The 72,089-nt window shown below is 43.8% G+C and overlaps 1 protein-coding gene across 1 annotated transcript; it reads left to right on the forward strand.

Annotated features, from left to right (window-relative positions):
* The first annotated feature begins 40,309 nt into the window (after positions 1–40,309).
* ccn1l1 (cellular communication network factor 1, like 1) lies at positions 40,310–57,613 on the forward strand. Its single transcript, XM_048559248.2, has 5 exons — positions 40,310–40,748; positions 49,558–49,771; positions 50,956–51,321; positions 53,079–53,278; positions 55,314–57,613. The coding sequence occupies exons 1-5, from the start codon at positions 40,701–40,703 to the stop codon at positions 55,614–55,616; spliced, it is 1,131 nt and encodes a 376-aa protein (XP_048415205.1). The 5' UTR covers positions 40,310–40,700; the 3' UTR covers positions 55,617–57,613.
* The last annotated feature ends 14,476 nt before the right edge of the window (positions 57,614–72,089 follow it).

Below are 72,089 nucleotides of genomic sequence, written 5' to 3' on the forward strand. Positions count from 1 at the left end.
TTCATTGGGAGCAGTTTGTAGAAGGTTCCTGGTTGGAGAGATTGCCTTATGAGCAAAGACTAAACAGGTTGGGACTCTACTCACTGGGGTTTAGAAGAATGAGAGTTGATCTCTTTGAAACACATAGGACTCTTAAGGGGCTTGACAGGGTAAACACTGAGAGAATGCTTCCCCTTGTGAGAGAGTCTCGGACCAGAGGATGTTGTCTCAGAACTAAAGGGTACCAATTTAAGACTGAGATAAGGAGGAACTTAATCTCTGAGGGTTGTGAGTCTTTGGAACTCCTTGCCACTGAGAAACAGAGTCCTCATAGAATCCCCACAGTGTGGAAACCCAACAAGTCCACACTGCCCCACCACCCATACCCATTCCCCATGTCTAACCAAAACATCCCTTGGCACTATGGGTGTTCTCAATATACCCAGCATTTGACCCTAATACATCTTTGTCTGACTGACTGGCCTTTTAAAGCTGCTCACTATACTCACAAATTCCATCTCAACTCTATTGTATCTATTGTCAAAACGTAGATTCCTCAGAGGTTGCTCCTTAAGGCAACTGCAGACTTCTCCACTGGGGGGAGGGAAGTCGGGTATGGGTGTGAAATAATGACATATACTCTAGTCCTCTCTTGACCTGCATTATTGTGAGTGCAATCTTTTGGAAGATCTGAGTAGGGTAATACACTAGCCCTCAAGTCCACAATGCTGCTTCATTACCATGAAGTCCTAATAAGTCCCGTTCTCATCAGACCAGTAAGAAGAAACGTTCATAAAATGGACATGCAGGTTGAATTGGTTCAGACCGTGTGTGACTAACATGTCGCATTGTTGGACGGTTTGAGATACAGGGAGAGGCTGAATAGGCTGGGGCTATTTTCCCTTCAGTGTCAGAGGCTGAGGGTGATTTTTTAGAGATTAATAAAATCATGCGGGTCGCGAATAGGGTGAATAGTGAAGGTCTTTTCCACAGGGGGAGTCGTAGCCAAAACTAGAGGGCATAGCTCTAAGGTAAGAAGGAAAAGAGTTAAAAGCAACCTTAGGGGCAACTTCTTCATGTAGACTTGTGGTGTGTGTATGAAATGAGTTGCCAGAGGAAGTAGTGGAGCCTGATATAATTATAACATTTAAAAGGCGTCTGGATGAGTATATGAATAAGAAAGGTTGAGAGGCATAGGGGCCAAATGCTGGCAAATGGAACTAGATTAATTTAGGCTTTCTGGCTGGCATGGACGAGTGTGGAACAAAGGGTTTGTTTCCATGCTGTACAACTGGTTGACTCTCTGTTGTGGCTCAGTGGTGAGCACTGATGTCTCATGGTGCTTGGGACCTGGGTTCAATCCCAGCTGTAGGCGATCATCTGTGTGTGGCTTGCACATGCTCTGTGTTTCTGCTGAGTGCTCTAGCTTTCCTCCCATAGTCCAAAGATGTGCAGGCTGGCTGGGTTAGCTATGGTAAACGTGGGGATATGGGAATAGGGTCGATGCAGATTTGTTGGGCTGAATGGCCTCTATATGCACTGTGGGGATTCTATGTGCATTCTCATGGTGCACCAAGTGAAGACGAAGCGGTTACTTTGCAACCTATTTGGACGATTTTTGAGTTTCAATCCAATCATCCAGGCACCTTTGAAGAACATGGAAGGACAAAGCTGGAGTGTCTTCTCCTACCCCTCTATATACAGACAACTGGAAGTTTAAAGTTTAATCTTTACTCGAAGACAATCTGAGATCCATGGCAACTTTTCTTGCCAGATAGTGTACCATGAAGGCAGTGCTTTTGGTCTGTTTCAGCTTGATAGCTTCTTCCACGGGCCATTGTTGAGGGAGGTTAGCGTGTGACATACATTGCTGTAAACAGGAGCATAATCGGATCAGTCTATACTCATTTCCTGCAAGTGCTGTGCTTTATCGCAGAATACTTTTTGAACTTGCCAGATTATGGATGACCAATGCAGCTGAAGCATTGCATTGCTGTGTGCTCATGGTATATTCATTGTATTGTTAAGGTACACAGGCAAAGGGCAACGTTTGGAGCACGTGACTGTTGAGATACTGTAGGAAGCAGTACAATGCTGTGCTCTGTAAATAAACTCATTATCAAGAGAAGTGTTTGGTGTCCAGTTTCACACTGCAGCATCTGGCTTGGAACTAAATAAACACCCTCTGCCATGGGAGTCTCTCCCCCACTACTCAATAGGATAACAATGTAATGTCTCATTCTGAAATGCAGCCCCCTGATGATGTCCCCTGGGTGGCCATAAAAGGTTTCATGTTTCTATTCCAAAGAAGAGCAGGCAGTTAACTGGCATTTAGTTATCCCCCAATTAGCATCACTAACACAGATTATCCAGTTGTTATCACATAGCGGTTTGTGGAAGCTTGCAGTGTTCAAATTCTTTCACACATTCGACCAGTAAACTTTATTTCCCATAAAGTGCTTATGCAAGTTAAGGATGTTACCTTTAGATTGTGTGGGAAGTGGTAATGTGCCAACAGGCGATGCACAAACCTTGGTTCCCAAGTGCTGAATGCAGCCAGGCCTTGAATGCAGAAGGGCTGTGCACTGCTAGAATAGAGCTTGCATGGTAATCAGGAACATTTTGATTCATTCATGGGATGGGGCATCACTAGCTAGCCCAGCATTCACTGCCCCTCCCTAATTGCCCGGAAGGAAGGTCACATTGCTGTGGGTCTGGAATAGAATAGAGTATTCTTTATTGTCATGTGTACTCCATTGTAGAACACAAGAACATAAGAACTAGGAGCAGGAGTAGGCCATTCGGCCCATCGAGACTGCCCTGCCATTCAATAACATCATGGCTGATCTTTTCGTGAACTCAGATCCACTTACCCACATTCTCACTGTATCCCTTAATTCCTTTATTGTTCACAAAAATTCTACCTTAGCTTTAAAACATTTACTGAAGTAACGTCAACTACTTCACTGGGCAAGGAATTCCACAGATTAACAACCCTCTGAGTGAAGAAGTTCCTTCCCAATTCAGTCCTAGATCTGCTCCCTCTAACCTTGAGGCTATGCTCTCTTGTCCTAGCTTCACCTGCCAGTGGGAACATCCTCTCTACTTCTTTCTTATCTATTCTCTTCATAATTTTATATGTTTCTGTGAGATCCCCCCTCAATCTTCTGAATTCCAATGAATATAATCCCAATCTACTCAGTCTCCCCGCATAAACCAACACCCTCAACTCTGGAATCAATATTTAATGAACCTCCTCTGCAGCCCGCCCAGTGCCAGTACATCCTTCCTCATTAAGGAGACCAAAACTGCACACAGTACTCCAGGTGTGGTCTCACCAGCAACTTGTACAGCTGCAACATAACCTCTCTGCTTTTAAACTCTATCCCTTTAGCAATGAAGGACGAAAATTTGCCTTCCTAATTACTTGTTTTACCTGCAAACCAACCTTTGTGATTCATGGACAAGGACTCCCAGGTCCCTCTGCATATCAGCATGCTGCAACTTTTTACCATTCAAGTAACAATCCCTTTTACTATTACTCCTACCAAAATGTATGACTTCACATTGTATTCCATCTGTCAGACCTTTGCCCACACATTCAATGTGTCCAATTTTGGGCCCCACACCTCAGTAAGGACATACTAGCCCTGGAGCGTGTCCAGTGGAGATTCACAAGGATGATCCCTGGAATGGTAGGTTTAACGTATGATGAACAGCTAAGGATCCTGGGATTGTACTCATTAGAGTTTAGAAGGTTGAGGGGAGATCTAATAGAAGCTTACAAGATAATGTAAGGCTAAGAAAGGGTGGACGCTAGGAAGTTGTTTCTGTTAGGCGGGGAGAATAGGACCCATGGGCATAGCCTTAAAATTAGAGGAGGTAAATTTAAAACTGAAATGAGATGACATTTCTTCAGCCAGAGAGTGGTGGGCTTGTGGAATTCATTGCCATGGAGTGCAGTGGAGGCTGGGACGTTTGATGCCTTCAAGGCAGAGATCGACAAAGTCTTGATCTCAGAAGGAATCAAGAGCTATGGGGAGAGTGCAGGGAAGTGGAGTTGAAATGCCCATCAGCCATGATTTAAATGGCAGAGTGGACTTGATGGGCCGAATGGCCTTACTTCCACTCCTATGTCTTATGGTCTTATGGTATCTATGTTCTTCTGCAAAGTTTCACAGTCCTCTGCACACTTTGGTCTGCCACTCATCCTAGTGTCATCTGCAATCTTTGACACCCTACACGTGGTCCCCAACTCTAAATCATCGATATAAATTGTAAATAATTGCGGTCCCAACATCGATCCTTGAGGCACACCACTAGTCACTGATTGCCGGCCAGAATAGCACTCATTTATCCCCACTCTTTTCTTCATGTTGTCAACCAATCCTCTATCCATGCTAATACTTTACTCTTAACACCATGCATCCTTATTTGGGCAGCACGGTGGCTCAGTGGTTAGCACTGCAGCCTCACAGCACCAGGGACCTGGGTTCAATTCCAGCCTCAGGTGACTGTCTGTGTGGAGTTTGTACTTTCTCCCATGTCTGCATGAGTCCCCTCTGGGTGCTCTGGTTTCCTCCCACAGGCCAAAGATGTGCAGGTTAGGTGGATTGACAATGCTGAATTGCCCATTGTGTTCAGGGAGATGTAGATTGGGTGGGTTACAGGAGATGGGTCTAGGTGGGATGCTCTGAGGTTCAGTGTGGACTTGTTGGACTGAAGGGCCTGTTCCCACACTGTAGGGATTCTTCTATATATTCTATATTATCTTGTGCGGCACTTTGTCAAAGGTCTTTTGGAAATCTAGGTACACCACATCCACTGGGTCCCCATTGCCCACCTTGCTCATAATGTCAAGCATGACCTGTCCTTCATGAACCCATGCTGTGTCATCCCAATGGGACAATTTCTATCGAGATGCCTTGCTATTTCTTCCTTGATAATAGAGTCAAGCATCTTATTGGTTAAGCTAACCAGTCTATAATTCCTCATCTTTTGTCTACCACCCTTTTTAAACTGTGGCATCACATTTGCTGTTTTCCAATCTGCTGGGACTGCCCCAGAGTCCAGCGAATTTTGGAAAATTACCATCAGTGCACCTATTATTTCTCCTGCCATCTCTTTTATAAACCTGGGATACATTCCATCGGGGCCAGGAGACTTATCAATTCTTAGCTCCATTAGCTTGCCCAACATTACCTCTTCCGTAATAATGTTTAATTCCAGGTCTGCACCTACCTTCGTCTCTTTGTCAATTACTGGCATGTTCTTAGTGTCCTCCACTGTGAAGAACAATACGCAATACCTCTTCAATGCCTCGGCCATTTCATCATATCCCATAACCAAATTCCCCTTCTCATCCTCTAAAGGGCCAATGTTTACTTTCACCACTCTTTTTCATTTTATATATTTATAGAAACCTTTGCTAGCTATCTTTATATTCTGTGCTCGATTTTTTCTCATGTTCTATCTCGCTTTTTTTACAACTCTTTTTGTGGCTTGCTGTTGACCTTTAAAGTTTTCCCAATCTTCTAGTTTCATGATGTTTTTGGCCAAATTGTATGCCTTCTCTTTCAATTTGATAGCCTCCCTTATTTCCTCAACACCCATGGCAGATTACCCCTTTCCTTACAGTCCTTTGTTTTCACTGGAATATACTTTTGCTGAGACTTTGAAAAGTTGCTTTGAAAGTCCTCCACTGCTCGTCAATTGCCCCACCATAAAATCTTTGTTTCCAGTCTACTTTAGCCAAGTCCTCCCTCATTCTATTGTAGTCCCCCTCGTTCAAGCACAGGACCCTGGTATTGGATTTTATCTTCACACTCTCTATCTGACTTCTAAATTCAACCGTACTGTGACCACTCCTTCCAAGAGGATCCCTAACTATGAGGTCATTAATTATTCCTGTCTCATTATACAGGACCAGATCTAGGATAGCTTGCTCCCTCGTCCATTACATACTGTTCCAGAAAACTATCACAGATACACTCAACAAACTCCTCCTCAAAGCTCCCTGGCCGAGTTGGTTCCACCAATCTACACACAGATTAAAATCCCCCACGATAATTGCCATACCGTTTTTACAGGCATTAGTTATTTATTTGTTTATTGCCCGCCTCAATGTGATGTTATTATTTAGAGGCCTGTAGACTACGCCTATCAGTGACTTCTTCTTCTTAGAATCTCTAATTTCCACCCAAATAGATTCAAGTTCATTCTCCATAGAACCTACGTCATCTCTCAGCACCGCCCTGATGTTGTCCTTGAATATCAGAGCTACACCACCTCCCTTCCCTTCCTGTCTGTCCTTCCGAATAGTCTGGTACCCCTGGATATTTAACTCACAGTCGTGACCATCCTGTAACCGTGTCTATGTAATGGCTACCAAATCATACTCATTCGCGATGATTTGTGCCGTTAACTCATCAGTCTTGTTACGAATGCTACGAACATTCAGGTAAAGTACCTTTATGCTAGCTTTCCTAACCTCATGATTTCCAACATCTCTAATAATATCTCCTGAGTTATCCTTCCTATTTGCCTTGAACTTTAACCCTCCTGCACACACGCTAACCTGCTGCTTACCTTCTCATTTACTGTAATATTCCCTGTCATTCTCCCTTTCCCTTCCCCCCGACTCACTAGTTTGAAGTCCTACTGACCACCCTATTTATCCTTTTCACTAGAACACTGGTTCCAGATCGGTTCAGGTGGAGACCGTCCCAATTGTACAGATCCCTCCGGTTCCCAAACCAATGCCAATGCCCCATGAAATGGAATCCCTCTTTCCCACACCACTCCCTTAGCCACATGTTTACTTCCCTAATTTTCTTACCCCTAAGCCAATTGGCATGTGGCTCGGGCAGTAAACCGGAGATTATGACCCTCCAGGACCTGTTCCTTAATTTTGTTCCTGGTGCTTGATAATGCCCAAACAGGTCCCCCATCCTAGCCTTGCCTGTGTTTTTAGTCCCAATGTGGACCACAATAACTGGATCCTCCCTCTCTTGCTCCAATGTCCTTTCAAGCCGGTCAGAGGTGTCCTGCACCCTGGCACCGGGCAGAAAACACACCATGCGGGACTCCCAAACTGGCTTGCATAGGATACTATCTAACCCCCTAACTATAGAATCTCCTATAACTACCACTTGTCTTTATGCTCCCCCCTCTCGAATGGCCTTCTGCACCATGGTGCCATGGTGAGCTGGCTCATCATCCCCGCAGCCCTTTTCCTCATTCCCACAGGGAGCAAGTATCTCGTACCTGTTGGATAAGGTCAAAAGCTGAGGCTCTTCCACCCCTGATCTCAGGATCCCCCTACTTGCCCCATTTACAGTCACACCCTGTTGTCCCTGATCACTAACTGAATTTGAATTACTTCATCTACCAGGTGTGACTGCCTCCTGAAACATAGCCTCCAGGCAACTCTCCCGCTCCCGGATGTGTTTGAAGCTCAGATTCCAGATCCTCAACTCTGAGCCAGAGTTCTTCCGGCAACCAACACTTGCTGCAGATGTGGTCGCTGCCATTCTCGATGGGATCAGCCAGCTCCCACATCATACAGCTACAGCACATCACCTGCCCAGCCATCTCTACTTAGTTCTCTACTTACCAACACAGCGCTGAGCCCATTTTTTTGGTTAGAGGAGGAGGGTGGGTGGGAGATGCTACACATGTAGTGTCTCGGGTTCAATCACTGCCCAGATATATCCCCGGCAGCCCCCGGCCCTTGCTGTCGCCTCTCCCTCTGCTGCTGAAAAATAAGTCACGCGAGGTAAGGCTTTTATAATCGAAACGCTTACCTTCCCAGGCTGCCCTCGCGCTTCCTCCTCGATTCCCACCGCTGAAACAACTGACAAGTACAATGAAAATCCTTTACATTGGCTGCATCTTATAATGCCATCTCAAGTATAAATGCTGAGGGACAAATCACGGAGACAAAAGAGGAATAAAACATAGTCACATTACCTTACAGAGTCTTAAAAAAAGTTCTAAATAAAACGTCGTTTAGGGATTGACATTACAGGCAGGTAAAAAAATTTCAACTAAATGTTAAATTGCCGGAAGACTGGAGAGAGGCAAACGTCATTCCCTTGTTCAAAAAAGGGAATAGGGATAACCCCGGAAATTGCAGGCCACTTTGTCTTACGTCAGTGGTGGGCAAATTATTGGAAAGGACTCTGACAGATGGGATTTATGATCACTTGGAAAGGCTCAGTTTGATATGTGATAGTCGGCATGGATTGGGGGTGGTGGGGGGAGGGGTGAATATCATGGCTCACAAATCTTATTGAATACTTATGAAGAGGTGACCAAACATGTGGATGAATGTAGAGCAGTGGATGTGGTATACATGGATTTAAGTAAGGCATTTGATAAGCTTCCCCACAGTAGGTTTATGCAGAAAGTAGGGAGGCATGGCATAGGGGTAAATGTGGCAGATAGGATTCAGAATTGGCTGACCCTTAGAAGACAAAGGGTGGTAGTGGGTGGAAAATATTCAACATGGTGCTCAGTTACAAGTGGTGTACCATAAGGATTACAAGGTATAGAGCTGGATGAACACAGCAAGCTAAGCAGTGTCAGAGGAGCAGGGAGGCTAACATTTTGGGCCTAGACTTTCTTAAGGTCTAGGCCTGAAACATCAGCCTTCCTGCTCCTCTGATGCTGCTTGTCCTGCTGTGTTCATCCAGCTCTACATCTTGTTATCTCAGATTCCCCAGCATCTGCAGTTCCTACTATCTCTGTACCGCAAGGATCTGTTCTGGGCCCTCTTGAATTTGTGATTTTTGTAAATGATTGGATGTAGGAGTGAAATGGTGGATGAGTAAGTTCGCGGACAATACGAAGGTGAGTTGTGGATAGTGTGGAGGGCTGTTCGAGGTTACAAAGGGGCATTGATTAGATGCAGAGCTGGGCTGAGAAGTGGCAGATGGAGTTTAACCCTGAAAAGTGTGAGGTGATTCATTTTGGAAGGACAAATTTGAAAGCAGGATACAAGGTTAACAGAAAGATTCTTGGCAGTGTGGAGGAGCAGAGGGATATTGGGATTTATGTTCACAGTTCGCTGAGAGCTGCCTCCCAGGTCGATAGAGTTGTTAAGAAGGCGTATGGTGTGTTAGCTTTCATTAATAGAGGGATTGAGTTCAAGAGCCATGAAGCTATGCTCCAGAAATACAAAAGCCTGGCTCGGCCACATCTGGAGAATTGTGTCCTGTTCTGGTCGCCTTATTGCAGGAAAGATGTGGAAATGATGGAAAAGATTCGGTGTGGGTTTCCCAGGATGTTGCCTAAAATGGAGGGGACATCTTATGAGGAAATTGAGAGAGCTAGAGCTTTTCTCTTTAGAGCAATGAAGGATGAGAGGTGACTTGATAGAGGTGTACAAAATGATCAGAGGTATAGATAAAGTGGACAGGCAGAGACTATTTCCTATGGTAGAAGTAGCTATTACGAGGCGACATAGTTTTAAAGTGAGTGGAGGTAGATATAGGGGAGACATCAGAGGTAGGTTCTTTACTCAGAGTGTTTAGGGCGTGGAATGAATTGCCGGAGAGGGCAGTGGAGTCGACCTCATTAGGGGCATTTAAGCAGCTATTAGTTAGGCATGTGGATGATAGTATAAGGTAGGGGTGGAGGTTAGATAGACCTTAGGTTTAGGGTAAAAATTCTGCACAACATCGTGGGCCGAGGGGCCTGTGCTGTGCTGTACTGCGCTGTACTGTTCTATGTTCTATGTTTCAGCAGAGCTCAGCACCGGGCCGCACACGCAGTCTGACTGTCCGTGCCAGACCCTAGTCCAACAGCTACCCCCACTCCACTCCAAGCTTCCAGACCACTCTGTGTTGGCACTCACCTGCTCCAAGGTAAGTTCCAGGACACCTCCCCAACACTGGTCTCCACCTGGGACTCACTACCCTCACACATGCAGGTCAGACCAGATAAGGACAGCAGCTGCATTCCCTAAAGGACGTTAGTCAACCAGATAGGTTTTTCCCCAACAATCAGCAATAGATTCACCATCATTGTTAGCCTCTTAATTCCAGATTTATTGTATTGAATTCAAATTCCACCATCTGTTGTGGCAGGGTTCAATCCCAGGCCCCCAGAATATTGTCTGGGTCTCAGCACTAATACCAGAAGCAATAATATCAGAAGGCCATCACTCCCATTAAAAGGCAATAAAGAAGAACAAGCCATTTGTATTCGGGTCTCGGCAGAGATTGTGTGTCCACATCCTTTAGGTGGGGCTGAACTGCCTCAGAAGATAGCGTTACCATTAAAACCAGCTGAGAAGGGAGATATTTATAGAGTCAAAATTATCCCGAGAAGAATAAACAGAGAAAACAATCCTCCAACAGAATATTAGAACTGGGAATGTTTTTGCACCAACAGCTGTTGAGACCAAGTCAATAGGCTGAATTTTCAGAGTGCCCTGAGAGTCTCCAAACAGCCAGTAAGATATCAGTGATGAGTTGAACCAAATGCAAACAGAGGAAGTGAGAGTTAGGGATCCTGCTTTCCCTCTGACTGAGGTCAGTTAAGGTAGTTTAAAACTGTTTCAGAGCTGGTAAATGGATTAGGAAGACCTTCAGCTGAGCAGCTGCAAGATCATCAAAATTCCCCAGGACTTGACAGTGAGCGCTCACCCTCCAGCAGATTAGTCTGCCTCAGATCTTCACTCCCTTCTCCAAATCCACAGAGGGCAAGGAATATCTTGTTCAATGTTTGTGGTTACTGGCCCTCTTCAGGAGCCGCTGGTCAGGCACAGCGCAGATACAGCCAAAACCAACCGCTCAGCAATGCCAAGATAACAAAGCGTGAAGCTGGATGAACACAGCAGGCCAAGCAGCATCTCAGGAGCACAAAAGCTGACGATGAAGGATCTAGGCCCGAAACGTCAGCTTTTGTGCTCCTGAGATGCTGCTTGGCCTGCTGTGTTCATCCAGCCCCACACTTTGTTATCTTGGATTCTCCAGCATCTGCAGTTCCCATTCTCTCGCTCAGCAATGCCACTGAGTGGGTCATCATTCTTCTGAAGATGCGACTTAGGTGTCTACACTGGTTTGGAAATGACCTCCTGCTGCAAAACTGTCAGTCAGTGTCGCTGTCTGCATAACACCAGCCTCCGGGGAGATGAACACCTTGAAGATGGTGAGAACCCGGTAGGGGACAACTTACTGAGGACCCAAGTAAGAACAGGAAGTGAGGGAGGAGGAGAAATTGAAGGTGAAGGGAAATGACACCGAACAGAGGCAGTTGGTGTGAGGCTCGCTACAAGGCATGGGCGTGATGTACTGGAACATGTCTGAAAGGAACAGAAATAGGCTCTCGCCTCCTTTCCGCTCTGTGTGCTATTCTCCTGAATGTTACACAGCCAGTAGCTTGGAAATTTGGAGAGAACATTCCAGGTGAGAATGCCAACTGAGTCATTGCTGTTACTAGAAAGCAGAGTCCCTTTGCACATTTCCAGGCATTAACTAACTCCTCAGGAATATTGCCAGGCCCATTGCTTCAACTCCAGAACCAATATTCCTCCTAGGTGCAAGCACAATCTTACCAAGGTACCGACTGAAGCCTGAGCTGTTCCCCTGCAGGCTCTGTGCAGTTAAGTTTGCCAAGGCATAGCACGAAATGATGACATTCGGAAATATATTTGCATACACTGACAACATACACACACGTACAATTTGAAGAACTGAGTCAACGAACAATTTGAAGAGATTTTGGGAATGCATTTGAAAGGGAGGAATGCAAAAGCAAGGCAGGGCTACTAAAAGGTTTACTGGATGAGAAAAGACCAAGATTGACTGAGTTTATCTTAGGGGATCCTAGAGTGACAGAATGATACAGCACAAAAGTAGACCATTTGGCCCATTGTGTTAGTACTGGCTCTTTGATAGAGCTATTAACTAGTCCCACTCCTCTGATCTATCTCCATTTCCTTGCAAAGGTTTTCCTTTCAAATATTAATTTAATTTCCTTTTGAAAACTGGTATCGAACATACTTCAAGCACCCTTTCAGGTTGTAAATTCCAGATTAAAATGTTTTTCCTATCACCTCTGATTCTTTTGCGAGTCGATGTTCTCTGGTTACATCCATTTGCCACTGAAAATAATATCTGCTCAGTTCCTCTACCAGAACGATTCATAATTTTGAATACTTCCATTCAATCTCTTCATAACCTAAAGAGAACAATCCCAGCAATTTTCAATTTCTCCAAGTAAATAAATCCCTTATTACAAATCATTAAAAGGATAGGTGCAGGAGGAGGCCATTCAGCCCAATGAGTCAGCATCATCATCCAAAACAATCATGGCTGACATTGGGATTCAACTCTATGTTTTGCCATCCTTCCCGGACATCTCTTGGCTCCCTGACAGTCTAGAAGTCTCTCTATCGTAGCCTTAAGTGTATCCAGTGATGGAGTACCTTCAACTTCCAAAGTTTCGCAACCTTTTCAGAAAAGTGCTTATTCCTCATCTCATATTATCTGCTCTTTATCCTGAGATTGTGTTCCCATTTGTAACATTCAAGTCAATCTCCTACGCAAATTCTGCACAGGCTTCAGATTTTTTCTTAAAGTGGATTTGTGCTATCTTCCGCTCTTCATAAAGCCAAGGATCCTAAATGCTTTCGTTTAACAGCCTTACAACTCGACCAGTTACTTTCAATTATTTTTCTCTCCATATACCTCCAGGATTCTTTGTCCATGCATTCCCTTTAAAATTATTTTAAATTATATTAGCATATATTTATATATGTTATGTATGCATATTAATTTGCATTGCCCTCTTTATTACTTTTACCAAATTATATTGTACAACACTTCTGTGTTCAATTTCATCTGCCAGATATCTGTCCATTTCACTAGCCTGTCTATATCCTCCCAAAGTATGTTCAATCCCTATCATTGTCTGCAATTTTTCTAAGGTTTTCTAGTGATTGGAATCAGGTGGGCCTCCTTTACCACAAGGTTCTTGACTGGGGCTGTTAGCCTGAAACATTCAGGAAAGCTTTGACTGACCAATATAACCAGGAGACTGGAATCTCCTCAGTTGAAGGGGCTGACTCCTAGCTGGCTGGCTACGGCCAGTGTACTGTGCACTAGCAAATACAGGGTGACTTGGTGATGGGGTACCAGCCTCTGTGCGGTTATTTCCGTTTTAAAAGTCTTTTATCATGTGATTTGTTGCCACTCTGAGTTTGTGTTTGAGACAGGCTGGTCAAGGAGAAGACAAAGTCAGTTTCAATTTCAAAGTTAAACGATTTTACCAATTGTCATGACAATGGATTATAGCTCTGAATTACTCTAGAATATAGAGAACATTTTTCATAAAATAAGTTTATCTGTTTGAAAAAAAACATACGAGCTAGAAATGGTTAAGCATACATTTCAATGGCTGTCAGTTTACTTCATGGATGTGAGTTTGCCCACTGAGCTGGAGGGTTAGTTTTCAGACATTTCGTCACCATTCTAGGTAACATCATCAGTGAGCCTCCGACGAAGCACTGGTGTTATGTCCCGCTTTCTATTTATCTGGTTAGGTTTCCATGGGTTGGTGACGTCATTTCCCGCGTTGGTGACGTCATTTCCTGTTCTTTTTCTCAGGGGATGGTAGATTGGCTCCAAATCAATGTGTTTGTTGATGGAGTTCCGGTTGGAATGTCATGCCTCTAGGAATTCTCGTGCATGTCTCTGTTTGGCTTGTCCTAGGATGGATGTGTTGTCCCAATCAAAGTGGTGTCCTTCCTCATCTGTATGTAAGGATACGAGTGATAGTGGGTCAAGTCGTTTTGTGGCTAGTTGATGTTCATGTATCCTGGTGGCTAGCTTTCTGCCTGTTTGTCCAATGTAGGTTTTGTCACAGTTCTTGCAAGGTATTTTGTAGATGACGTTCGTTTTGTTTGTTGTCTGTATAGGGTCTTTTAAGTTCATTAGCTGCTGTTTTAGTGTGTTGGTGGGTTTGTGGGCTACCCTGATGCCAAGAGATCCGACTAGTCTGGCAGTCATTTCGGAAATGTCTTTGATGTAGGGGAGAGTGGTTATGGTTTCTGAGCCCGTTTTGTCTGTTTGTTTGGGTTTGTTGCTGAGAAATCGGCGGACTGTGTTCATAGGGTACCCATTCTTTTTGAATACGCTGTATAGGTGATTTTCCTCTGCTCTGCGTAGTTCCTCTGTGCTGCAGTGTGTGGTGGCTCGTTGGAATAATGTTCCAATGCAGCTTCGTTTGTGGGTGTTGGGATGGTTGCTCCTGTAGTTCAGTATTTGGTCCGTATGTGTTGTTTTCCTGTAGACGCTGGTTTAAAGTTCCCCGTTGACTGTTCGCTCTACCGTGACATCTAGGAATGGCAGTTTGTTGTTGTTTTCTTCCTCTTTTGTGAATGTTATGCCAGTAAAGGGTATTATTGATGGTCTTGAAGGTTTCCTCTAATTTGTTTTGTTTAGTGATGACAAAGGTGTCATCCATGTAGCGGACCCAACGTTTGGGTTGGATGATTGGCAGAGCTGTTTGTTCGAGTCTCTGCATTACTGCCTCTGCTAAGAACCCTGATATCGGAGATCCCATGGGTGTACCGTTGGTTTGTCTGTAGGTTTTGTTATTGAAAATGAAGTGGGTGGTAAGGCATAGGTCCACTAGCTTGATGATGTTGTCCTTGCTGATGAGGTTGGTGGTGACTAGTGTATGTGTCTTCTGTTCTTCTAATAGTGTAGTCAGTGTTTCTTTGGCCAGGTTGATGTTGATGGATGTGAACAGGGCTGTTACGTCAAAGGAGACCATTATTTCATCCTCTTCTATCTTGGTGTCTTTGGTGTTCAGGAATTCTTGGGTGGAGCGAATGGAGTGGTGGGAGTCTTCCACTAGGTATTTTAGTCTTTGGTGTAGTTCCTTGGCTAATCTGTAGGTAGATAGATAGAAGAGGATGAAATAATGGTCTCCTTTGACGTAACAGCCCTGTTCACATCCATCAACATCAACCTGGCCAAAGAAACGCTGACTACACTATTAGAAGAACCGAAGACACATACACCAGACACCACCAACCTCATCAGCAAGGACAACATCATCAAGCTAGTGGACCTATGCCTTACCACCCACTTCATTTTCAATAACAAAACCTACAGACAAACCAACGGTACACCCATGGGATCTCCGATATCAGGGTTCTTAGCAGAGGCAGTAATGCAGAGATTCGAACAAACAGCTCTGTCAATCATCCAACCCAAACTTTGGGTCCGCTACGTGGATGACACCTTGGTCATCACTAAACAAAACAAATTAGAGGAAACCTTCAAGACCATCAATAATACCCTTACTGGCATAACATTCACAAAAGAGGAAGAAAACAACAACAAACTGCCATCCCTCGATGTCACATTAGAGCGAACAGTCAATGGGGAACTTTAAACCAGTGTCTACAGGAAAACAACACATACGGACCAAATATTGAACTACAGGAGCAACCATCCCAACACCCACAGACGAAGCTGCATTAGAACATTATTCCAACGAGCCACCACACACTGCAGCACAGAGGAACTACGCAGAGCAGAGGAAAATCACCGATACAGCGTATTCAAAAAGAATGGGTACCCAATGAACACAGTCCGCCGATTTCTCAGCAATAAACCCAAACAAACAGACAAAATGTGCCCAGAAACCATAAGCACTCTCCCCTACATCAAAGACATTTCCGAAATGACTGCCAGACTAGTCGGACCTCTTGGCATCAGGGTAGCCCACAAACCCACCAACACACTAAAACAGCAGCTAATGAACTTAAAAGACCCTATACAGACAACAAACAAAACGAACGTCATCTACAAAATACCTTGCAAGAACTGTGACAAACACTACATTGGACAAACTGGCAGAAAGCTAGCCACCAGGATACATGAACATCAACTAGCCACAAAACGACATGACCCACTATCACTCGTATCCTTACACACAGATGAGGAAGGACACCACTTTGATTGGGACAACACATCCATCCTAGGACAAGCCAAACAGAGACACGCACGAGAATTCCTAGAGGCATGACATTCCAACCGGAACTCCATCAACAAACACAGTGATTTGGAGCCAATCTACCATCCCCTGAGAAAAAGAACAGGAAATGACATCACCAACGCAGGAAATGACATCACCAACCCAAGGAAACCTAACCAGATAAATAGAAAGCGGGACATAACACCAGCGCTTCGTCGGAGGCTCACTGATGATGTTACGTAGAATGGTGACAAAACGTCTGAAAACTAACCTTCCAGCTCAGCGAGCAAACTCAGATCCAGAACCTCAAACTGAGCTACAAATCCTCTCAAAACTCGCTAGTTTACTTCATCCTATACTGTTCAGTTCAGTGGCCATACGTCATAATTACTCTATTTGAAGCTGTCTGAGTTTGGAAAGAACTCAAAAGGAATGCAGACTTACAGAAAAGCCACACTAGGCTGATACCTGGGGTAGAGGGACTGTCTTATGTGCAGATGTTGGGTAGATTGAGATTGTACTCATTGAGGTTTGGAAGAATGTGAGGCAATTTTATTGAAAAATAAAGGATTCTTGGGGGACTTAACAGGACAGATATGGTAAAGTTCTGGCCCCTTGTGGGAGAGTGTAGTATCAAAGGGTGTAGAGTCATAGAGTTGTACAGCACGGAAACAGGCTCTTCAATCCAACTCATCCATACCGAACAGATATCCTAACTTAATCTAGTCTCATTTCTCAGTATTTAGCCTAGTTCCCACTAAACCCTTCCTCTTCATACACTCATCCAGATGCCTTTAAAATGTTGTAATTGTACCAGCCTCCACCAGTTCCTCTGGCAGCTCATTCCATACACACATCACCCTCTGTGTGAAACCTCAGGTCCAATTTAAATCTTTCCCCTTACACCTTAACCCTCTGCCATCTAGTTTTGGACTCTTCCACCCTGGGGAAATGACCTTGGCTACTCATCCTATCTATACCCCTCATGATTTTATAAACATCTATAATGTAATCCCTCAGCTTCCAACAGTCTAGGGAAAACAGTCCCAGACTATTCAGCCTCTCCATAAAATTCAAATGCTCCAATTCTGGAAACAACATTGTGAATCTTTTCTGAACTCTTTCAAGTTTCACAACATCCTTCCTATAGCAGGGAGACCAGAACTGAACGCACTATTCCAAAAGTGGCCTGACCAATGTCCTGTACAGCTGCAACATGACCTATCAACTCCTATACTCAACACACTGACTACTAAAAGCAAGCACGCCAAACGCCTTCTTCACTATCCCGTCTAACTGCGACTCTACTTTCAAGAAACTACGGACTTCCACTCCAAGGTCACTTTGTTCAGCAATGCTCCCCAGGACCTTACCTTTAAGTGTATAACTCCTGCCCTGATTTGCCTTTCCAAAATGCAGCACCTCACATTTATCTCAGTCAAACTCCATCTGCCACTCCTCAGCCCATCAACCCATCTGATCAAGTTCCAGCTGAACATCAAGCTTTCCTGCTCCTCTGATGTTGCTGGGCCCGCTGTGTTCATCCAGCTTCACACCATGTTATCTCAGATTCTCCAGCATCGGCAGCTCCTACTATCACCAAGATCCAGCTGAGCTCTGCTGTAACCTTAAAAAATAAACCAAAAGAACTATGGATGCTGTAAATCAGGAGCAAACACAAAGTTGCTGGAAAAGCTCAGCAGATCTGGCAGCATATGTGAAGGAGGAAACAGAGTTAATGTTTTGGGTCCAGTGAAATGAGGAAGGGCCACCGGACCCGAAACGTTAACTCTGTTCTCTCTCTGGCATAACCTTCTTCAAGTCCACTACAGCTCCAATTTTGGTGTAATCTGCAAACTTACTGACCATACCTCCTACGTTCACATCCAAATCATTTATATAAATGACGAAAAGCAGTGGACCCAGCACCGATCCATGCGGCACACCGTTAGTAACAGGCCTCCAGGCTGAAAAGCAACTCTCACCCCAGCACCCTGTGTCTCATACCTTTGAGCCACATCTGTATTTGTGTAATTTGATGTATTCTCAGAGTAAGAGATCGTACATTTAAGACAAACATGAGAAAGAGTTTTTCTCTTGTGGGTTGTGAATCTGCGGAATTCTTTACTGCGGAGGACTACTAAGGCTGGGTCATTACGTATATTCAGGGCTGAGGGAATCAGGGGTTATGGTGAAAAGGCAGCAACATGGAGTTGAGGAATATCAGATCAGCTGTAGTCTCATTGAATTGCAGAGCAGGCTCACGGGGCTGAACGGTCCACTTCTATTCCTATATCTTATGGTCGTAATGCCTTCCTCTATTTACCCTTCCCTTCTTGCACTCATCCATCCCTGCTTGCTTCCTTCTTTCCTTCCCTTTCTTCACCCATTCTGCACCAAGCCATTCTGATAATACCAATATTTCCAAATCCATCACCCAAGAGAATATTTTTTACCCCCACAAGGAGTAATTGAGTTGAATGGCAGAGATGGATTGAGGTGGCAGTTAGATAAGCAGATGGGCAGACAAAGACAATGGATCATAGCCCCGAATTACTCATGGGTATAAAGAACATCTTTCATAAGACAGGTCTACCCAGAATATAGAACAGTACAGCACAGTACAGGCCCTTCGGCCCATGATATCGTGCCGAAATTTTACTCTAAACGTAAGGTCTATCTAACCTCCACCCCTACCTTATACTATCATCCATCTGCCTATCTAATACCCACTTAAATGCCCCTCATGAGGCCGACTCTCTGGCAATGCATTCCACACATCGACTACTCTCTGAGTAAAGAACCTTCCTCTGACGTCTCCCGTATATCTACCTCCACTCACTTTAAAACTGTGCCCTCTCGTGGTAGCTACCTCCACCCTAGGAAAAAGTCTCTGGCTGTCTCCTCTATCTATACCTCTGATCATTTTGTACACCTCTATCAAGTCACCTCTCATCCTTCGTCATTCTAAAGAGAAAAGCCCTAGCTCTCTCAATTTCCTTATAAGACCTCCCTTTCATTCCAGGCAACATCCTAGTAAATCTCCTCTGTACCTTTTCCAACACTTCTACATCCTTCCTGCAATAAGGTGACCAGAACTGGACACAATACTCCAGATGTGGCCGAACCAGGCTTTCGTATAACTGGAGCATAACTTCACGGCTCTTGAACTCAATCCCTCTATTAATGAAAGCTATCACACCATACACCTTCTTAACAACTCTATGCACATGGGTGGCAGCTTTCAGGGAACTGTGGACATAAACCCCAAGATCCCTCTGCTCCTCCACACTGCCAAGAATCTTTCCATTAACCCTGTATTCTGCTTTCAAGTTTGTCCGTCCAAAATGAATCACCTCACACTTTTCAGGGTTAAACTCCATCTGCCACTTCTCAGCCCAGCTCTGCATCTAATCAATGCCCCTTTGTAACCTAGGACAGCCCTCCGCATTATCCACAACTCGAGCCACCTTCGTATCATCTGTGAATTTACTAATCCACCCTTCCACTCCTTCATCCTAATCATTTACGAAAATGATCTGTTTTAATTATCTGTTTGAAAAAGAACATACAAACTAGAAATGGTTACAAATACATTTCATTGACTGTCAGTTTCCTTCATCCCATAAAGCAGGGTGAGTAGGGACACATGTAGAATGTAAACACCAGCCTAAACCAGTTGGGATGAATATTTTTACTTAACATGACTCAAATTGACGTGGAATCTGTGCATCATACTATTCTCTGTACACACCAACCCTGAGCAATCTGAATCAGAAGATCAAGCTCAAGGGCAATGAAAGGTGTTCATCCTATTGTCTTGTCTCCCTTCAGCTTCAGGGCACTCTCCAATAAATTGCCCTTAGCTCATTTTCCCACTTGGCTAACAATTTGAAACATTTTGCCTACTTTGTCTAAAGATACCCTTCCAAATATATGTGTTAAATTTATTTTTCACCAAGTCCTGCATTTAACTGAAGTGCTCTGTCACCAAGCAACTTTATTTAGAACAAGATGTTCAATGTTGAAAAGGAGCTTTGCAGAGTGAGAGTGGGTCAAAGAGTGGAATGTAACACTCGAGTAACTAGTGATTAATGAGGTGCCTGACAAGCCCATTCACGGTAACAGTCAATAGAACAGCATCGGCATTGAGAGCACTGCTTCTGTTTCAGGTTGTACAGAATAATCCTCATAGTTTTCCATGGGAACAGCCAATCGACATGGACTAAGTGGAAAGGGTTGGATCACTTACTGCTAAAAGAGAGAGAAAAAAGACTTGCATTTATGTAGTACCTCTTGCATGCTCAGGAAGTCCCAAAGTGCCTTACTTCCTATTTATTCCTGTGCTGGACTTTTATTTCTTAACTTTTCTATGTTAGCCCAAATAATCTGTACTTGAGAATCTGTACCTTGGTATCTTTGTACTTGTTGAAGTAAGTGATCTCTTGTAAACTTTGCACTGTATTTGTATGAGCACATGGGACAATAAAGCTAATTCTAATTCTAATTCTAATTCTAACTGTTATTGTTGCAATGTAGTAAATGCAAGAAACCAATTTATATGCAGCAAGATCCCAGTAACTGGCCAGAAAATCTGTTTTAGTGATATTAGTTGATTGATTAAGTTTGGCCAGAATTCTGGGACAGAATGGTGCCTCACAGTACCAGGGACCTGGGTTCAATTCCACCATTGGGCCTGTGTGGAGTTTGCACATTCTCCCCGTGTCTGCGTGGGTTTCCTCCGGGTGCTCTGGTTTCCTCCCACAGTCCAAAGATGTGCAGGCTAGGTGGATTGGCCATGCTTAATTGCCTGCAGTGTTCAGGGGTGTGTGGGTTATAGGGTGATGGGTCTGGGTGGGATGCTTCAAGTGGTAGTGTGGACTTGTTGGGCTGAAGGGCCTGTTTCCACACTGTAGGGAATCTAATCTAAACTCTTTGCTTTTCAACAGCAGCACAGATTGAAAAATAATCAATGGGCTGAAGGGTCTTTTTCTGCGCTTTAAGCCTCTATGACTATGAACAGACTAAATTCTGTTTACAAAATTAATGTTACTAGCTGTAAACCTTTCAAATCAAGATAACAGCAACATATATTTGTATAATGTCTCTAGAATCGGGACAAATTCCAAGGCATTGTTGCACAAAAGAGATGCTAGGATAGATGGCAGGTAAACTTCAAGAAATATATTAAAGCAGAAGTTTATTAATTTTGAGGAGGTAAGGTTTGTGAGAGGACTTTCAGAACTTGGATCCTGAATTCCAGGAGTTTAACAGTTTGAAGACATTGTCTCCAACAGGAGTGATGAAAATCAAGGGCACACAGAGACTTATTGCCTCTTAAAAACTGACTAACTACAGAATGCTTATTCAATGCTGCCTGCTCCCAGACAGCTAAAAACACTTGATAAATTTAGAGATTTGTCAGCATTTTACTCCACTTTAGTTTTCAGTTAATGATTATAGAGCTTCACTCCAGCCAATAAGCCATTTATGGGCATTCATAGAATCCCAACAGTGTGGAAGCAGGTCAATTGGCCCATCAAGTCCACACCAACCCTCTGAAGAGGAGCAACCCACCCAAACCCATCCCATCCCTGTAACCCTACAATTCCCATGGCTAACCCAGCTCGTCTGCAAATCCCTGAACACGATGGGCAATTTAGCATGGCCAATCCACCCAACCCGCACATCTTTGGAAAACCCAGAGGAAACACAAGCAGACACAGGGAGAACGTGTAATTTCCACACTGACGGTCACCCAAGGGTAGAATCAAATCCAGATCCCTGGCATTGTGAGGCAGCAGTGCTAACCACTGATCAAACATATCATCCACTTCTTCTTCAATATGTAAAATGCTCAAACCCCTCAATACTAGCTTGGATGCATTCACTGCCAACCATCTTTTGTTTTAAACAAGCAAACAACTTGCTTCTTGTGGTACAGTGGCAGTGTGCCTATTCCTGAGCCAGGAGGGTTCAACTCCTACCTGTTCCAGAGGTGTGTTGTAACATCGCTGAAGACATTGATTAAAAATGTCTACTAACAGACTGAAAAACCACAAGGAAGCACCTAGCATGATCTGTTTCCCGTTCTGAAGAAGGGCCTCTGGACACAAACCGTTAACCCTGTTTTTCTGTCTACAGATGCTACCAGACCTGCTGCATTTCTTCAGCAGTCTATGTTTGCTGTTGAAGCAAATGCCTTGATTTGGTTTCCCTAACTCACACGCAGGTATTCTTTAGTCAAAACATTAACTGACTACGTTCCTTGATCAGAATCCTGAGTGTAACCGCCTTCCACATAAAATGTTTAATCTCCTCAATTAGACTTAGACTCAAGTATGTGTTATTATATATGTAAACCACCGAACCACTTGCTTAGGGGATTCAGGCCAATAACACACTACTATTCTGTATATAACCCTTCCAAACCTTTCGAATGGATTTGAAGCTATGGTTCATTTCTAGGTTTTTTTTAATTAAACAATTTTTCTGATCAGCCTGTTCAGGTGAGACTTCAACCCAGTCTTCCCGGTCCACAAGTAGGGACACTACCACTACGTCACAAGAGATGCCTACTCACTCCTAGGTATCTGTCATTCCTTACACAAAAGTCACTTGTATATCTTACCTTACGCACAGAATCATACCAAAATCTGCAGAATTTACATTGTTCCAAAGCAGCTGTGAAAATGAAAGCGACAAAACCCAAAGAAAGAAGCAGATATGTATTGAAATCACTCCCAACTGTGTATTTCTATTAATGTGCAGTGTATATACAATGTCAGGTCAGGAATCCATGTAAGCAGGGTATTACACTATGATAGTGTGTGTGTGTGTGTGTGTGTGTGTGTGTGTGTGAGAGAGAGATTGTGTTTGTGTGTCTGTGGGTGTGTGTTTGTGTGTGTGTCTGTGTGTGTGTGTGTGAGAGTGTGTGTGTCTGTGTGTGTGTGAGAATGTGTGTGTGTCTGTATGGTTGTGTGAGTGTGCATGTGTGTCTGTGTGTGTGTCTGTCTGTGTGTGTGTGTGTGTGGATTTGATTACGCATGTGTATGCATGTGTGTACATAGTTTATTTTAAAACTCCTTCGTAGGATATGGGCACTGAAGACCAACATTTGTTGTCCACTTCTAGTGGGAGGATAGTGCTAAGCCACTTTCTTGAATAACTGCAGTCCATCAGGTATCTGTGCACCCACAGTGCTGTTTGGCAGAGTGTTTGAGAATTTTAAGACAGCAATTTAGATCCAAATCTGGAACATGTGTGGCTTGAAGGGGATTTTGTAGGTGGGAGTATACCTGTGTGTCTTCTGCTCTTTTCTTTCTAGGTGATAGAGGTCATAAGTTTAGAAGGTGTATCAAAGAAGCCTCAGTAATTTTCTGTAATGCATTTTCGAGATGGTACACCCTGTAGACACTGTGCCAGCTGGAACTGGCAGTGAATATTTCAGTTGGTGAATCAGGTACCACTAAAGCAGAATTTATCCTGAATGATGAGATAACAAGGTGTAGAGCTGGATGAACACAGCAGGCCAAGCAGCATCAGAGGAGCAGGAAAGCTGTCATTTCAGGCCTAGACCCTTCTTCAGAAAAAGGTCTAGGCCCAAAACGTCATGGTTAAACTGGAAAGTGTGCAATGAAGATTTATGAGGATGTTGCCAGGACTAGTAGAGCTGTGTTACGGGGAGAGGTTGGCCAGGGTAGGACTTTATTCCTTGGAAGGTAGGAAATTAACAGGTGACCTTATTGCGGTGCGTAAAATATTGTGGAGAATAGATGGGATGAATGCATATAATCTTTCCCAGGGATGGGGAATTGAAAAGTAGAGTGCATGGGTAAAGGTGAAAGGGGAAAGATATAAAAGGACCTGAAGGGCAGCCTTTATCACACAGAGGGTGGTGCGTGTATGGAATGAGCTGCCAGAGGAAGTGGTGGAGGCTGGTACAATTACAACATTTAACAGGCATCCAAATGGATAAATGAATAAGGAAGGTTTAGAAAGATATGTGCCAAATGCTGGTCAATGGGGCGAGGTTGATTTAGGATATCTGGTCGGCATGGATGAGTTGGACCGAAGGGTCTGTTTCTGTGCTGTACAGCTCTATGACTCTGTGGGTCTAGCTAAGCAGTTGAGATTTCGAAATAGCTAGTGGCCATTACTGAGGCCATGATTTTAAATTCAGACTTTTACTGACAAGTTGAATTTATAAACTTAAGTTCCACCGGCTGTCAGGTTCGGAATCGAGCTAGGCATTCGGCCAGAACTGCATTTTAGTGTCTTGTTTCTACCCAAGTTCAATCATTTTCCTCGCATGGTGTCCTCACTCTCTGATCCACTGGGGGTGTGAGTGGGGGACTTACTTTGGTTTTGAGGAGGGAGTCGGTTTTAGTTTTTGCATTGAGGCATCATTTAAAAAGCAATCCCATTCCCATATCAGTCTGGAACTGATTTCATCAGATGCCTACTAAATAAAGGGATTTACTCACTCAGACCGACTTGGTCTGCAATGACAGTTCAGCGGTTCAGCCTGTGTCGACACACCATCATCCCAGTAACATCTAACACACTCCTTAAATAGTGATGATCTGTCACAAATAGTACATAATGCCTCATTCTTCCTCGGTCAATGCAGCACTAATGCTTTGTGCTTTATTTGCAGTCAGACGACATATTCTGGAATTTCCGGCAAAAAATTCTTTTGTTCCCACTGTGTTTAACCTAACAATTCCAATCAAGCCATTTCCCTGCCTCACATGCTGATTAGAACATTTAATGATGGATTTGCTTTCAGCGAGGCAGTGGCAGGGATGTTCCTCATGATTTCCTCTTTTATTTCCTCCTATAATCCCTTCATCCACAACCACTTCCAATGTAAACCAGGATGATTGGAATTTAGGCTCAGAATGAGGCCATTCGGCCCTCAATCCTTAGATTGTGACTGATCTGTATTTACCTCCATTTATCCACATCAATTCCATAAAGTTTAATGCTATTAACCTACAAAAAAATCTATCAACTTTAGTTTTGAAATTTTCTATTAACTCCCAGCTTACTGGAGATTCGGATCTCCATTACTCTTTCTGTGAATGAGTGTTTACTGAACAGTCTCGTCCTAGTTTAAAAATGTCTGTAATTGTGCAGGTGTCGTCACACTTCATTGGAGTATTGCATGGGAAATTAGACGTCAATATTCCCAGAGCTATCACAGATAAGAAAAACCCAGGTTAAACAAAAATATTCAGTAGATCTCTGTACTTAACAGGAAAACTGCTTGTTATTACAAGCGGAACTATATCCCTCTATAACTGAAATTTTGCCTCTTTCAAAAAAAGTACAACGTACAGACAGATTCACAAAGAGACGAGATACAAATATTATGGGTGGGAATGGAACAAAAAGATCAGAAGGACACAGTTCTGGCACCAGTCTCAATAACTGATATCGATGACATATTTTCCTTCGGTTCATTTACTGTTGCTCTCAAGGGGGCATGAGGTTCTAAAGCCAGTTCGTTTCTCAACCTTTCATTCATTGATTCACCATCTCAGTATCTTTGAAGGTGGTTTTCCTCATTTTGCTTCCCAAGAAGCGAACTTGCGAAGAAAGAGAGAGAGAGGGGCAGGGAGTCGCTGACTACTTGCTTAGAGTACTTTTTTTTGCATTTCCATGCACAGCGAGAGAGAGAGAGATTTTTGCTCCTTGACAAGCTGGACGTTTTTGCTGCATTTTCCAAACACCGAGCTGTAGCCATTTGAGCAGGAACCAATCAGGAAGTTGTAACTATGCTTCATGCTCCCGAACACACACAACTGGCCCTGGCTGAAATTTCAGTGTGAAGCCTGTCACTGGGCAATATTGCCCTGGGCACACCCACAAAGCTGAGGGGTTTAGCAGCCTGTCCTACTGCTTGAGTACAGCAACGTTATGGGTACGACACACAACAAGATCCGGTAACTCATCTCTAAAAGAAATCTGCAACGTCTTCTTCCGCAGTGGTTTAAGGCAATATCATTTGCCATTCGTCCAAAACGTAAAAATGTTTTCTTTTACAGTATGTATGTATGTGCACATATATTTGTATGGATGTGTGTGTGCATAGAGAAACTGTTCTGGACTCTCCACCAGAGAATATAGTTCCTTTTTATTTATGTTATCGTACACTTTAATGATTTTAAACACATCAATTAGATCACCTCTTCTCCTATATGCAAGGGAAGATTTGTCATTACAACCAACATTAAAATGTAACCATTTCCTCTCCAGTGTTCTGCCTTTGGACGTCACCCTAGTAAGTCTGAATGCTTTGCTTTGGTTAGGTGGTGCTCTTAAGGAAAAAAAAGCAGTTTCATCTCTCTTTCCCTTTCCTTTTCTCACTTCTTTCTCACCCCGATATAATCAAACCATCAGAAAACACTGAAGAACTGCAGAAAATAACCTGAGGTGCTGAGCATATATTCCAGAGATGCACGCTGCACCTCTGGATGGAACTGTCAACTGTTGAGTCAAAACACTGTGGGTTTAAATCCTGCTCTAGGTATTTGATAGGAAACGTTTGAGGTTGACACACCCAGTGTTAAAGATGTCAACTTCTGTATGAGCTTTGCCCAGTCAGTCTGCTCTCTCAGGTCAATGTGTAAGGTCCTGTGACACTATTCAAAGAGGACTGGGGGGACTTGCCCCAGTGGCCTGCTCAATATTTATCCTTCAACTGAGGTCACTAAAAATTATTTTCCTGACATCATATTTTGCAATTTGTGGGAACTTGCTTCGTGTAAATTGGCTTCCTAAAGCTGACATTTAATTATACTGTGCTTTGAGATGTCCACAGGTCATTAAAAGAGACTACATAAATAGGAGGTTCGTGTCCAGTCTTAAACATAACTGAACTACCTTGCAATGAGTAAAGTTCTGGGAAACCACTGAGCCTTTCCTCTGAGAACTCCAGTTAAAGCCTCAATTGTGTTTTGTTTAAATAAACCTAACTTTCTTGCTTGTGAACACTGTATATTGTACATTATGCCAAATGTTCAGTTGCTGTTTAATGTCATCTTAACTCATTCTGTTTCTTTTAAATATTTATGTATGTAAATTCCCAAATTGATATTTTTCACCCACTATAAAAAAGATGTCATTCCATTCATATCACCTCTCCTCATTCTTCCTGAGAAGTTGTATCATTCCCCTTTCTGTATTACATTATCTTCCCAGTCTGACTAAATTCTCCTGAAATTATATTGCTATCCTCCTCACCATATACAGAATTTCGCATTTTTGGGTCATCTACAAACCTTGATATTACCCTCAGATTACACAAGACTGAGCAGTGCTCTTGTAGTGCAGAGATAGACAAATCCTACCTTTTTGTTGACTGTGTCACAGCCTACTGAAGCAGGTTGATTAAAGTGGCTCCCCAAGACTGAATCATTGGTGTATATCTGAAAGAGCAGTACCAATGCACAGAGGACATCAGCTCAGACTTTTCCCCAGTCTGAAAAAAATCATTTGATCCCCTCTATTCTCTGCATTATGTATGTTAACAATTTTATAGCTGTCAAAATGTTCAGCTGCTGAGGTGACTATCTCCATTATTTTACTTCTGCTGCTAGCTCAAGGGTCTGAGTGATATATGCATAGAAGCATTGGGCATTGTGATGAGTTAGAATCCTGTTGGTTTCACACCAGGCACCAAGTGACCTTGACAGTGACTCTGTAATAAGTGCTCCTGAGAAAGATGAAGCAGTTCTCAGTGCACTGAGACCTACAGCACAGAACAGTCCTTAAATCAACAATCTGAGTCAATACTCACACAGACTGGCTGCTTCTGGAAGTTGAAATACCACACTCGTGCAACAGGAGGCACTAACCTGAGTTTGAGGTTTAAAAATGCTATGGAGCCAGGGAAGGAAGAATTTTGCTAAAAGGTGAACACTTTGACTTTGTTTGGGTCCTGTTGGAAGATCCTTGTGGGGAGTTAGAGCTTATTTATGATATTTGTAGCTCCTGTTAAAAGTTGGATACCTGAACAACAATCCAGTAAAAACTATGAAATTAATGTCAGATGCAGGGAAATTCTGCACCTGTGGACTGACCAAGTCCAACTCAGGCATTACGCCGTACAGGGCCATGGGAACAACACAGAGGCCTTTATCCCCCATTATTCAATAGGACCATTGCCCCATATCGCATAACAGCAATGATCGACAAAAATAAATCTCGGATTTTAAATCAAGTCTTAAGCGAATGGTGATTGCTATTTGTTGGAGACGGTTCCAAACTTTTTTGTGTGTCAAGGTATTAATGTTATTCCTGCAAGGATCAGTTCTAATTTATACATTATGTCATTTCCCCCCAGTCTTAGACTCCCCAACCTGTAGAAATAAATGCTTTCCACCTTCTCTCGTCACCTCCTCGAATATTGTTGACACTTCATTCAAATCACCTTTAACCACCTAAACTCCAGGGACTATGCAACCTCTCCCTATAAACCAGCTCTTAGAGCCCAGATTTCATTCTTATACATCTATATTACACTCCCTCCAAGGCCAGCATATCCTTCTGAACATGTTCCAGGTGTGATTTATCCAGGGCTCTGTATGCCTGATTGTTAACCCCTCATGTTTTAGTCCTTGAGAAAGAAAATAATTAGAATAACATTTATGTTCAATTAATTCTGTTACTTTTTAAACTTTCTAAATTCCAGCCTTGTTTTTTAAATTCTAAACTTGTATGTGTAAATCCTGTTCTTTAGCTGTTTGAGGATGGGGATAACTGGGCTCGGAAGGCAGTAGAATTTTATTTTGGATTAGTTTGAAATCAGGTAGAATGCTCATTCAATGAGGCCATGTGACTGCCGTGAATGTATCCACTTTGGAATGCTTTGCGCATTAAGCAAGGTTGTCAATGGTTATGAACGAATAAAAGTCAATTTGGATTAAAAAGATCAGATCCCTTTTATGTTCCCCACTGGACACTTAATTCTGCCAGCTTCATGGAATCCCAAAGGTGTGGAAGCAGGCCATTTGGCCTGCTGTCTCCACAGTGACCCTCCAAAGAATATCCCACCCAAACCCACCCCACCCTCCACCAACCTTATACCCATAATACTGCATTTCCCATGGCTAACCCACAGGTCTCCTGATGCTATGGGCAATTTAGCATGATCAATCCACCTATTCTGCACATTTTTGGACTGTGGGAAGAAACCAGAGCACTTGGAGGAAACACACGCAGATACCTGGAGAATGTGCAAATTCCACACAGACAGTTACTCGAGGCTGGAATCGAAACTGGGTCTATGGCACTGTGAGGTAGGTAACCACTCAGCCATCATGGTATTATCGCTGGACTATCAATCCAGAGACACATCTAATGCGCTGGGGACCTAGGTTTGAATCCTGCCATGACAGATAGTAAAATTTCAATCCAATGCAAAAACAAAGCTGGAATTAAGAAACTGCTGCTGTCCATGAGGCTGTTGTTGTCTGTGTGCGGGAAAAAACCCATCTGATTCACTAATGTCTACCCACATCTGGTCTACATGTGAGCCCAGATCCACAGCAATGCGGCCGTCAGGAAGGAATGAAACTGGATGGACCACCTAGCATTAACGTGGGCACTGGAAATGGCAATGGCAGAAACCACCCCATCAACCTTACCAACTTAAAGGAAAAGAAAACTTGGTGACAGGCAGAAGATGAGATGCCCCAAATCCCACCCTAGTATTGAAATATCAGCCAAGGCCAATATCAGCCCCTTAAACTTTCAGAGGGAGGGATCGGTAACATCAGCCCACTTGTGGCAAAGCACTGGTTAAATGGCATTCCCATCTGCTGGAAGTGAATGTTTTCCTGTGGTTGGCTGTGTTGGTCTGACTTCACTCCATGTGGCTAAAGCTTTGACCGCTGCAGGACCTCTGGAAAATCAGAATAGTGCCAGGAAAATCTGAGACCACGAATAAAGTAGCAAAACAACAACAAATTTACACAAGTTCTGAGGAAGATTCACAAAGACTGGCCTTAGAATCTTCCCTGACTGTAATGGGCCAGTCAAATTGGCACAGATCCCTGCCTAAGTCTCAAGAAGGCATACAATATAAATATCTTGTATTACACGACCTGGTATTAGTGGCTCACCAATAAGTGGTTGATCTGACTCATGCATCCCAACATACTGCTAGATTATGCCACAAATGTCAATCTGTGAATCATTGCTCAGTACATATACCGTCAATATAGGTCTTGTGTCTAGAGTGTGCCTTTGTAGTTAACATAAATTTGAGATTGATTTATTTTTCTGTCTTTAGTCAGTCATTCAGGATTATGTTTGAACCACAAACCAGCAATACCACACTGGAAAATCACAGTGACATTCAGAGCAAACCGGCATGTCTTTCACAACTTAGGGGCCTCGGTATCTTGCTTTTTATGGGGATTAATATTGCAGGACGATGAATTGCTATCCAAATGTAGTAGAACAAAGCAACATGACTTTGATCTTTCAACATAGCATCCAATCACTGGCGTTCTGAGGTTCTGGGAGATAAAAAATTGATGACCTTCTGTGCATCTCAAGCACTTTGCGTACTATCCCTGCAGATAAGTAATTCTCCATGACAGAGCCTCACTGTCTGATAGTGCAGCCCTGTCACAGTCAATTCTTGTGATGATCTCTCACTGTACCGTACATCTCTGTAATAGTAATCCCTTATGATGTTATCTCCTAGAAACTGTATCTCCTGGTGACAGTATCTCTCTGTGACAATATCTCACTTTATTAGTATCTCCCAGTCACTACATCTCATTGAATCAGTATCTCCCTGTGAAAGTTACTTCCTGTATTAGTTGTTAAACAAGAGAGGTTAAGAATTGGTTAGACAGAGTTACAGCATATGTTTTTCTGAGCAGAATTTTACTGCACTAATCTCAACACTACTGATCACTTGTTTCCTACTTATACATCCAGATATATATATATCTCCCCAGGTTGCCCTCAATTAGCAGCTCATGACCACTTTCTCCAGATGGGTAATAAATGTTGGCCTAGCCAGTTATGCCCACATCACATGAACAAATTTTAAACATTAACCTAAAACCATCACCTGCTCCCATTGGCTTCAGAAATCCTTGACAGGCCCTCTTAGATAATAACAGATACCTTTTCCTGCTTTTAAAGTAAATAAATACATAAAATATGTATGCAATAATCAACAAAAATACAAACAAATAAATACAAATGACAATAGATCATATTTCTGCTTCTTGTTTTCCTGTTTTTATAATGCATATTAAAGTTCAAAATGTGCTATTTTCCAATATTTCTACTAATTTCTTGGAACTTGCTCCTTTCTTTGTAAAACAAGCAGGCTGCTGCTATCCACCCATTTTAATTTGGAGATTCTTCCATCCTCCAGCATCTGTTTTAACACTGCAGTATCATTCTTCAGTCTTTTATACATCCACACACTTTCTCAAATGTTTGTCCCATAATGACATTTTATCAATGTAGCACTCATTGAGTGTTGCTGCTGAATGCCTTTTTAGAATATCTTCCAATATTTTCACTGGGTAAAATGTCATATCTACACCCTCAACAACAGCAAGAGTTTCTGCTGCTAAGGCACTTTTTACAAAACTTCTGATCTTTCTGCCTTCCCACCTAAAGGGCAACATTTAACTGCATTGCCCCAAAATAAAAATTATGAGCCTTACGGCTTTGAGGACCCATCAGAGAGATTTACATCAGAAGCTTGATAAAAGCAGTACGTTTCTAGTTCTTGGTATCTCCCAGTGATAGAAATTTCAAAGCATCTTGCTCCATTTTAATTTTTTGTTGATGCTTTGTCTACCCAAGTAATATCGCCATCTACACACGTTGCATAGTTGCACTCAACACTAAGACCTCAAACAAAAGTAGAAAATGCAGTTATTAAATGTTTTTAAATTTTAACTTTTAGCCCTATAGCATCTTCTGATGGTTTACTTTTATCTAATACTTAAAAACTGACATTGTTTGAGTGCCCAGTCCAGTTGAGTACCAAAGATAATGGGAACCGCAGATGCTGGAGAATTCCAAGATAATAAAATGTGAGGCTGGATGAACACAGCAGGCCAAGCAGCATCTCAGGAGCACAAAAGCTGACGTTTCGGGCCTGGACCCTTCATCAGAGAGGGGGATGGGGAGAGGGAACTGGAATAAATAGGGAGAGAGGGGGAGGCGGACCGAAGATGGAGAGTAAAGAAGATAGGTGGAGAGAGTATAGGTGGGGAGGTAGGGAGGGGATAGATCAGTCCAGGGAAGATGGACAGGTCAAGGAGGTGGGATGAGGTTAGTAGGTAGATGGGGGTGCGGCTTGGGGTGGGAGGAAGGGGTGGGTGAGAGGAAGAACCGGTTAGGGAGGCAGAGACAGGTCGGACTGGTTTTGGGATGCAGTGGGTGTGGGGGAAGAGCTGGGCTGGTTGTGTGGTGCAGTGGGGGGACGGGACGAACTGGGCTGGTTTAGGGATGTAGTAGGGGCAGGGGAGATTTTGAAACTGGTGAAGTCCACATTGATACCATTAGGCTGCAGGGTTCCCAGGCGGAATATGAGTTGCTGTTTCTGCAACCTTCGGGTGGCATCATTGTGGCAGTGCAGGAGGCCCATGATGGACATGTCATCTAGAGAATGGGAGGGGGAGTGGAAATGGTTGGCGACTGGGAGGTGCAGTTGTTTGTTGCGAACTGAGCGGAGGTGTTCTGCAAAGCGGTCTCCAAGCCTCCGCTTGGTTTCCCCAATGTAGAGGAAGCCACACCGGGTACAGTGGATGCAGTATACCACATTGGCAGATGTGCAGGTGAACCTCTGCTTAATGTGGAATGTCATCTTGGGGCCTGGGATAGGGGTGAGGAAGGAGGTGTGGGGGCAAGTGTAGCATTTCCTGCGGTTGCAGGGGAAGGTGCCGGGTGTGGTGGGGTTGGAGGGCAGTGTGAGCGAACAAGGGAGTCACGGAGAGAGTGGTCTCTCCGGAAAGCAGACAGGGGTGGGGATGGAAAAATGTCTTGGGTGGTGGGGTCGGATTGTAAATGGCGGAAGTGTCGGAGGATGATGTGTTGTATCCGGAGGTTGGTAGGGTGGTGTGTGAGAACGAGGGGGATCCTCTTAGGGCGGTTGTGGCGGGGGCGGGGTGTGAGGGATGTGTTGCGGGAAATACGGGAGACGCGGTCAAGGGCGTTCTCGATCACTGTGGGGGGAAAGTTGCGGTCCTTGAAGAACTTGACATCTGGGATGTGCGGGAATGGAATGTCTTATCGTGGGAGCAGATGCGGCGGAGGCGGAGGAATTGGGAATAGGCAGAACACCTCCGCTCAGTTCGCAACAAACAACTGCACCTCCCAGTCGCAAACCATTTCCACTCCCCCTCCCATTCTCTAGATGACATGTCCATCATGGGCCTCCTGCACTGCCACAATGATGCCACCCGAAGGTTGCAGGAACAGCAACTCATATTCCGCCTGGGAACCCTGCAGCCTAATGGTATCAATGTGGACTCCACCAGTTTCAAAATCTCCCCTTCCCCTACTACGTCCCTAAACCAGCCCAGTTCATCCCGTCCCCCCACTGCACCACACAACCAGCCCAGCTCTTCCCCCCCACCCACTGCATCCCAAAACCAGTCCAACCTGTCTCTGCCTCCCTAATCGGTTCTTCCTCTCACCCACCCCTTCCTCCCACCCCAAGCCGCACCCCCATCTACCTACTAACCTCATCTCACCTCCTTGACCTGTCCGTCTTCCCTGGACTGACCTATCCCCTCCCTACCTCCCCACCTATACTCTCTCCACCTATCTTCTTTACTCTCCATCTTCGGTCCGCCTCCCCCTCTCTCCCTATTTATTCCAGTTCCCTCTCCCCATCCCCCTCTCTGATGAAGGGTCCAGGCCCGAAACGTCAGCTTTTGTGCTCCTGAGATGCTGCTTGGCCTGCTGTGTTCATCCAGCCTCACATTTTATTACCAGTTGAGTACCAAGTTCAGCTGTCCAGTTATATTCTGCAATTCATCCATTTAGATTTGGAACCCATTGTATCTTTTTTGAGGTCCTACTTTGAATAATAGCAATGGAGCTAACAGTTTCTGAGTTACTAACCAACATTTAACATCTGGTGTTCCATGCTGCCAGTAAAATATTGCAAGGTCTGCTTTTAACTGGAGAAGACCATTTTTAATAAGACAGACCTTACTACGAATTGCGAGACTCTAAAACCATTACCATTCGGTCCAAATATACATTTTTTAAACTTCCAAAGTGTCCCCATCCATATGGCACTATTTGGAGGGGAAAAATACAATTCTTTTTTGAGCTGAAAAAATGCACCTTCAGTATGAATTGATCAACATTCTTGAGTATTTAAAAACCAAAAGAATTGTGCATGCTGTAAATCAGAAACAACAACAGAAAATGCTGGAAAAGCTCAGTAGGTCTGGCAGCATCTGTGAAAGTTCTGAGGAAGGGTCACTTGACATGAAACATTGACTCTAATTTCTCTCCACAGATGCTGCCAGACCTGCTGAACTTTCCCAGCAATTTCTGTTTTTGTCTCCATGTATTTATCATCTACAGCATCAAGAAAATGTTCAAAATTACTTTTCCCTGCTGTAGATGAATCTCCACGTATGTCTCAGCTCACTTTTATTCAAAATCTGGTGCCACTAGCCTTGTGTTAGTTTTATGAACCCCGACAGGAGATGCCTTTTCAATGCATATCTGCATAATGTGATAGGGTCATCTGTCCCATTTCTGGCACCTTTATGTACATCCCAAATTCTCTGCAGTTTTGTAGTTTTTGGTTTGTTCTGTAAGTGACACTGCAGGTGTCTAGAGATTTGGACCTTTACTTTTACACAAATTCAGGAGAGGTTTTGAAACTTCTGAAATAAAGTTCAGTGCATTGAAAATAAAGTGCAAAAGAGAGAGCAACGGATATTTTGGCCCAGTGACAGGAGCCCAGTAATGCAGAAATTCGGAATGATCCAGAAGACATCAGGCAGTGTGCAGATTCATTCAGAGAAGAGAGGGCCGTAAAAAATAGAGGTGTTCTTATAACCTGTCTCCAAGCTGCCTGGGGCTAAAACAAAGTCTTGCGCGGCTTAGAAATGGCTAAACGAAAAGCTCCAGAAGCAGAAGGTTGTTGCAGTGGCAGAAAGGAAGAAGGCTGGTGAACATGTGTTTAAGGAACACCTGTTATATAATAAGTGAGCTGAGTTAGCAGCTTGTTTAACAGTTTCACAAAGAGACGTTGACTAAAGAAGATCACATCAAGTGAATGCAGCAATTTGCTGAAAATAAACTGATTACTGAACAAGAAGCTTTCATGTGGAGGCAGGGGGAATGTTCTCTGAGCCTCAAGTGTTTTTAAGGTATTGGTGAAAGGTTGAACCTTTCTCTCTAGTACAGTAAGATAGTTCAATATAGTTCTTCTAATAGTGTGACACAGTTTATGCTTCCCTTTTGTACAGTAAACTTATATGTTCTTTGCTGAAAATATTTTGGCAGCATTTTGTGAATATGTTCAGTGACTGACCTCCACAGTAAATAAAGAAACAGAAAAATTAGGGTCAGCAAAGCTAGCTGTCAAAAGTAACTGTTAATACTCCGCATCTGAGTGAGACTATGACTAACTACATAGTAACTGAGTGAGGGTGTGAGCATTACTGTACTGTAACGGATTGGGGTACTGAATGTAGTTACAGCAAGGCAGTGTGTAACCATGCTGTAACTGATGGAGACTGTAAGTGCAGTTACACAGTCAGAGGCTGTGAGCATTACTGTACTGTAACTGATTGAGATAGTGAGAATGTTAACACCACCAGATGAGACAGTTAGTGTAGCTGTTGTAGTGAGAGTAACTACATCATAACTGAGTGAGGCTGGGTGTAACTACTGTAATTGAACAACACAGCTGTGAGTGTAGCTGTACTGTTCCTGAGTGAGGCAGTGAGTGTAACTGTATCGTGAGGCAGTGAGTGTAACTGTATCGTAACCGAACACAGCAGTGAGCGTGACTACACCATTACAGACTGAGGCAGCGAATGTAGGTGAATTCTAACTGATTGAGGCAGTGACCTTCTCTCTGAAAACATTGACCTTTGGTGCCCAGTTTGCCAAGGTCGTCAGCCAGGAAGATATCTTTGGGTAGAAACTGTTCGTTATCCTGACAGTTTGAATAAGCCTTGATGATTGGATGGTGACTGGATTATCGTGGGAGAATTCTCAAGCAGTCTTTAAGCCTCAGGTGCCAGGCTGATATGGTGTGACATTGCTGTGTGACATCACTGCCAAGGATAGAGTGGATGCATCACTGATTTCAATGTTAATGTATCACCTCCTACGTACTGCATTTCAAACGAGAGTAGTCATTGCCAAGTTTGTTCAGAAATGAGGCTACTCAGAGCAAAGTGTATTCACTTGTCAGCTCTTGGGCTGAGTGTTCATGCTGCTTCTGTGAACTTTATGACATAATGTGTCCATATGGCTGCCTAACAGTTTTAGCATCTTAGAGATCGACAGCACAGATAAAGGACCTTTGACCCAGTATGTCCGCACTGTCAATTTTAGAGCTGGGCTATTCAGGGGTGAATTCAGGAAACATTTTGTCACATGTTGGGTAGTGGGAATCTGTAACTCTTTCACCCGAAATAGATGCTAGGATTTTACTGAGTCAGGATAGGCGAAACCCAGGACAAACTCAGATTCTGATACTGTGGTCTGTTTCTGTTTCTACATGTCAAAGTTCCATATCCATCAGAACATAATCAGACCCAGCCAGTGAAATGCCTAATGAGCCATTCAGTTCTCCATCCGTAAAATGTCCAAACAGTTCCTGTGCTGCACTCCCTGCTGCATCCTCATTTCCATTTATTCCTGGGATGAGGGTTTCACTGGTAAGGGTAGAATTTATCATCTAACACTAGTTAGCTTTGTGGTGAGGTATTGTTTATAGTGGCCTGACTCTGAGCCAGAAACTCTGTGTATAAGTTCCACTCCAGAATTCAATGGCCAAGGAAGGTGTGTCCATAATGAAGCCAAGCCATTGCTTTTATCAACCAGTAAATCTTTCCAAATAGTGCCAGAGATTCCTGGTCAGCTGTGTGAAAACTGAATTGGAGTTCTACCATTGCTATCCACAGCTCCATGGCCCAATGTGCTTTCATGTGTGCTGTCTTGGGAGACCAGCTGCCTGAATGGAGGTCGGATTGGTGCTAACAGCACGGGGTTTGACGCTGCTCCAGCTGGGGGTGGATTCGGAGACGTGCTTTCTCAACCCACCCACAGCGGAGATCTCGGTCCTATGGGTTGGACCCACTTTCAGGCGAAGATCTGAAGAATAGGAAGGGATTCCCCAAGAGAAGGTGATAATGAGCAACCTTATTGAATACAAATGAGAGCCTTTTCATTGAGTGATTAAGAATCAACAGCGATAATGGGAACTGCAGATGCTGGAGAATCCAAGATAATAAAATGTGAGGCTGGATGAACACAGCAGGCCCAGCAGCATCTCAGGAGCACAAAAGCTGACGTTTCAGGCCTAGACCCTTCATCAGAGAGAATCTATCTAAGAATCAACAGCGTTTGATTGAGTTTGGAGTCACACACACACACACACACACACACACACACACACGCACACACGCACGCACGCACGCACGCACGCACACACTAGGCCCTGTAGAATGGCAGAGTTCCTTTCCTGAATTACATTTGTGAACCAAGTGGGATTTTACAACAATCTTACAGCTTCATGGTCACCATTACTAAGGTTGTTCCTGATTTATTAATTAAATGTAAATTCCCCAGTCACCATGATGGATTTTAATTCAAGTGTCATGGTTATTAATCCAGTAATGTGGCCACAACCGCAGCCCAATAATTACCAGCTCCATTTCACGAAAGACAGAATCATTTTCAACAGCAATTTAGATTTCGCTGTGGCTGCTTCCACATTCTCCCATCTGTCCCTGTCACCTTCAGGGATTCAACCAAATTGAGCAGCAATTTCCCTTAAATGTCTTTTATTCAGAATGCTGCAGTGAGGGATATGGGGAATATAAATGTGTTACAGTGACAGGGAAAGGTATATCAGACTGTTACAGTGAAGGTGTGTGGTATATCAGTGTTACACTGAGACATGTGGGTACATCAGAGTGTTGAAATGAGGAACCTAAGATATATCAGTGTTACGGTGAGGGATTTGGTGTAAATCAAAGAGTGAGTGAGTGAGAATGAAGGTTATAGGATACAGCAGAGTATGACAGTTAGGATGTGAGATATATCAGAGTCTTACACTGAGGGGTTTGGGCTACATCAGAGTGTCACAGTGAGAGGTATGGGTTATATCAGGGTATTATAGTGGCAGGTGTATGGTATAGCAGAGTGTTACAGTAAGAGGTGTGGGGAGTATCAGAATGTTAGACTGAGGGTGTTGAGTATATTAAAGTTTTACAGTGAAGGGTGTGGGCTATATCAGTGTTATAGTGAGAGGTGTGGGGTATTTCAGAGTGTTACAGGGAGGTGTGTGGGGTATATCGGTGTTACAGTGAGGGGTGTGGGCTATATCAGTGTTATAGTGAGAGGTGTGGGTTATATTACACTGTTACAGTGAGGGGTGTGGGGTATATCTGTGTTACAGTGAGGGGTGTGCGGTATATTAGCGTTACAGTGAGGGGTGTGGGTTCTATTAGACTGTTACAGTGAGGGGTGTGGGGTATATCTGTGTTACAGCGAGGGCTGTGGGGTATATTGGTGTTACAGTGAGGGGTGTGGGATATATCAGTGTTACAGTGAGGTGTGTGGGGTATATCTGTGTTACAGTGAGAGGTGTGGGGTATATTGGTGTTACAGTGAGGGGTGTGGGGTATATCGGTGTGTTACAGTGAGGGGTGTGGGGTATATCTGTGTTACAGTGAGAGGTGTGGGGTATATCTGTGTTACAGTGAGGGTCGTGGGGTATATCGGTATTACAGTGAGGGGTGTGGGGTATATCTGTGTTACAGTGAGGGGTGTGGGGTATAGTGGTGTTACAGTGAGGGGTGTGGGGTATATCTGTGTTACAGTGAGGGGTGTGGGGTATATCGGTGTTACAGTGAGGGGTGTGGGGTATATAAGACTGTTACAGTGGGGGGGTGGATTATAGATTGCTCTGGCACCCCATTTCCCTTTAGGCAACGTCACATTGGCAAAATCCTACCCTCCACCTTGAGCACTTGATACAACTAAATGGCAAAAATAGTAAGTAAAGTAAAATTGAATATACTCCCAGAATAAATGAGGTGTCACTGCAGCTGGGAATGACGGCGCTGAGCTGCTGCACGGTTTCATTCTGGACCGGGAGCCGTGTGGAACGAGCGCCGCCCAGCTGCAGGTCCCAGTAGGGCAGATACCTGAGAAGTTGCCTCCGAGAGGAGCCTTCAGTCAGAACGGAGCCGCTGTCTACTGTGCCTGGAATGAATGGAATTCGTGTTATCTACAAAACACACTCAGTTGCTTCGGAGACGAGCAATAATGGAAATGTAAATATTGAGCGATTCCTCTGATTTTATTTTGTTGCTTCCCAACTCTAAGCCCAACGCACTTTCACTAGTTCCAATGATTAGACAGACACTTTTGTAAAAAGTGCAAGTGAGTAACGTGTATGCAAGAGGGAAGCAAAAGCAGAGATTTGTTACATAACTTCAACTGGACTTTCACCTCATCCAGACATTCAACTGGTGGTACCCCACCCCAATAAAATGCACTTTTACTCCCAAAAAAATTAATTTAAATAAGGAGCGTTTGATTTGATTCAAAATAAATCCTTGTGCAGTCTGGATAATATTAAATTGCAACAATTATATCGGAAATGTTTGAAATGATACAATTCTGGCTGAGCTCGAACGGCAGGGATGAAAAACAAATGACATCTAAATAAAACACCTTGGTCTTTTCTGGGGAATCAAGAATACTTAAACATAAATCGCAACAAATGTTTTTTTATCCGGATAAGATGTAAATTCAAACAGAACATTGCTTTTGGATAGAGGGTGGTTTGCTGCGAGTTAAATACGCGGAACTGTGGGAACCAGCTTGTCAAATCTCTTGTTTTCTCTCTTTTTCCCCCTCGACGGTGTTTTTTTAATTTCCTTTTTCTTGGCCGGGTTTCCACAGGCGGTAGGTGTTTGGCTGTGGCGCCGGGCATCTGTGCAGCGAGAGCGGCCAAGCGGTGACGCGGGGCCGGTGGGTGTGGAGAGGGGGAGGAGAGCCCTCAGCCTTCCTATAAAGCTCAGCCTGGAGCTCCTGGGCTGAATGAACTGCGAGCCGCGGCATTAGCAGCTTGTCACTGGCTGAAACAGACAAGCGCATCAGGGAGAAAACTGCACTTCGACAGAGACAGGCAGAAAGAAAGAGACACACTGGCACTGTCCCTGTGCAAATCTCGACTGGTGCGCACTGTAGTAGATCCGAACAGACTGGGGAGAGAAGTAACCAAAAAATAAATTTCCCCCGACTCCAGTAACTTTCCTTTAGCAACGAAGTGGAATTTGACGCCGCTGAAATTGACCTGAAATTAAACAGACCGCTGTGTGGCACGTTTTGGGCGATTTTGTTTTATATTTGACATACAGAGTTTGTTTATGTTTAAAAGGTTTTAGAGTGAGTTGAAAGCAGGGAAGGTTTTTTTGTTTTGTATTGACTGTTTTATTTTGATAAAGGAGATGGAAGTGTTTGTATGCCTGACCATCTTATTCAGTACTGTGGCTGGGGTAAGTGTTATCAAGTATTTCGTTTAATTCTTCGCTAGAAATCTTGCAGCCGGTGTGTATTCAATGTTATTATTATTCTTGTGTGTGTGTGTGGATGCTTTAAATGTTGCTGATTTATCACTAAGGGGACAGATCCTGTAATCAGCATGGGACTCATAGACAAGCTCATGAATCTGCCAACTGGCTCAAACCTTCTTTGAGTTTTAGGTTACAGCTTTTCTTTAAAAAGAATTTACCTCCCAGGTTCTACCCCCCACCCCCGACCCCCTCCAAACGTGGTTGTTTTATTATTTAAAGTTTGATCACAAAGAGCCTGCTTAAAGTAAACTTCAGACTTTCCCACCATTTTGAATGGGGAAGGAGGATGCTGCTTCTCTGCAAGCTTTTAACCTTCACTGCAGTGGGCACTACCCTAGTGAGAAATCACACAACACCAGGTTATAGTCCAACAGGTTTATTTGAAAACATGAGCTTGTGATTTCAAATAAACCTGTTGGACTATAACCTGGTGTTGTGTGACTTCTGACCTTGTCCCTCCCTAGTCTGACACCAGCACCTCCACATCATGTCTACTCCAGTGAATTCAAGACCCACTTCACAGACTTCTCTGTACTGCAACCTGCAGTGTTGTATCTGATGAGATGTGAAACTACAGCCCCATTGGCTCTGGCTGAGAAAGAGATCTCAATGCACTATTTCAAAGGGAATCATTCAAGTTTCCCTTATGTACCTGGTCAGTGTTTATCATTCAACCGATATCAGGGAAAACATATTATATGATGGTTATCTCATCACTGTGCGCGGGAGCTTGCTGGTGCACAATTGTCTGTCCCACTCGCTGTTGTCTACACTTTGAATTACTGAGTTGGCTACTGTGTCTCAGATTGTCCTAATGCTGTGAACAGCATTATATAAATCTTTCTTTTTAGCGTGTAAGATTGTCAATACTGTGCTGTACAACTCTTGTGCTTATCACTGGGGATTCATCTCATGTCCATATGATCTTGGAAAATCAGTAGTGTTTCCCTACTTGAGCTGTCGTGTTTTCCCCCAGAGATATCTGCTCTTACCGCCCCCCATACTGTGCTGCTCTGAGTCCCAGCTTCACAAGAAATCAGACACTGGGGGACATTGTGGTCGGTGATATTGTGCTAATTGGCTGAGCAACAGGCACAGGAATTACTCTGAGTACGAGGCAGATGGGATCAGGGCTGAGGGAGGTGGTGTCTGCCTATGCACCAGGCCTCCTTGCTACAGATCTTTGATGGTAAGGCAAACACTTGCATTTCTGTAGCACCTTTGACAATCTCCTGAGAATCTCACTGTGTTTCATGACAATGAGGCGGTTCATGGAGCCTGGGAAATGTGTGAGTTAGCTTGACATAAGCAGCAATGTGATAACAATCAGATTATCTATATTAGTGGTGCGGGCTGAACAATTAATATTGGCCATGTCACTAGACAGAACTTCCCCAATATGTGCCACCTGTCAGCCTGGACTCTACACACAGCTCCCTGAAACTCTTCGAGAACACCACTCATTCAGCTAGAGCTGGCTTTGACGAAGGCTACAGAAATCCAGGCTGTAACAAGCTTACCCTGCCTCCAACTAGCTTGGCCAGTCAGACCCACCAGCTCTCCTCACATTAACCGCTATCTCCTGTCTGGGAGATCACATTATCTGAAAAACTGGGGGATGGAGGGTATTGCAGATACAAACCCTCAGCTCAGCATTGTCTCTCCGAGGCAGGAGGCGCAGGGCTCAGTCCCCAGCTGTAGGAATTGGAGATGGGAACATCAGATCCGAAATCTGGATCTACATCCATGAGATCCTCTTGCTCTGTATGTCACCCACTGTCCCCAATCCCTGGCCACAATGGGGGCCATGCGGGCCACAAAACCTCCTCTCCATGTGGAAGCTACTACCCAGTTTTAGGCTGTGCCACAGTGGGTTAGGAAACAAGAGACTGTGGCCATTGTACTGAGGACATAGGTTCAAATCCTACTGCAGCAGCTGAGGGAGGGAAACTAATGAATAAATCTGGAACTTTAAAGCTTGTCTCAGTGATGGTAACCGTGACAACTGTCTAGCGTTGTCAAAAAAAATCCTATCAAGATGATTGTGATCTCACCTGGTCTGGCCTATGTGTGAGTCCTGACCCACAATGATGTGGGTGAATCTTCACTAAACTCTGAAGTTGCCCAGCCAACTATTCAGTCCAAAGGCAGTTAGGGATGGGTTACAAATGATGCTCCACATCCCACGAACGTGTAAATAAAAACCAAGTTAACTGGTATCTGAATGTAGGTAATGTAATGAAACCAAATAAGGTGTCTCCCAGAAGTATGGATGAATAAAATTGGACAGGGCTGCATAATTGTGGTATTAAGTTGGTCAATGTTTTAAGTTTTAGTCAGTGACTTAAAGGGGAAGAGAGAGGTTAGGGAGGAAAGGTCAGAGCTTAGACCCCAAGCATAGACACTATAGACAGTAATGTGTATTGAAGTAGAATTGTTCCTCCTTTACTGCATACTCCAAGGGGTAAAGTGAGTGAGAGTAACCAGGCATTGGCAGAAGCTGAGCTACTGTGCTCCAAGTCTAAATTCCTGGGATGCTGAGAATCTCTGAGCGCACAGGATGCCAATCTGACCTGACTGAATGGCACAGTTTACTGTGGAGCTCTCACTGGGCCTTAATAATCACAAACTGAAGCAGAAGAGTAGCTGCTCCCATGTCAGTCTTTGCACCTGGCTCAAAGTGGGCACTGCAATGGACAGAGTGAAACAGGGCAACATCTGGATGCCAGCTTTGGGAACTGCATCAGCAAACTAAATTCATTAACACCCCCCCACCCCCGATTCCTAGGGATGAGTGCTTTAGTTCCTATTTTTTAAAAGAAGAAAAGAGTTTTGTTGTTCTTTGAATATACCCATAGCTTTCATTGAATCCTTACAGTGTGGAAACAGACCATTTGGCCCATCAAGTCCACACCACCCCCTCCAAGGAGCATCTCACCCTGACCCATCCCTCTATCCCTGTAACCCTGCACTTCCCATGGCTAACCCACCTAGTCTACACATCCCTAGACACTATGTGCAACTTAGCATGGCCAATCCACCTAACCTGCACATCTTTGGACTGTGGGAAGAAACCGGAGCACCTGGAGGAAGCCCACAGAGACACAGGGAGAATGTGCAAACCCCACACAGACAGTCACCCAAGGGTAGAATCGAACCCGGGTCCCTGGTGCTGTGAGGGATCATGCCACCCTCAAAATTGCTGTAATTCAAGAAGATCCTGGCATCCTTTGCCACTAGCACCTTGGAGCTTTGCAGCTGGTAACTCGGGGTTACCAGCCTCCCCTCTACTCCCCTTTGTTGCCCTCACATCTCTGTACTCTTACTTTCAAAGTACATAGCGATGGAACATTTGAAGTGTTAAACCTGTCAGTTTCACTGTGCAGGCTGTAGTGACCCAGTTTAGTATCGCTACAATAGGATCCCAACAGTGTGGAAACAGGCCCTTTGGCCCAATAAGTCCCCACTGACCCTTGGAGCATCCCACCCAGACCCATCCCCCTATAACCCACACGCCCCTAAACACTACAGGTAATTTCCCATGGCCAATCCACCTAGCCTGCACATCTTTGGACTGTGGGAGGAAACCAGAGCAAACCCATGCAGACACTGGGAGAATATACAAACCCCACACAGACAGTCGCCCAAGGGTGGAATCGAACCCAGGTTCCTGGCGCTGTGAGGCTGCAGTGCTAACCACTAAGCCACTATGCCGCCCATCTCCGATATGCTCCGCGTTCCACAGTCTCAATCTGACTGCTGTGTTATTAGGAACACAAAGCATTCTTGTTTTATCAGAAACTCCCAATCCACATTACAAACGGGAGCAGGAATCATGTAAAATGGAGGAATTAGCATCTGACTTCAGAGTATTAAGTGAGGAAGTAGTGTTCCTGCATAATCCCAGGCTGTCTCACAGCCAGTACTTTCAAAAGGAAATCATTTTTATCGGGAACACAACAGGATCCTGCAGCCAGCAATGAGAGAGTCTATAGTGTTAATGGTGTTAAGTGTCAGAGACATAGACAATGTGGAGCAGACCCTTCATACCCTCTTGAATTGTCACCAGTGGTACCTCTGCAAAGAGTGTGCAGATGCGCTGGTTGGATAAATGTATCGATATCAAGCTCACATCAGGTCCATATCCCCAATGTCAAAGCCCCTGGTTACAAACAATCAACAGTTGGACAGGACACGCCTGAGGCTAGACTCCCAAGATGAGCTCTCTCACTCCAAGCTTCATCACAGAAAGCATTTATCAGGAAAGTAGAGGGAAAGCTTTGAGGATGTCCTCAAAACCTTCCTGCAAAAATAAAGAACTGTAGGAATCTCTAGCCTGAGTCTGTCCAAACTGGGGGAAGAAGCATCTTCCAAGATGCCAGACATCTTGAGAGTCTCTCTGACAAACGTAGACCCAGTGCAAACTGCATAAATACCCAAACACCCACTTCAACAAACACCACTTGCCCCACATAGGGCAGAGCATGTGGATCCAGCACTGGGTTGTTTAATCAGTTCAAGGCCCACGGAGTATCCTGTCCTGAGAGACTGCCTCAGAGAGAGACAGTGAGTGACTAAATAAACAGCATTTAGGGTTAGAGGTTTGGAACAAACATTCCCGAGACCACACGACACCAGCTTATAGTCTAACAGGTTTATTTGAAAATGCAAACTTTTGGAGCCTCGCTCCTCCTTCAGGTGATAGTGAGAGAGGTGGAATCAGACTCAAAATTTGTAAGTTAAAGGTTTTAATTGTTTGATTATGCATGTGTAAATCTGTATTAATATGTATATGTAACATTAATATGCAATATGTAAAGAAATTTGGGGATTTATATATACATATTAATCAATTCAAAAACCTTCTAACTAATTATGGTTTAACAGCATTATAGGTTTGTTTGATATCAGTGATGTCACCTGTGATCTTTTACTAATAAATTCTGTGTTGGATACTACTCCGCTCACTAATACCTGAGGGAGAAGAGAGGCTCCGAAAGCTTGTGTTTTCAAACAAACCGGCGTCATGTGATTTCTGACTTTGTCCACCCCAGTCCAACCCCAGCACCTCCCCATCATTCTCCTGAGACAGCAGGCAAACTTTTATTTTGTCTTACATCCAATTCTAAAGGCAGCACACGCGACAGTGAGGCACCCCCTCAGTACTGTATTGGTGTGTGAGATGGCATTGTGGATTAATGTTTTTGTATTGGGGCTTGAAACCATTTCTGATTTGGTGGGGGGGTGGTGAGAGTGCGCCCTGTCAAAGCTTGATAGATTACCGCAGGATGTCTGTGTTTTTCACCCGTTTGTACAGACTGACCATGCTAAGGAGCAGCATGTATTGGTGGTGATGTTAAATCATGGTACGGCGTGCGTGCATGCTAGGGTTAATGTCACAGATGACCTACGTTCACCCTCCCTGTTTTCGGTTTCACCAGGAGATCGAGGATACCTCTTAAAGTTAGAGCCAGGAGAGACACAGTCTTAAGCCTGTCTCCCCAACTGGAAAATCAGTTAGAAAAAGAGTGTAGGCTACAAATACATCAGTTCCCAAAGCTGCAAGAAGCATTGCTGGGGGATGTTGCAGCCTGTCAGAGAAGGCGTGATGTTTGCCACATTGTCCCAGGTCAGGGTGAAGTGCCAGTCCAAGAGGTGAAAGGTCAGTGTGTCAGCAAGGATTCCCGCTGCTATTAACCCTCTCAAGAAGCAGCTTGTCCATTGGGCCCCTGCCCATGCACTTCTCCAATTCCAAAGATGGTTAGATTCCTTTCTTTAAAAAAAAGCACAGGTTAGATTGAAATTTAACAAATAGCAATAGACGTGAAGGGAAATTGACAAGTGACATCAATTTGTTGGTGACAGTCCAAACATGATGAAAGTATTTCTTAAAGAATTTGAAATGGTGTTATCAGACTTTATCCTCGTGGGTAACTAGTCAGCCCAACAATCCAATCATTTGAACAAAGTGTAAGTTTAGGCCAGTTGATCCTATGAGCCAGCTCCATCATTCAATAAGATTGCGGCTGATCTGATTGTAAACTCAACCCCATATTGCGTGCCTCCTGTAAACCTTTATTCCCTTGTCAGCCAAGAATCCATCCAACTGAGGGCTTAGAAATATCCGATGACCCCAGGCTCTGCTGCTGTCTGAGGAAGAGAATTCCACACACCCTCTGACAGAGAAAAAAAATTCTCCTCAAATCCACCTTAAATGGTAAATCCCTTATTTTTAACCCTGTTTTCCCAGGCTTGTCGGTCACTTAATCAGAAATATCCTTTTAGCACCACCCTGTTAACTGAGATTTCCATAAAATCCTTTCATAATGTAAAATTAATGTCTTATTCACTACCAGCTTCTGCAAGATGATGTTGAAAAGTGCAGTCAGCTCCTAAAAGAGAATTATTTGCCTGGATCTGTCGGAGTTAAATGCCTTCGGGCAATTTCACAGCAGAAAACAACTTGCTGAAGTGTAATTGTGAGTCGTATAATGAAATGCCCTGGAGATTATTGATATTGGCATGAGTGAGGATCTATTTAAAGACTGTGCTGAGTCATGTCTCTGAAAGGACTGTCCTGTGCAAACAGTGTCAAGACCATTCTGGGTAGGGGGATGGGGGAGGGGGGGTGGGCGGGGGGAGACGGTGGGGGAGGGCAGGATTTGACAGTCACCTTCTTATAGATCCCCCCCCACCTTCCCCTGTGCAATATTATTTCCTAGTACAGAGGTGAACCCAATGTAAACCAAACTCGACGACAGAGGCAATATTTAGATAACTGTCTCATGCAGACATCGTTAGATCCTACGTTGCAACTTCAAGGAAGAGCAGGAGTGTTCTGGGCTCTGAATCACCAAGCCACCATTCACTCATGTATTTTGTTGCTGTTTTTGGGATTTTACTGCAGGATGGGATATTTTTAATCAACCTGTTTGGAAATGTTGTGACATATCTCTGGAACAGGTGGGATTTGAACCCAAGCCTCCGTGCTCAGAGTTAGGGACACCCCCACTGTACCACAGAGCACTAGATGGAATATTAAGTTGTACACTATACAGCCTCGATAAAGGAACAGCATAAGAATGAAGTGCCATAGAAATACTGGATCGATTTTTGGGGCGGCACAGTGGCTCAGTGGCTAGCACTGCAGCCTCTCAGCGCCAGGGACCCAGGTTCGATTCCAGCCTCAGGCAACTGTCTGTGTGGAGTTTGCACATGTGTCTGCGTGGGTTTCCTCTGGGTGCTCCAGTTTCTTCCCACAGTCCAAAGATGTGCAGGTTAGGTGGATCGGCCATGCTACATTGCCCGTAGTGTTCAGAGGTGTGTGTGGGTTATAGGGGGATGGGTCTGGGTGGGATGCTTCAAGGGGCGGTGTGGACTTGTTGGGCCGAAGGGTCTGTTCCCACACTGTAGGGAATCTAATCAAGTGGTCACACTGAATTGTAGTGGGTGCTTACTGAGTATCTTTTAAATCATTGCTCTGTGTAAGATACTCCAAGCATTCCCACTGAAAGCTTGCTGCAAAGGACCCCTATCTCCCACAGCCCCTGCCCCACCTGTCAATCGACCTCGTCGATAGAGATAGGGTCAGCAATTGCTATGACCTTGTGTTGGGAATACTACAGAGACCTCACGCTGACCAGTCGCTCGAGAAAGGACATGAGACTGCAACGGCAGTGAATATCTTTACTTTCCCAATTTCACTTCCTGAGTCAGTTTTTTAAAAAATCATTTCAAAATGGTACACCAAAGACTTTCAATGGTATCACCATTTTACATAAACTGCATTCAATAAAATGCGTTCAAAGAATACTTCCTTCGGAGACAGGGATGATTCTTGAAGACTTTACATTACAAACAAACACAGGTACACACTCACTAGCACATTTACATATCTCAGAACATCACCGCTGAACAGTATCAGGTACTGAGGATAACTTGCACATTCTGCAATGTACCATCTAACTCACCTAAACTGTAGTATCACACCAACCACTTTCCCTGAGTTTAACAATTCCCTTTTTTTTCCAAGGTGTGGGCATGGTGAATCAGTCCATGCCAAATCCCACATTGCTCTATAAATCTGAGTGTTTACATTGTGTTTTTATATATAGATTTGCCACTTTATTATGTACTGTCTGTAACTACATATATTGCTCAGCATATTGTGTACTATTTTATGTAGAGATAAATCATTTAGTATTATTGCACCTAATTTACTATTGCTAATATTAATCTGTAACTAACGAGGAGTATCCTGTTGTATGGGGCATGTTGACTCTGCTGTTGCTGTATTGGGAGCACATCTTAGATTCCAGCCTGGAACTCACTCCCGGGGATCTGTCATTCCAGATATAGATTTCCCCCAAGCTCCTCAAGTAGAACCCAGGCTGCAATTATCTCGGTTTTATTCTGTAAATAAAACCTCTTGATTGGATTCTAATCTGTCACATTTTTTAAAAAAAATTCACTGCCAAGATGTGAGTGTCACATGGTAAGCCAGCATTTGTTGTAATGAATAACGAAAGGGTTGTTTGCAGTTGGAGCCATTCCAACTGAAATTTTCAGTTATGTCAGAATGTCATGTCCACGTTTCTGGCCTGCTCAGAGCCTACTATTGATTGGAAATCAACACAGTCTGTTAAACGCCTGATTTACTTGGCGATAGGGCCGGTCGAGGGAGATGGGAGGCATCAGGGAGCTGACTGGTGTTTATCTTAACCCGACCCAGGTGGAGATGGGCTGTAGACCAGAGTGCCACTGCCCTGATGTCCCTCCTCGCTGCACTCCGGGAAACAGCTTGGTGATGGATGGCTGCAACTGCTGCAAGGTGTGTGCCCGGCAGTTTAACCAGGACTGCAGCACCATGGAGCCCTGCGACCACATCAAGGGGCTGGTGTGTAACTTTGGCTCCAGTGATGCTGCCAAGCGGGGTATCTGCCGAGGTAAGCTGAGTATTGTAACAAAGAGCCAGGGGGCTGAGCAGGGAAAGCCATCTTCTTGTTCGTGGGCAATGAAGTTCACGAATGGTCTCAATCATCCGAATGTGAACTTTTGGCCACAAATAACCTTGTTTGTGTTAGGGATCCCCATGGGTTTGAATCATCTGTAACAACACTTGTAATTATTAGGAACCAAGAATAAATAACCTCCGTATTTATTCGTCATTAGTACAAAAACTCCTCATCATCAAAAAGTGACTGCCCCCTCCCACTACACATCTCCCCCAAGTTATTAATAGTTTGACATAAGCTTTGTGCTTATGTCTAATTGTCAAACATCCTCAGAACCCGGGTATGCTTTTTGGGGTTTATTTCCACAGCAGCGCTGACAGTGCACTATGTTGAGGATATTATCACACTTCAGTAACGGTCAGCACAGACAGAGACCACTCACCCCATGTCCATTCTGACTCCTTGCCAATGCTAGTCCTACAGCTCTTCACGCTTCACATAGCCCAGAATTACTGACTACCTTGGCTGTTTATACATTCCAAGCAGCATGCAGGGGTATGAAGGTAATTGAAAAAGAACCTGACATGTAAAGGGGAAATAAACGAAGAATTTGAATCCTGGGGCCATAGAACTATCAAAGTGAAGGTAAAAACACCAATATCCCAGAGGACCGTAGGGCTGTGCTCTCATTAGAGAGTGGTGATTTAACCTGAGAGCCATCATGCCTCAGGTGAGAGAAGGACAGTCCTTCATGATAACCTCAGCCAATGTGGGAATTGAACCCAGGCTGTTGGTATCACAAACCAACCGTCCAGCCAACTGAGCTAACCAACAGTGTTTCCCCACCCCCCCCCCCACCCCAATAAACTACATAGGGTAGAGGCCCATCATATAACCACAGAATATCATACCTGTACCATCTCGTTCAAAGAGCTTTCAGTTAGTCCTACTTTGCTGCTGTATCACATAGCCCTGTAAGCCTCTCCCTTTCCAGTACAGATCCAACTCCTGTTTCAAAGTTCCTGTTCAGTCCGTGTGTACCCCGCTCACAGACGGCACGTTCCAGACCATAACAAATTGATGGCTTTTCCTGAAGACCTGTAACTTCAGACATTTCTTTTACTTCTTAAATATTCCACATTGCCCATTATTCTTCTTTCTTTTTGATGCTGAAGCCAAATCTGAAGGAAGACCTTGTGAGTTTGGTGGGAACATTTACCAGAACGGAGAGAACTTCCAGCCCAACTGCAAGCACCAGTGTACCTGTATCGATGGCATAGTGGGCTGTCTGCCCCTCTGTCCCCAGGAGCTCTCCCTGCCATCCATGGATTGTGCCAAGCCTCGACTGGTCAAGATACCGGGGCAGTGCTGTGAGGAATGGGCCTGTGACACCAACCATATTGGTGAAGATTCTGGCGATAGCAATGAGGAAGGGGACGACTCTATGAGTTATGAAGAGATTGGAGACCAACTAGATGCAGAACCACTCTCAAGCAACGAGCTCACTGATCTGGTCAGAGGTGGCCTGAAAATTGAACCAGGTAGGAGGACAACCACTTAACCACAAGTTAATTCATTCCTTCACATGTCTTATTTTTACAGACAAACTATCCACTCCCTGATTACTGCTTTTACTGACTGGTGTGGGGCTGGGCTGGAAAGCCCCAGGATCAAGCTTCGGGCCTATGCATTAGGCTGGGAAGTAGTACAGGTGCTAGACTGGGCCCTACTGGGGACGGAAGATAACCATTTAGATTGGCCTCTACTGATCACAAGAATTCAGATTAGAGCTGGGCCATTGCTCTGCCATTCGGTGAGATTTGATCTGGCTGTGGCCTTAAACTTTGTTTTTCTGTTTGCCTCCTAAAACACTTGGCTCTTTATTGGATCAAAAACCTAATCCAATATTTTCGGCCCAGCCTCCACTGCTCCTGTAATGGAGAATTCCAAAGATTAAGTGGAAAAAGAAATTCCTCCTCGTCATTTTTTTTGAAATTCTTCTTCCCCTTCAGTTTAAACTTCTACGCAAAGGGAAATAGTCTCTCAGTATCTATCCTGTCAAACCCCTCAGAATCTTTACATGTTTCAATAAGTTCACTTGTCACTCTCCTATACTCCAATGGATAAAGGCCAAGCCTGCTCCAACATTCCTCATAAGGCAGAAAAAGGCATCCCTACTGTGTGGAAGCAGGCCATTCAGCTCATGTTGTCCACACTGATCCTCTGAAGACATCCTGCACCCCTGTAACCCTACATTTCACATGGTTTATCCACCTCACCAGTGAAATATGGGTAATTTAGCATGGCCAATCCACTGACCTGCACATCTTTGGACTGAGAGGAAACCCACGCAGACACGGGGAGAATGTGCAAACTCCACACAGACAGTCACCTGGGGTGGGAATCAAACCTGGGTCCTTGGTGCTGTAAGGCAGCAGTGTACAATATAGGCAGATCATACCATACAAAGTGCGTTAGGGTAATAGAACAGAGCGAGGAATACAATGCCACGGCTGAGGTCATTCATCCCCCTTATTGTTTTATAATGCTCCCGTGAAATATCTTGGAATGATTTATTCTGTTAAGGGAGCTATAATAATATAAGTTGTTGTATACTCTTGTGAATTTCCACATGAATTCCTGAGGTATTAGCTATAACTTTGGCAGAGGATCTATGGAAACCTTGGATAAACATTGTAAATTCTGCTTATTCCCGGGATTTCTACAGACTGTAGGGAGAATGGCCCGACTGGGATTTGAGCTGGAATATTCATTTGGTCTGTCCCATTACTAGCTGGATGCTTCACAGCGTGCTCTGCCCAGGACTGTAAGAAGCTATAGAGAGCTGTGAACACAGCCCGGTCCATCACACAAGCCAACCTTCCATCCATTGATTCCATCTACACTTCTTGCCGTCACGGGAAGGCAGCCAACAATCATCAAAGGCCCTCCCAACCCGGTTATAATCTCTTCCACCGGGCAGAAGGTACAAAAGCTTAAAAACATGTACCAACAGGTTCAAGAACAGCTTCTACCCCCCCTGTTATCAGACTTCTGAATGGACCTCTCCGATTTTAAATTTAATGTTGATCTCGCTGTTTGTGCACCTTCTCTGCAGCTATTGTGTACCTCGCTCTGTTCTAATATCCTAATGCACTTTGTATGGTATGATCTGCCTGTACTGTACACAACAAAAGTTTTCACAGTACCAAGGTACATGTGACAACAATAAATCGAACTAAATCGTCTCAGCGAAGGTCAGTCTTTGTTGTTGATGAGGATGTGTCTCTTTCTGCAGCCTGGAGGATGCAGGCTCAAGACCATAGCGACAAATCAAAGTGCCTAGTCCAGACAACGGCTTGGTCGCAGTGCTCCAAGACCTGCGGCATCGGAATCTCAACGAGAGTGACCAGTGACAACCCCCAGTGCAAACTGATGAAAGAGACCCGGCTCTGCCAGCTCCGACCCTGCAACCTGACACTCCACGCCAACCTCAAGGTACAGTTTGCTCGGGCTCCCATTGTAATCCCTGAGCAGCTTGACAATCCACCACGCCAATGCCCCAACTAACCTGGACGGTGACAGAAAACATTCATTGGACACTGTCTACCATCCTCAGAGTGGTTTACAGCCAATGAGTGTAGTCACTGCATCAGTGTAGGATGGGTCTGGATAGAGTAGGCTGTGATTCAAGAAGGCAGCTCACCACCACCTTCTCAAGAGCAAATAGGGAACAGGCAATAAATGCAGGCCCAGCTATTGATGCCCAAGCCCCGCGACTGAATTAAAAAGATCAGGGTAAGAAAAGTATTCTCATCAACAAGAATGACACAGGTTTAAGCTAACTAAAATGGGAATTTGAGGAAAATGAGATGCAGAGTCTGGATTGCACTGGGGCAGAATCAGTTAACAGATTCAGGACAGGAATGGACATATTTCTATGAAATGTGGGAGAAAAGGCTGTGGGGATTAGGCAGGAGTGGAGTTGAGGCCAGGCTAAGATCAGCCATGGTCATTTTAAATTGCAGAGCGGGTTTGAATGGTTGAAATACCTGCTTGGAAGGTCAGCAGGAAGAGGAGTGGCCCCCATTGTGGTTTGGATAGGGATCGCACTGCCTGAGGGTAGACCCATCGTTAGACGGACTGGGAGTATACCACACTGTGCAGGGTCCCCAAGGTAGGATCAGTTACAGATTTCAAAGGAAACCCCCGCACAAATCCAGGAAAGAGGCCGACTTTAATTGAATTACTCGTTCGGAGAGACAACACCATCCCAACTGGATTTAGGGGCCCCTTCTGTGCTGTAACCATTCTGGGTCAATGGAATCCAGCAGCTAATTTGTGGACAGCAGGATCCCACTAATACCAATGTAGTAAGTGGCCAGTAATCAAATCCACATTGCCTAAGACACCAGGGATGGCTCCTCTCATATCCTGGGATCTTTGTAGTCTACTTGAGGGGTTAGTTGAGTTAGTTTAACAGCTTCTCCAAAGAACACTGCCTCTCAGTGCAGAACTCCCTCAGTATTACATTTGAACATTAGCCTAGATTTTGTGTTCACATTCTAGAGTGAGTCTTGAAACTACAGCCTTTTGAAGAAGAATGGGGGAGGAGGGGATCTCATAGCAAGCTGCAAAATTCTACCAGGACTAGACATGTAAACACAGGATGTTCCCGATTACCAGGAGGTATGGAAGCTCGGGTCACAGCTTAAGGATATGCTCATAGCAAGCTGCAAAATTCTACCACGACTAGACATGTAAACACAGGATGTTCCCGATTACCAGGAGGTATGGAAGCACGGGTCACAGCTTAAGGATATGTCGTGGACCATTTAGGACAGGCATGAGGAGAAAGGGTTTTTTAAACCCAGGTGAGCTTGTAGAATTCGCTGTCACAGAAAGGGCAAAACCTTCAGTGTTATCAAGAAGGAGTTAGATACAGTTCTTAAGGCTAAAGAGATCAGAGGGCATGGGGAGAAAGTGAGCTGGATGATCAGCTGTGATCATATTGAATTGCAACCTACAGCATGTGGACTGCAGTGGTTCAAGAAGGCAGCTCACCATCAGCTTCTCAAGGGGCAGCTAGGGACGCATAATAAATACTGGCCAGCCAACGATACCCATGTCCAACGAATGAATTAAATAAGAGAATGGTGCAGCAGGCTCAAAGAGCTGAATGCCTACTTTTGCTCCAATTTTCCATGTTTTTATGACCCATAGGTGACAGTCCTTACACATTAGTGACACTTATCACCCAGAATTTGTGTGCTGTTTTGGGCATTCGGATACTGAATGGTCTGATTATTTAATAATAGTCCGTGAGTGTCCATATAACACATCTGTTAAATATATACAAAGACCTTGCTTTGCGGTCCTTGCTATGTTGTTACAAAGTGGTGACAAGGTGGGGATAGTAGGGCTGGGGGGTGATTGGTGGAACATGAGGAGGAAGGAGTTGTGTTCACTGTGTTGCTTGTGGGCTTAATCTCAAGACAGCCCCCATCACGTTGTCCTTTTCCTCACCTGGCAGAAAGGCAAGAAATGTTTGAGAATGAATAAGGCCAAGGAGCCTGTGTGGTTCACCTACGCCGGATGTACTAGCGTGAGGCAGTATAAGCCCCGCTGGTGTGGTTCCTGCACTGATAACCGCTGCTGCACCCCTTCAGAAACCCGCACCATCTCAGTGCGCTTCCACTGCGAGGACGGAGAGACCTTCACCAAGAGGATGATGTGGATCGACAGGTGCCGATGCCACTACAACTGCCCATACCAGAACGCTATCTCCTATCCTCACTACATGCTCCACAATGACATCCACAAGTTTTCTGAGTAAGCGTGGCAGGGGGCGGAACTTGTGAGAAAGCAGAGATTCTGCGTCCTCAAGAGCAGTGGCCATTTGCTGTGCGCAGTAGTTCACTTTTCTGACTGTTTGTGTCTACACTGGCAACCACACCAGTTCCAATTCAATGACCTGCTTCAGCAATCCAAAGGCTAGACCGATGTTCATTCACAACATTAGCTCTTGTGGCACATTTGGACTTTGGATGTAAGTGCTGGTGATGGCTATCTGTCTGCCTTCTGACCCTCATTTCCAGTGGTCCACATACAGTACATCTCCTGTAGCTCTTGGACTCTCCTCTGCAAGGGTGTTATTGACCCATTAAGCCAACACATCATTGCCTCAAACCAACTGACCTTTTAAACCCAAAGACTACACCATTTGAAATGGGTCCAAGAAAAGTGAGCGCTTCTCAATTGATTCAAAAGATACGATGTATTTGAAAATTTGCACCTCTGAAAATCGAGTTTAAGAATGTGGGACAAAGAATGCAGACAAATTGCACCCATCCAGCAAGTGTTAATCTTTAATCTTTTAGTTGAACAGGTAGTTTATAACTAGTATCTCTTCTAAGCTAGTTTTCAGGCTTGGTTTAGAACAGATCAAATTAACTAACAAGAATCAATTCACATTGACAATTCTTCCTAATCTAATTTAATCAGAGTTGATGTGGTTTTATATTTTATATTTTATATATATATATATATATATATAGTTGCAAATGAAATTTTTATGTTATTTAAGGTCATTGGACATAGTTTCTTTCCACAACTGAAAATGGGATAGGGACTTAGATATTCGAATGTAATGCAGACTAATAAGTTCCTGTGAATTGTGGCTTGCTTCTGTTTCTGCTATGGTACTGCCCAAAAAAAAACTTCTCAATAACATCTGCCAAAGTGATTGTCTTCAAGGAGGCTGAAGAGATCCTTCTTCAAGTGGATCTTAGATGGCTACCTTTTTAAGAGGCTTATTATAACTGTCTTTGAGGAGGCTCTCGATGGACACCTTTTTCAAACAGTTTAAGATGGCTGACTCACTGAAGCCTTACTTCAACCTGTATTTTTTTTTGGATATTACAACTTCTTCTGAAACTGTCCAATGCTGCCGACAATTTCTGATAGATACTAAGACATTCTGCCATGGCAATTCTGAATGAGCTAACGAGAACTGTATCAGATGGAATATTAGGGTCTGACTAGTTTCCAGTAGGCAAGTAGTGCACACATTCACTGTCAATGATTGGCAGAGTTAGGTCAATGAAGTAAAGAGAGAGAGCCCCAAACCCCAACACCTTGAATTCTAATGCTTTAAAAGAGATTTCTATGAATCTTAGTGCCTGACCAGACATGCACACACAGTCTCAGATATACACACACACACACTCCCACATGCATATGCATACACACACATTATGACATACACAGACACACACACCTTCTCAAAGGGCTCAGACCACCTGCACATTTTACTCCATTTTGCGCTGCATTGAAATCATTGGATATGAACACAACCCATTAGGTTAGTGCAGAAACTAAGCTGCTGGGATGGTTAGGAGTTATGACCACACTGATTCAAAGCTTTCTCCTATAGACCTGTGTTGCAGCACTTACTATGAAAGGAGTGTGCATTAAAATGTGGGATACCAGCATGCTGCATATATTTGACCTTCACACCGAATGGAGCTGTATCTCCCAAAGTCAACTTGAGGGACTCGTAAAAGCCCTGGTGATCACTTGTCCATGAATTTTGTGGTTTTCTGTAATTCTAAGACGTTCCCATTGCCACACAGTCTTCCCCTATTGCCTATCAGTTAGAAGGAGGCTGTAAGAAGCTTCCAATGGGGCATGGATACAGAAAATGGCAGAATCGAGAACAAACTTTAAAATTACAGCTAGGCCATTCAGGAGTGAAACCCAAAGGGCTTTGGAGTCCTGGATATATCTCTCACTCTCTCACTCTCTCACTCTCTCACTCTCTCACTCTCTCACTCTCTCACTCTCTCACTCTCTCACTCTCTCACTCTCTCACTCTCTCACTCTCTCACTCTCTCACTCTCTCACTCTCTCACTCTCTCACTCTCTCACTCTCTCACTCTCTCACTCTCTCACTCTCTCACTCTCTCACTCTCTCACTCTCTCACTCTCTCACTCTCACACACTCTCTCTCTCTCACACACTCTCACACTCTCTCTCTCTCACACTGCATCAATTGGACCTTTCAAGCTTGTGGTTGACAGATTTTTATTAAGAAAGGTTATCAAGGGTTAAAGGGCAAATATGGAGTTGTTAAACTAATTAACCAACATCTGGTTGAACAGCAGTATCGGCTTGATGGGCTGAATGGCCCCTTCTCATTCATAAAAGCATTTGTACGGGATGGAAGCATCAGTCTTCACAGAGTGTTAAGCAAATGTTTTTCCATAATTGCCAATTCCGACGTTTCCAGGGTGGAAAAGGCTCGACAGTATTTTCCTGAAGGTGTTGCAATAAGTTTGAAAATGGACCGCGGAACAGTCTGCTGAGTGTTCTGTTCCCAGGGCTGGGCTCTCTGAGCTCCCAGAGCAAGGGTGTAGTTTTTGAATTTGGAGGGGTGGTTAATCATTTTCCCCAGTTCTGACAAATCCCTAAATATAGCCCAGGGTCAGCAGGTGAGACCAGAATCCATCAAAGGAACTGAAGGAGCTAGTCAGAAAGCTTAGACTGTTGTGGGGGAACCATTACAAACAATGTCAGCCCATGAAATTCTAGAGAAAAAAAAATCATCTCCATCTGTTGAGGCAGTAGAGATTAATTCTTGAATGTGCACTGTGCAACAAGAGATGTGAATATTTTAGAGTCAGGCAGTTGATGCCTGTGCACTGAGGTGAACCTTCCTACAGTAATTCTATTTAATTTGTACTCTTTATTTCCCCCCCTTTAAAACAAACTTCACTGTGGTGGAGTGATCTGAACTGAACAATGCTTCATTTCTGAAGCACAATGAGACAACTGTAGGGGGTCATGTGTAGTAAATATTGGGAGTGTATATTTAAAGACTTTTTCTGTACGTGTTTAATATATTTCCTGGTATCTGCCAGTATTACTGTAATGTGGAGACATGGCTGTGTTTTTCTCTCACCTGTATGATCAGTTAGACTAGATGACAGTGACAACTGGCACCCGTGTGTCAGTTGATAGCAACGTTTAGTGAGATGTAGGGCAGAGTAAAGTTGCCCAAGTGGAATGTAACCTTGGTGGAGTTTGTGCAGGCGGTGGGATTTTAGAGATCGAGACTACTTAATGGTGTGAGCCATCATCCGTTTTGGAAACAACTTCACCTCCTGATGTACTGTGATTCACACAGCACCCTCCTATCTCTAAGGTCACCCCTCCCCCAAACTGCGGAACTAAACGTCCCCTCCCTGTGCCTAATGGAGGGGCTATTTGACAAAAAAGACATGGAACAAGTTCTTTTGGAAGCAGTTGTCCAATGGTTGATATTGGACTTTTGAAATTGCAGGGCCATAGTCAATCCTGTTCTGAGGACAAGACACACCCAGCAGTTTTTTTTAAAAACAATATATCACATCAGAGAAATACCTGTCAACCATAACTCCAAGAGGAATAAAGCATCATTCTATTATTGTTATCCTCAACTTAGATCTGCTTTCCAATGGACATTATGAGATCCACGTGGCTGTTTGAGCATGGCAGTCAGAGGTAAGCCAAGAATCTAGAATATAGAGATCTAATTAATATTAGCCTTCCTGAAGTAGGAGGTGGAGGAGTGGATGAGTTGGTGCTGAGCAGCACACAGCAAGTAGAGAGAAATCACACCCAATTACTCTCAATCATACACTGGGGGTAACTGCAAAGTACCTGCATAGCTATTCTGTCTGTAACTAAGCTAATAATCGTGAGAACCTAGCACATTGTCTAAACCTGCATTCTAGAGGTACAGCAGGGATGAAGAAACTCAATTCCTCCATCCCAACCTGCTCCATTGAGTTACTAACAATAAACATCATCACATGTGTACACCATGGGTTCCTGCTACAGTGTTTTACTGCTCTTTTGATAATATCTGAATTCAGTATAAGTTTGCAGATAAATAGTGTTGTATATAATGATGTTTTGCACATGTTGTAATTAGAATGATGTCTTTATAGAAACATAAATACTTAATTTCTTAATAAATATTTTAAACATTTTATAATAAAAATTTGAGTCTTGTGCTTCTTTTTCCAATCTTCTTCCTTCTCCAATTGCAGTTGGCTATGCTGGTCATAATTTGTTTAAAACATCGTGTAAGTGAACTCATGTATCAACATTGACAGTAATAAATGCTAGATCAATATTTCCCAATCATGCTTGCTATGTCAACAGTCACAGTATAATTGGAGGCTTTGGCCACTGGCAGTCCCTACAGAGCAAGCTTGCGATGCCTATGCTCCAATACTGCCATTAGCACAGAGTGAATAATTTACTCCAAAGATCAACGAATAGATTGTGACCAGTCTACCCGAGCATCTGGCTCTATAGGATAACAGTTGATAAACCTGGCTAAGCTGATTATTGCAAATACGATGATTTATGGTTATCAAGGTTTGTGCGCATGTGATTCTGTCAGGAAGACTAGTGGTTGTGGATGTAACAGTGCGGTGGCAGATCTGCTAGTACACAGCAGAGAGACACAGGCAGTGAGGAGAACCATTGGGAAGACATGGCCAATAACAGATGATATTAACCATGGGAGGTATAGCCATCATTGTGTTGGCCTTTATTCATTGGCAGCACTGCTGCCCCGCATCACAAAAAAGCTGAACACCCCTTTGTTAATTATCGGTGAAGCTGATGTAAGTTTAACCATGGTACCTCCTTTGTTACTACTTCCTTAACGTGCATTGCAAGGAAATCCAATCTAGTTTAGCAATGTCCATTGAAAGAAGGCAATTTGCTGCCCTAACATGGTCTGGCCAGAACGGAACGCTTGTCTGGCAGCAATGGGATTGATTCTTCACTGCCCTCTGAGATAGTGACTCAATTCAAGGGGATTTAAGATCGGGCATCAAATGCTGGCTTCATCAACAATGCTCACATCCCAAAATAAAACTTGTAACATCTTCTCATTATCCTTTCCATTAAATACATAATCTCTTTTAACATTCTGTGATCCCGCTTCTGTTCAGATCAGCCCCATGGCCCTCTTCCTGCACCCAGTCCTCTGCTAATACATTATTTCCTGGCTACCTCGAACAAAACTCCAAAGATTCCCTGATATTAAAGCCACTCCAAGAACTTGTCCCCTTGATCATTCTGTCTGCCAGAACAATGTTGGAGGATCTTTGAAGAGAATTGGAAAACCAACAGACATCTGGTTGAACAATCTCATTGGACCAAGTAGAGTGGGGTGTATTTAGATGGAGTCGCCAATTCAACTGCAATGGAAGGAACTACCAATCTCATTTTATAACATTTTAAAACCTTCATCTCTGAAACTCTTGGCAAACGACATCCTGAATGTGACCAGCATTTCTATGCCATAAATTTGTGCTTCCCTCAAACATGACAGAGGCCATTCTTATTGTGAAGCTACAATTGATAGTTCTTGAAGTTTTCTACTTATGAGAGAGTCCAGTCTAAAGGCTATCAGTATAAAATTGTCAGTAATATATCTAACTGGGAATTCATGAGAAATTTCCTTACGCAGACAATTATTCAAAGTGGAATTTGCACCCATGTGGAGCGGTTGAAATAATTATTTAAAATAAGAGCTAGATCAGTACAGAAGGGAGAAATAAATAATAGATGTTGATTGTGTTAAATGACATAAGATGGAAAGAGATAAAGGCTCCCCACAGTGTGAAAGCAGCCCATTCAGTCCATCGAGTCCACACTGACCATCCAAAGAGCTTCCCACACAGATCCACCCAATCCCTGTAACCCTGCATTTCCCATTTCCCTGCAAACCCACCTAACCTGCACGCTCCTGAAAACTACAGGCAATTCAGCATGACTAATCCACCAAACTGCACATCTTTGGGCCGGTACATTACCTCAGTGGTTAGTACGGCTCCCTCACAGCACCAGGGACTTGGTTTCAATTCCAGCCTCAATGCCTGTGCAGTGTTTGCACGTTCTCCCCATGTGTGGGTTTTCTCCGGGTGCTCTGATTTCCTCCCACAGTCCAAAGATGTGCAGGCTAGGTGGATTGGCCATGCTAAATCACACATAGTGTTCAGGGATGTGTAAATTTGGTGGACTAGCCATGGGAATTGCAGGGTTACAGGGACAGGATAAGGGATGACTCTGGGTAGGATGGTTTTCAGAGAGTCTGTGCGGACTTGAAGGGCCGAACGACCTGTTTCCAAACTGTGGGGATTCTGTGATTCTTTGTACTGTGGGAGGAAACTGGAGCACCCAGAGGAAATCCACACAGACAATGAGAGAACATGGAAACTCCACACAGTCAAATGAGGGTGGAATCAAACCCGGGTCCCTGGCGCTGTGAGGCAGCCGTGCTAGTACCAATGTGACCCAGATGGGCCAAATGGCCTGTTAGTGCATTGAAAATGCCCATTTAATATAAAGCTAGGAGTGAGCTGTCTAGCTTTTGAGTGACCCTATCCAACAACGATCCTCTAGATTCCATGGCTACAGCCGCAGACTGTCCAGGAGAGAGCATGAAAACTGCTGCCCATGTAGTCCACATTTAACAGGTGTAAAAAGAAGATGGGGTGGGGAGGGAGTAGCTACAATTTCTGGTACAAACAGATTGAGTCCAAAACTTCAACATCTGCCCTACCTGGGTTGCAGTATTTCCCAGCTGCAGGAGGGAATGTAACTGGAGGCACAGGAGAGAGGGATTTTGCTCTCTGTGACACTTCCATCTGTGAATGCGAGGCTTTGTTTTCACAAAATAGATTCAAATTAACACTTTGTTTTATTTTGCTCTGACTTGCTCTAAAAGAGGAGATAAAAAATATTCAATTTATATATTTTATATTTATTAATTCTTGGAATTTGAGCATCATTAGCAAAGTAAAATGATCACACAGCTCTAGTTGCACTTGGGAAGGAAACTTGTTAAAAAAATTAATAGTAATAATAACAATCAAACTAATACTGAAATACCTGAGCTCCTTGTCTGCAACACCCTGGTCCTTGTCTGCAATCAACTTTATGACTCCCCTCGTCTCCTATCTCTCTTTTCCAATCCTGCGAATCTCTGAGACTGCAGTGCTCCCCCAGTTCTAGGCTTCCAGTGTATCCCTTCTCATTGTTCCTTCAATAACCCTCCCTCATTTGCTTTCTGATTACAAGATGTTCCCTGGAAATGTCTCATGTTTTTGACAAGACTTTCAGGTTAATATCATTAATTCAGTAACACTGCTATGAAACACCTTGGGATGTTTGACTATCAATGCAAGATGTTGTTGTTGGACCTTATATTTGAGCCACTCCTTCCATGTGTATTGTAAGTTACCACCACAGTGCAATTTCCAGAATTTTGACCCAGCAATGACAAATTTGTGACATATTTCCAAGTCAGGATGGTGAGTGGCTTGGAGAGGGGTGGTGTTCCCATGTGCCTGCTGCCCTTGTCCTTCAAGGTAGCAGAGCTCATGGGTTTGAAAGGAGGCGCTGAAAGAAGCCTTGGCAAATCGCTGTGGTGGTGCATTTGACATCCAGCTGTACCCCGTTGCTGGAGGAAATGAATGTTTAGTTTGGGAATAAAGTCTCAATCAACCAGGCCGCTTCAGTTCTGAACAAGAGTCGAAACATTAACTCTGATTCTCTCTCCACAGATGCTGTCAGTCATGCTGAGTTTCTCCAGTGCTCCCTGCATTTGTTTCAGATTTCTGACATCCCCACGGCATTTTGTATTTAATGCATTGTTTTTATGTAGCTGGTCCAGTTCAGTTTCTGGTCAATAGTATTTACAAAGCTGTTGATGGTGGGGAATTTGGCAAAAATCAGAACTTTACTTGACAACATAAGGTCTCAGAGCACTTTGTAGCTAACGAACTGCCTTTGATTGCAGTCACTGTTGTAAAGTAAGAAGTGCGGCAGCCAATCTTCCAGAAAACCTTCTACAACCAGAGGGTCTTGTGTTGTGTGATACTGACGAAAACTCCCTGTTCTACTTGTGACACGGACATATTCACCTGGGATGGCATAGGACTGGGAGGGTCAGTAAAGATTATGTCATAGAGGCATACAGTTGTACAGCATGGAAACAGACCTTTCGGTCCAACTCGTCTGTGCTAACCAGAAATCCTAAATTAATCTAGTCCTACACGCCAACATTTGGCCCATATCTCTCTATACCTTTCCTATTCATATACCCATCTAGATGCCTTTTAAATGTTGTAATTGTACAATCCACTACCACTTCCCCTGGCAGCTCATTCCATGCACCACCCTTTGCCTAAAAAAGTTGCCCCTTAGGTCCCTTTTATATATTTCCCCTTTTGCCTTAAACCTATGACCTCTAGCTTTAGGCTCCCCCACCCCAGGAAAAACACCTTGTCTATTTACTCTATCCATGCCCTTCACAGTTCCATAAACCTCCAAAAGGTCACCCCCTCAGGCTCTGATGCTTCAGGGAAAATGGCCCCAGTCTATTCAATCCTTCCCTATAGCTCAAACCTTTCAACTCTGGCAACACTCTTGTAAATCATTTCCAAATTCTTTCAAGTTTCATAACATCTTTCCCGTATAAGGGAGACCAGAATTGAATGCTGTCTTCCAAAAGTGGTCTAACTAATGTCCCGTACAGCCACAACATGACTCCCAACTCCTACTCTCAATGCACCGATCAATAAATTATGTGTTCCTCTGTCTGGAACAGGGTTAGAGATGTATCGAATTGTGCTGGAAATTTAATCTATTAACTCTGGAAGGGATAGTGCAGTACCACCATCCCACCACCCCCACCTCACCCATCCCAGCCCTGGTTCCCCATAACCTACACATATACATCTTAAACTTCTTCATCGCTGACAGGTCCCATCTCTACCACAGAGAGAGACGGAGGTATCAAATTATCATGGGACTCCCTCTCTCAGATTCAATTACTGCACCAGTCAAAAATAAATCCTAAGAGAGCTGTTTATGTCCAGCTTTCTGAAGCGAACATGCAGTAATGAGGACATGGTGTCACACAGTTATCAGTGTTCAGAATCTGCTCAGAGCGCCAATCTCTGGCAGGGGAAAACTTGCCACCTTATTCTTAGCAACTCACATGTCAGGTTCCTGAAGAGTGCTCAGGGTTTGTGGATCCTATATCAGTCACAAACAACAAATAAACCGCTCGCATAGCAAATTCCAGGGAACGGACATCCTCGGCTGTTTCACAGCTGATCTTGAACAGGAAGCCGGACAGAAGCTACATGAGTGAGAAAGCTCATGGCCAAAGGGGCATGTTAGGAGAGAGGGCCAGGTTAGGGGGTGATTAGAGAAGAAGAAGGGGGCATGGGGACTTAATTAGAGAGGAGGTGGGAGCATTGTTAGGAGGAATACATCTGTCTACCAGCTAGTAACTGCGATCAAACACAGTCAGACAGTCTCTAACATGGTCTCTTTCTGTTCTGGATGGAGACATGAGCCATCTGGACTGTAGTGTCAGAAAGGTACAGCTGAAATTTTGTGGGTTTTGAGAACAGTAAGAGAGTCAACTACTGTAAGAAAGATTAGAGCATCAGTCAGTAACTCCACTCCTGGCTGAATCAGTGTGGCTATGAATTTTCCAATCCTTCCTCCCATGGAAATGGAATTGATATGAAACAATATTGGAACAATTTCCAAACTTCATGGCAAGATTTTGTGATAGTTAAAATTGGAGACAAAACCTGCCACTGCTTTCAATGCTGGGGACAGACTAATACAAGCACTATTGACCTCATTGAGGAATATAAAAACTGGGCTGGAGAAAGGTCAAAGCAGTTGAAGATGTATTTTGAACTGTCCACGAATGTTATTTATGAATCATGTGTTCAACACTAGAGCACATGAGCAGAGGGCAAACATTGATCAGTTTGTGATTGCACTGAGGCATGTCACTGAAATTTGAGAATCTGGGCAAATGAAAGGCTTTCACTTCAGATAGAGGGTTGTTGTAGGAATAGGAAATCCTGCTATTAAAGTACCTCTTCTCAGAGAAGAGAAACATATTCTCAAAAAAAAATTATTAAAATATATGGCAGATCTGAAGTTGTCAATCATCAATCAGGGTATTAACGGGAGAACTAACACAGTTTTACACTATACTGGGAGAATATTCAAGCCAATAAGCTCAACATAAGGGAGAAAAAGAAAAAACATTTCCAGATGGACCAGCAGAAAGATCAACGCCAGAGAACATATGTAAATATGTAGGAGAACAATGGATAAAGAAAAGCGAAGTATGTGTAATGCTAGCAAAACCGTGCTCTGACTGCAAAAGGTAACTTGCTTTATTCACAAGTCTTTTGCTGAAAGGAAGCAAGGTAAACCTATGGAGAGATATCAGATGATTATTCTGATGAATCACTCTGCACTATAGAAGAGGTTAGCAGCACTTGATCTTGAGGCGAAAAAAGATTTGTGTCTATTGGAATGATGGCTGCAGAGGAGAGCATCAAGTAAGTATCAAGTGTCAGATAAACATCAGTTCTTCCTGCAACACCCTGAACATCTCAAACCTGTGTGAAGTGACTCAATAATGACCGTAAAATGAATGCATCCAAGGGAAAGTTGAAGCAAAATGACAAAACAATGTTTGTCACAATAAGGAAGAAAAATCTGAGAGCCCAATGCAAAGGGAAGAGCAAAGATCCAGATCGTAGACAGGAAGAACTCTGCAGAGGTGATGGCCGAGTTTTATTATCGTGAGACTATTAATCCAGAGACCCAGGTAATGCCTAGGGACCTGGGTTCAAACCATGCCATGGCAGCTGGTAGAATCCTAATTCATTAACAAATCTGGAATTTACGGTCAAATGATGACCAGTTGTCAGGAAAATTCATCAAGATCACCAATGGCCTTTAGGGAAGGAAATCTATCATCCTTGACTGGCCTGGTCTACATATGACTTCAGGCCCAGAGCAAAGTGATTGACTTCTAACTGCTGTCTGGGCAAGAATGGATGGTCATATCCTGTAAATGACTATTTTCAAAAATCTGCTCACCTTGGCTGAAGGAGATAAAACACAGAAACCCAAGACAGGTCAGAAGAGATTTGTAATGTTTTCCAAGCCACTGAGCTGCTGTTTGGACATCATTTTCCAGAGGATTTCAAAGATGTTTCTACAGATCTTGGGGGTGTGCCTGGTGCATATCATAGAATCATAGGATCATACAGCACTCAGAGGCCCTTTGGCCCAACAAGTCTGTACCACTACACTACTTTCCTGCGCCACTCCCACTTTCCTGCGCCACTCCCACTTTCCTGCGCCACTCCCACTTTCCTGCACCACTCCCACTTTCCTGCGCCACTCCCACTTTCCTGCACCACTCCCACTTTCCTGCGCCACTCCCACTTTCCTGCGCCACTCCCACTTTCCTGCACCACTCCCACTTTCCTGCGCCACTCCCACTTTCCTGCACCACTCCCACTTTCCTGCACCACTCCCACTTTCCTGCACCACTCCCACTTTCCTGCGCCACTCCCACTTTCCTGCGCCACTCCCACTTTCCTGCGCCACTCCCACTTTCCTGCGCCACTCCCACTTTCCTGCACTATGCCCATAACCTTGAATGTTATGACCCTTCCAGTGCTCATCCAAGTCCTTTTTAAAGGTTATGAAGTTTCCCACCTCAACTACCCTCCCTGAGTTCTGAATGAAAACATTTTTCTTCCAAATTCTCCAAAACCTTCTGCTTCTCATTTTAAAATTATGCTTCCTTCTTACTGACAGATCTGGGGGAAAGCTGGATCTATCCACACTGTACATGTCCCCTTATAATCTGCTACACACCCATCAGGTCTCCTCGTAACCTTCTATGCGGTATCATTCCACATTCTATGTTAAAAGAAGGACCTTTCACTCACAAAACTCATGGCGATTACACCAGTGCTAAAGGACTATGATATCAATGAGTGATGACAATGAGACAAGACTTGGAGCAGTAAAGAAAGCCAGTTCTACTCGCATTCTGCGCATTAACACAAACTGACAACTGTTTTACAAATCATCAGATAAACAGCCAACGACAACTCCAACACAAACACGAGAAATCAGAATGTTTAAAAGAGTATGTATGCAATGCATGGGCAGATGAAAGTAGGAAAGACTGGTATGAAGAAACAGTTTTTCTTCGTAATTAATCATTTTTAGTATGGACCATGTATATTGGGTAATGCAATAGGGCTGCAAATGATAGTGAATTAATTGTTTTATTGCCTTTATACACCAGCTTGTACACTGTGACTGGCCATTGCAAATTGAGAGGGTTGGGGTCATGAAGAGGGCAATTGAAAAGAGAGAAAGACAAGATTAATCGCAGGGAGTGGTGTCCCGCAGGGTTCAGTGTTGGGGCCGCAGTTGTTCACCTTATATATTAATGATCTGGATGAAGGGACTGGGGGCATTCTGGCGAAGTTTGCCAATGATACAAAGATAGGTGGACAGGCAGGTAGTACTGAGGAGGTGGGGAAGCTGCAGAAAGATTTAGACAGTTTAGGAGAGTAGCCCAGGGAATGGCTGATGAAATTCAACGTGAGTAAATGTGAGGTTTTGCACTTTGGAAAAAAGAATACAGGCATGGACTATTTTCTAAACGGTGAGAAAATTCATAAAGCAGAAGTACAAAGGGATCTGGAGTGTTGGTCCTGGATTCTCTAATTGCTGGTTTCTGTTTGAAAGCTCTAATAAGAAAGCAACCAAATCAGAACTGCATGTCAACGGTTCCACTTCAGATCCCTAAGCCATTCATTGTAACTGCAGGATGGAGGTTATCCTCTTTATCTCCTGAAGCATAGCACCATCTCATTTTGGCACACGCGCAGTCAGTGTTGCCTGAGTTTACACAAGGCAAAAAGGTAACTTTACTCGAAGCTTTTTTGTTGTTGTTTGATAAAGACAGAAGGTGAGGCCGATATCACTCGTTTCAGTCTGTCTGCAACTCCTAAATATTTGTCATGCGGAATTTGTTATCACTGAAAAGTCTAACCTTGTCTCCCTTCCTGGGTCGAACCTAGAATGACTTTTACAAAACAGGAATTAGCTGGAGTCTGATGAGCCTGGAATTTGTTGTACTTTCCTAGTATGTTATCATTCCTTATTTGCTTATTTTCAAGGAGCTTTATCCCTCTTTCCCTGAGGCATAAAATGTCATTTTTTTTCTGGAGCAAGAATGTAGCTGTTCCCTCACCTAGGATTGCAAGCTCAGCCCTCAATATTGATCCCGCTGGCAGCACATTCGAAATGAGGTAGTGTTCCTCAGACTTGCAGCACCATTTTAAAGAGTCACAGCAATAAAGACTGTTATCATTTTGTTGCCGTCTTTTACTGACAGATAATATCATCGAATTGTTAAGAGAGAGAAGAGCTCAGTGAAATGAGGATGTCAAGGATAAATCCCATTTCCTGCAAACTCTCACACATGCTCCTGAGCTGGTTTCACTGGTTTCACTTGTTACAAGCCTGGAGCCATAGCTTTTCTGACTTTCTGTTTGCAATGTCATAGAATCCCTGCAGTGCAGAAGGAAGCCATTCAGTCCATCAAGCCACACTAACCCTCTGAAGGGCACCCCACCCAAACCCAGTTCCTCACTGTATTCTTTATTCATTTACAGGATGAGGGCATTGCTGGTTAGGCCAGCACTTATTGCCCATCCCTAATTGCACAGACAACAGTTATTGGGTCGACCACATGTCTGTGGGTCTGGAGTCACATGTAGGCCAGACCAGGTAAGGATGGCGGTTTCCTTCCCTAAAGGACATTAGTGAACCAGATGGGTCCCCCCCCCACCCCCCGCCACAACAACCAGCAATGAATTCATGGTCATCATTAAATTCTTAATTCCAGACGTATATTGAATTCAAATTTCACCATTGGCCGTGGCAGGATTTGAACCCATGTGGTTAACAGTCCAGCAATAATACCACCAGGACATTGCATCCCCTCAGCCCATAGCCCTACCTTTTCCATAGGTAACCCACATAGCATGCACATTCCTGAACACTCTTGACAATTTCAGCATAGCCAATCCACACATCTGTGGGCTGTAGGAGAAAACCCACACAGGCAGCCTCCTGAGTTGGGAATCGAGCTTAGGGCCCAGGCACTGTGAGGCAGTAGTGCTAACCACTGAGCCACCATGCTACCCAATCTGTAAAATGGAATCTGCTTAATTCTACTGTAATGATGCTGAGATTTTGCCCTGTATCATGTCATTAGCAAGTCTATTTTATACCTTGTAACTCAATCAGCAAACAAGCAAGTAAGTGTCATAGAGGTCTAAAGCACAGATAAGAGACCCTTCAGCCCATTGAATCTACACTGATCGAAAACACTGTCATAATTCCACTTTGCAGTACTTGGCCTACAACCTCACATGCCTCAGTATCACAACTGCATGTCTAAATACTATTTTGCTTTAGTTTTCTGACATTTCCTATGAAAAGATTGGGTTTATCTTTGAAATACAAGAGGAAGCAGCGCAAGATCTCAGTTCTGTCCTTTCTTTGTGATTTTATCATTTCCACAAGGACACATTAAACACATTTATCTATTTGGGTGGAGGTGTCAGATCCCATATGGCACCATTCACACGCAAAATATGCGTCATTGGATGCGAAGCCTTTTGCGATGCCCTGAGGTCATGAAAAAGGACGTCTGAGAAATGGAGGCCCCCTCTTATTTTGCTTCTATTTACAACAGGAAAGGTCAAATTTCAGAGGGAACTGCTAGACACATTTTGGGGTGGCACCTGTCTCTGTCCTTCTCACATCTGGATGACGCAGTAGGAACACAAACCAATTACAAGTGTGTCACCCACTTGTGAAATTCTACACATCAGAAGTGAAATAATCTGATTTGTCAACACACTGCAGTTGTGTGGTTGACTGCAGCCACAGAACCACACTGTTGGTGCTCAGTGCAATGTTTCTGATCTCAAACAGTTGAATTTCTGGCCTGTAGTCAGCTCATCTGATAATGCTCCACTGTGTGGCAAACTACTCACACAAGCCAGAATGGGCAAGGTTCAATCCACAGGCTGTACTTTGAGTTGTAAAGGTGTTAAGATCGACTAGTATTAGAGAGAAGAGAAACATAGTGTGTCCTTTGATGTACACAGGGAAATCCCAACAGAAAGTTATAGTGTTTCAGGTGAGGAGAGAGAATCAGCTTCTCTCAAAACCTCCTCTCAAGTTCATTGCAGTCGATATTTTTGTTTCTTCTTTCAATATGATTGCAAAGTAAACGGAAGTATCATTTTATTATCTACTGGCCTTGAGATAAATAATAAAAATGTGACATCAAGTGCACCACACGATCAGATTAAAAAGAATGCAAAATAAAAGACCAAAAGAACTGCAGATGCTGTAAATCAGGAGCAAAAATGAAAGCTGCTGGAAAACCTCAGCAGGTCTGGCATCATCTGTGAAAGAAATCACAGTTAATGCCTCAGGTCCAGAAGGGTGAACGGACCCAAAATGTTAACTCTGATTTTTTTTTCAACTTTTGTTGAAAAGAATACTGCCTGGTACAGATCGGGAGAAATATGCTTACTTAATTTAGAAGTCCTTTGCAACTTCAAGGTGAGAGATTTTAAACCTGAGACCATAGCTAATTAATTGTTTTTATTCTGATCTGCAGCAGATGCTGAATGTTTGAGCCTTATTGAATGGTTTGCTTTTGGGGGATTGCTGTTTAACTAAATCAGCTGGACAGATGGCTTGTAAAGCAGTGAAACATTAACAGTGCAGGTTCAATTCCCATCACTGGCTGAGGTTACTATGAAAGGCTTTCCTTGTCAACCTCTCCCCTTGCCTGAGGCATGGCAGACCTCCAGTTAAATCACCATCAGTCATCTTTCTCTAATGGGAGAGTAGAGATATGGTCTGGTAAAACTATGGTGACTTGATACCATGATGGGATTGTGGTTTTCGAAGTTGTTTTTAGACCAGGTGCTGTTTATAAGGCAGGGAGAGAGAGCATCTTCTATTTTAGTACGTACAAGTGTTTGAGTATCTGTTTGGTATTACTAAGTGTGTATATGTGAGCATATTAGTTTGTGTGTGCACCTATGTGTGTTTGCATGTGTGTGAATATGTGTGAGTGCTTTTATGTAAATGAGTGTATATAGTGAATGTTGACCTAAAATAGCTGCCATAATCATCTGTTGATGGACAGAACCATGTATTTGAAATCAGGTTGAGCCATACAAAACCAGTCTGTACAAAACTGTGATTTCATCCAAAGGTAGAGAAACCAGATAAACTGAGTCAGCATCAAGTAATTTAATTTACACATACATAATAAGTTCACATATTA

The sequence above is a fragment of the Stegostoma tigrinum genome, chromosome 29 (assembly GCF_030684315.1).
Source record: "Stegostoma tigrinum isolate sSteTig4 chromosome 29, sSteTig4.hap1, whole genome shotgun sequence".
In the NCBI taxonomy this organism is placed as follows: Eukaryota; Metazoa; Chordata; class Chondrichthyes; order Orectolobiformes; family Stegostomatidae; genus Stegostoma; species Stegostoma tigrinum.

What these genes read in the sequence shown, in the direction of transcription:
- ccn1l1 (XM_048559248.2), top strand. Translation starts at nt 40,701, where the DNA reads ATGGAAGTGTTTGTATGCCTGACCATCTTATTCAGTACTGTGGCTGGG. An exon ending in TATTCAGTACTGTGGCTGGG is followed by an intron (nt 40,749 to 49,557) that starts GTAAGTGTTATC and finishes AACCCGACCCAG; the next exon opens with GTGGAGATGGGCTGTAGACC. An exon ending in TGGCCTGAAAATTGAACCAG is followed by an intron (nt 51,322 to 53,078) that starts GTAGGAGGACAA and finishes CTCTTTCTGCAG; the next exon opens with CCTGGAGGATGCAGGCTCAA.